Consider the following 69,756-nt stretch of genomic DNA (forward strand, 5'->3'; position numbering starts at 1 on the left):
CCTGTTTCCTACCTACCTGGCTGGACCACCACCCACCTCACAGAGGAACCATGTGGCTCCCGGTTTGGTTTTTGTATTCTGAGTTCTCCGTTGACAGAAGCCTGTCCCCCTTTCCCATGGGCGGAGAAAAGAGAGCAGCGGTGCAATTGGTGAATAAAAGGGGGGGGGGCAAAAATTGTCTTAGGATGGGGGTCGTGCGTCTGTGTTCGGAAAGACCACTGCTCCGGAGGAGGGACGAAATCAGTCAAACTCCTGGCAAATTTTGTTCCAAAAAGAAAGGGAAAGTGAGGCAGGGAAGGGCTATCCCCCTCCCAGGGCCCTTTTAGGTCCTTGGGTCCTTAAGAAAGGAGGTCTTTCTCCTCTGTAAACCCAAATGCACCGCTCCTGGGACAGCAGGATTTTCTAGGCAGGGGAGCTGGATGGGTGCACGTGTTGGAGTTGGGGTTCCTACAGCAGCTCCCCATGCTGGGTGGTGTTCCCGCTAAAGTCTCCCCAGGCGAAGCGAGAGCCCCTTCAGTGTAGAATCCCCAGCGGCCCCTGACTCCGATCGATTGCGGGCTGTTTGTAACCCCATCCCTTTTCCATTAACGTAAACACCACTTGAACAAAAATATACAGGGCCACCTACTTCGCCGGGAAGATGGTCCAGCGCCCACTGGCCCGCCGGCTTCTGTCCAGGCGGCACTCGGGGTCGCCAGGCACCCCCCTCCCCAAGGTCGCCGCACCCCAGGCAGCTTTGAAGCCTGGGGTTCCAGCCTCTCGGGTCTCACCCCACCGTCAACCGGCTGGCGGAGTTGTCAGCTCAAATTCCTGATTAAGCTACTTGCTGATAACACCCGGGGCTAGCCGGCTCCTCTCTACCTGCCTACCAGGAGGCTCTCTGCCCTGCCACGCAGGCCCGGTGCTGGCCGCCGCCTTGGCGCTAATTGGGTTGGAGCCAGCAAGGCCAAGGGGTAAAGGGTTGAGGGTAAGGCCAAGCCTGGGACCTCAGCTAGGCATTGGCGACTGGACCTTTTTGGTGGAGTCAGATCAAATGCATGCAGGGGTAAAGGGTGTCTTTGCTGTCCTGAGTAAGTGACCGCTGGTGCGGTCTGTTAGGGGCTCTCTGGTTTCCATGTGGGCCCTGTGATCATGATCGCTGGAACTGAAAATTGAAAGTACTGGAAAATCAACCAGATGCCACCGGCTTCCAGGGCAGGTGGAGTTGGAAGCCAGCCTTGATGTAACAACACCCCTTCTTGATGTGACCCTAAGGGTTTTTCATGACTGGATCCGCCGTCTCCCAACTTGAGAACACCTCTTGGGTTTTTTATGTCCAGTATTGGATGAAACACACCTCACCTCAGAGGCAGTTTGGGCTGCAGAATCCACCCGGCACCCTTGCTCACTTCTCCCCTCCTGGCCCCAGAATGGAGGGCCTGTACCCAGGGTTGGGTACTCAGAACTCACTCGGCCAAAGGAGGTGTCCAGGGCAGAAGGTGCTGAAGTGGGTCCCCCCCAGAAAGTAGCTGATGTATATATCCCTGTGTCTGACGGCCCTGGCTCCCCTATCGTGGGAGCAAGAGGGAAGAAAGGCTGAAACCTACCCTAACCGGGATGGCCATTGCCCGACTGGTTTTTGCAGAGATGGGGTGCACTAGGACGGAGCCTCAGCAGGTTTCCCAGAAGATTTGGGCCCGAGGGTCTTTCCCCAGCTTGCACTCCTCCCCCGGCTGGTGGAGCGAAAATAAACACCGAGTTCACAAAATCAGGACCCGTCATTAGCCCAACCGCAGTAAAAGAACTGCTCTTTGCGTAGAGCGACGGGAACCAGCCAGGCACCCTCCCGCTGCCTTGCCCTAGAGGACTCGGATCCCCGCTGCAGCTGGGGTCACCCGGCCAGAACCGGCCGACTCAGTCAGCTACTAACGGTACTGCCTTCATCCAGAGCAACAGCATACCGCCTCGGCCGAAGGCCAGCCAGAGAGAGAGAGATGTTTTATTCCTGGGAGACTACGATGAGGGAAAAATGTCACCGACAGACTCACAGAATCGAGCGGGGCTCGGCTGCTTAAAAAAGGAGAGAGAGGAAAACTTAGGAGCAGGTAGGAGGCTGCTAAGGGCAGCGTGGTGCTCGCCTCTGTAGGAAGGAGTTCAGAAAGCCCGAAGAAAACCAGCTCGGAGCTGGGAGGGACGGACGGACGGACTGACGGAGGAAGAGAGGGAGGGAGAAGAAAACCCTCTCGTTTAAGCCCACGAAAGAGCGAATTCGATTCCTAATTAGGTTGGTTTTCATGGTGAATTAAATAGGTCTTAGCCCAATTTGCAGGAAAAATAATGACCCCATCAGAGGGCAGCAGTAGAGAAGGCTTCACAGAGGGAAGAGAGGCTCGAGGGAAGATTCCAAATAGACCTGACCTAAGGATAGTACGAAGTATTTGAAATATGTTTGCGTTTATATTTTCAAAAAAAAAACGCAGCTAATTATGAACATGTTCACATGCCAGGGACAGAATTTTTGCCGGCAATTAATTGAGAACTACTAAGAACGCGGGGTGTGGGAGGACCTGGTGCTGGGGTAGGGAACCCCCAAGTACGAGTGAGGCGGGGAAATTCCTTTCAAAACGAACAGGGACTAGAGACTGCAAGCGATCAAACTGTAAAGAATTGGGGGTACAGCTGAGCTTTGTGAAAATAAACCTCATCAAATAAAAAAAAAGCTCACCCAGTCGCTTGGTGGTGTTTTTAACCCCTTTTGTTTTGTACGTTAATTTGCCTGACTAGGCTGGGGCTGTGTGGGAGTAAATACTGCTGGCTGGTAACACCTTGCAAGTTGAGTGGGTAGCAAGAAATAAAAGCCCTAAAGGGGGGGGGGCAGAGACACAGGAGACGTGGGAGAGAGAATAGAGAAAGAATCTTAAACCGCAAGGGACTAAGGGTCTCTCTGGGTACGAGTGGGTTTCTCCAAGCCTAGTCCATAAACACTCACTCTTGGGTCTGTTTGTGAAGGGAACTGAGAGCTCTGGCCCCTCCCCAAAAAAGCAGCCCCTTTTGCTCAAAAGCCCTTCTCTTACAAGTTCACACCTTGACAGTACCCTCCGGTAGGACTCTCCCTTAACTCCCCAGACAGGGGAGGTCGGAGGGTGAGTCACCTACTTGACTGGGGCCGTTCTGAGAACCCTGCTGCTCCAGAGGTGGTCAGCCAGCCCCACTCCACCCCCTCCCGGCCACTTCTCAGAAACGGGCAGGAGAAAGTGCTGCTGGGAAACTTGCTCCCCCGCCCCACTCGCTTGTCCTGCCCTCCTGCCCAGAACCGAGAGGCGAACCAGTGGAACTGGCGTGGGGAGCTGAAGATGTGCTTTTGTTCACTGTGGTGGAGTGGCTGCAGTGGTGTCGGACTCCTTTAATCCCAGCATTCAAGAGGAAGAGGCAGGCAGATCTCTGAGCTGGAGGGCAGCCTGGTGTGCAGAGTGAGTTCCAAGACAGCCGGAGGAAAACAAAAAACAAAACGAAACACAAAAAACAAAAAACACAACAACAACACGAACAGAGATGGGGTGGGGCGGGGGATAAGATAAAAGGTAAGAGAAAGACAGACATGCATGAGAAGCTAGTGCACCAGCATCAAGTTTGCCTTATGCCCAGGACCCTGAATCTCCCAGCTCCTCCCCGTTGGCAGCACTGAAGGGATCTCCACATCCATCCAAAGGGAAGACCCTTCAACCAGCTCTCAGGGTACTGAGACCTTCCCGTTCACCCCAGGATGAGCCTCGCTGCCCCACCATGGAGTGGCTGAGCGGGCAGGTACTCAGAGCTCTCCCAGGCTGCCCTGCAGTCTTCAGAGTAGCCCTGAAGGGAAGCCGGTGATTTTGAAGAAATCACAGCCCCTGAATGGGGAAGGAGACTGCTCCAAGACAACATCCTACCAGAGTGGGAAGATCTTCCGGGGCTGAGGCCAGGACTAGCTCCGTAGAAGCGGGCACCTAGCTGGCACCAGCTTCTCTGTGTGGGAAGAGCTCTGTGTTACCCAAAGCCCCACCCTTCTCTCTGAAAGCAGGCAGGAGCACTCGTCCCTCACCTGTCCCTCCTTCCCGTTAGCTCTCCCACCTGGGGTTGGGCTCCACCACTTTGAGGGGCTGCCTCAAAGTGGGGCTGTTAACTCTCACCCTTCAGCCCTGTAAAGAGCAAGGCTCCTGGGACCTCTGCACCTTGGGAAGAGCAACCCCAGCCAACAATTACTGGCAGGCCTGATCCTCTCAACCACACAGAAGAGAGACTGTATTATTCTTGTTTGCACAGAGAGGCAAGGCCACTGGCTCCGGGCCACAGAGCGATGGAACCCAAACGTAACCATAAATCCTTACTACAGGGCCTGAGTGGTTATATGTGTTGTTCGGTTAACAATTTAACATGGTTTGGGTTTACAGCGTCTTTTCCTCCCAGACCGCCAGGCTCCTAAAACACTGAGTTCTGATGTCTCTGCTACCCTGGGTCAGCCCAGGGATGGGCAGACATTTTCCTGTTGGCAAAATGAAGAAACTGAGGCAAGTACCTTGACAGTCCTGTAATTTTTGCTTCTGGGACTTTATGTGCCAACAATGGGTAATCAGAGTGGAGTTCCTCACCAAAACACACACACGCGCGCGCACACACACACATCACATCACATACACAGGCACACAGGCACATGTACACACCTACAGGCATAGGAGCATGCACACAGGCACAGGCGTGTGTGCTCACACACACAAAGGCATAGGAGTGTGCACACATTCATAGGCACAGATCACACATGCACAGGCACACAAAGACACACACAGGCACGTGTGTACACATACAGGCATAGGATTGTGCAAACATACACAGGTGTGTGCTCACGCACACAAAGGGGCATAGGAGCATGCAAACAGTTACAGGCACAAGGAGCACGCGCGCACACACACACACACACACACACACACACACACACACACACTCAGGACCCCATCCTGCAGCAGACACATACACTTTCCCTGAGGGTTCTCAGCCTGGGCTTCAAGCCTCTCATCGAAGATGCCTTGTGCACACCTCTAGTCTCCCCAGGTGTGTACTACTGACTTCCCGTCCTAACTTCTTTTTTCCCTCAAACTCATGGAAATCCTCCTGCCTCAGCCTTCTGGATCGCAGGTGCCAGCCAGCTATCACCCTCACCCCATCCCATGTGTTCCAACCTCATTTCCTCTCTGATTCCCTAGAAACTGCCACCCCTCACACACACAGCCATAATTAGTTCATTCTTACAACCTGAACGCACAAAGCAGGTCTGACCACCACAAGCCCAAATATAAATCCTTCTAACTGGGCTGGGGCACAAAAGAAGAGGGAGTGACAGACGGACAGAGAGACAGACAGAGAATATATAATATCCACACTGTGCTGGCAGGGGGAGGTCACCCCTACTTTTTCAGCCAAGCCTGGGCCTTTGCTGGGAGCTGGCAGGTGAGCTCTCTCCTCTCTTGATGGCCAGACTGGGGGGACTTTGTTTCCCTCTGCAGTCTCCCCAGGCCCCTTTTCAATGCCCTCTAACAGCATTGATGGGGCAAACTGCTGATCCCACTGCGCTGTGCTGAGGCTGCCGGCTGCGGGCACCTGAGTAGTGAGCCCTGAACACCAGGGGTTGCAATTGCTGGGTTTTAAGACACAGATCTGAGGGTTGGGGATTTAGCTCAGCGGTAGAGCGCTTGCCTAGCAAACGCAAGGCCCTGGGTTCGGTCCCCAGCTCCGGAAAAATGAAAAAGAAAAAAAAAGACACATATCTGAGCCTGTCTCCCTGCCAGACTGTTTTAGCTCCTGGTTGCAGCCTCTCTCACTTCATCGGTTCCCCTCTGGGTGTTCCTGCGGACTGTGTGTGTGCTGTGTCGTGGGCTCTGTCGTACTGGATTTCTCCTCATCACGAACATAAAAATAAAAATATCTAGCCCTTGACATTTAATGTGTGTTTCCCTGTTGGCTTAGTTTGGAAGCCCATTCAGCATCCTCTCAATCTCTAACTCAGTTCTAATGTCTCTGGGACCCCCCCCCCAAACCCCTTTGCATCCTCAACTCTCTGTGATGATGAGTGCTCCTTTGCTCTGATCCCTCCCCAGAAATCTATCTATCTGTCTGTCTGTCTGTCTGTCTGTCTCTCTCTCTCTCTCTCTCTCTCACACACACACACACACACACACACACACACACACACACACGCCCTTCTCTCCATCTTTCTAAGTACACCGGCTCAGGCAGATGGAATGAAAATGTTTGGAGATTGTTGGGGCGCCTCTGCGGGAGGAAAGAGCTGCCTAGGAACCCAGGCGTCAGAACCCAGCCTTAGAGTAACAGGATCTGACTGTCCATCCGGGAACGCTCCCCGGACCGACTGTCTCTCTTAGGGAAGAGCTGTAAATTCCGGGACTGCAGTGCCATCGAATATTTCACTGAAGGACGTCATGGAAAATGAGGCTTTGGGATGTAAGGCCAATGAGGAGAAAGCAAGCTCAGGCTTTGGCATCGAGTGCTGGCTTTCTTATTTACTTGTTTAGACAGTGTCCTGTAGCCCAGGTTACCCTTAAACTCACTGTGTAGCTCAGGATGACCTTGAATTTCTGATCCTCCTGTCCCTCTACCTCCCAAGTGTCCGGATTACAGGCTCATACCAAGCCTGATTTATCCGGTTCTGAGTATGGATCTCAGGGCTTTGTGCATGCTTGGCAAGCGAACTTTTGGTTTGGTTTGGAGGTTTTGTTTTGAGTTTTTGTTGTTGTTTGTTTGTTTTTGCCAATTGTGCCACATCCACAGCCTTATTTTTTTTTTTAAACTAAATTATTAACCTGTTCTCAGAGCTGAGCGCCTAGTGGAGATACAAGTTTCAGAAGCTGGTGAGAGCACTTGGAAAGCGTCAGACAGGATGAGCCCTCTGCTCCCCTCACCTCCTTCCCCAGAGAGCAACTCGCCTGGCTTTGGTTAGGCAGAACACCCAGTCCCCCTTACCGCACCCCTTGTTTCAAGGGCACCACATCCCACACCCCTGACAGAAACTGCTCACAGCATTCTCTACATCCTATTGCCGTTTTCCTGAGGCCTGCAGAGTTACAATATTCTACCTTCTGGGCACATATTTAGAACACTCTAGAACATTCCGCCTGTAACACACAGTCCTGTCCAGATTTCTCCACTCTGCATAAAGCAGTTACACCCTGCAGGTGTAATTACACCTCACAATCCAGCATTGTCCGTGCATACAGGGTGTGTCCTCTATTTTTTTTTTTTTTTAATTTGTGGAGCTGGGATCTCAGATATCCCAGGCTGGCCCTGAACTTGCTAAATTCAAGGACGACCGACCTTGAACTTCTGAATCTCCTGACTCCACAACTTGAGTGCTGGAATTACAGACTGCCGCTGCTCTCTGGTTTTTGCCAGCGTCACAACGGAACTGAGTGTTTCTGTACACACTTTAGATGGACAAATCTACCAGCTAAGCCGGTGGATAGACTGAGAGTCCTGCCCATTCAGAATCTTCAAATGTTGATTGCACATGAAGCCACCACACCAAGTCTTCCAGTCGTGAGCAGGGCTGAATGCATGGTATTTGTTTGCTCGCCGTTCACCCTCTACATCTACCTCCCCCTCTCTCGAGTTACCAGGGAAGTTCCTGGTACCTGCCCCCACGCGTGCTCTTTGCCCACGAGTCACCTCATTGGGCAAGCGGCACTCCGGATTCTGGTGCCCAAAGGCTGAGTTGTCCACATCACGTTCCCTCCCCTCTCCATCCCTGCACTTCGGTCCGCATCCCTCGCGCTCCCTCTGGATGCTGGGGATGCGCAGTCCCGCGTGGGGTCGGCCCTTGCTCTGTGCAGCAGGGCGGCCGGCCTCGCGGTGGGTGGTCGGCGGCGCCCGCGGCCCGACGGCCGAAGCAGGATCTGGTTCCGCGCTCGGATTTCGCCGGGCGCTCTCTCGGCCGGCGGCTTCACTTAAGCAATTAGCCAGCGCAGATACCTGGGGCCCCCGGAGTGGGGGCGTCCTCCCCGAAATGTGGGCATTCCTGGGACCAGTGCTAAGCGCAGGGATTTGATTTGGGATGGAGAGGGAGTCTTTTGGATTTTCAACTGAGAGCAAGTATCTTGCTACAGATCCGGAGCCTGCCTCCCTGGGGCTGCTTGCTCTCCGGGGCACTTAGTGTGACATTCGTCTTTTCCTGTAGTCCCGTCTAATTGCTGCCGCAACCTTAAGAAGTGGGTGCTTTAGTTGGAGCCTCGTTGAAAGGGAAAAACTTGGTTCAGTACAAAAATGGCCTACGCAGGGAACATCTAAATTTGTGACTGGTCCTACACTGGAATTATTGGGAAAAGCAGCTCCCGCAGCCTCTCAGGAGGGAAGCATGGTGACCCTGCTCCTGAAGTCAGATTCGTACTAGTTACACAAAATGACCAAGGGCTTGACATGCTCCCTCCCCCTGGCCCCCCAGTCCCGGTTGACACTTTATAAAAGCGCTTTTGTAGATAGTTTATGGGGCCAGGAGATGTACTCCTCAAGCAAGGGGAGCCACTGATAGATCCCTACGACTGAACCTCTGTCTCTCCTCTTCAAAAATGCTAGATTTCAGGAGATCTCACAGTGTCTGAGAGCTGTTTTAAGACACACAGGCAAGCCCCCTGGTTACTATACCTGGAGTTTAACTGTGTAAAGGGTCCTCCTCTAAGCCACAGCCATCTCCCTCCTCAGTGGAAAGTGGGAATTTGGATTGAGCCTCGGGCTGCTCCCACCCCCCCCCTTCTTCCCTGCCAGGGTGACTGCTACCCTCACAGGCTGCTTTAGGGTCTAGGCCTGAAGAGCTAGTAGAACTCGGACTTCAGTTTCCTCCCCTGCAAAGGAAACTTCTCTACAAAACAACTTAAGGAGCCTCCAAGGGAGGGACTTTGGGGAGGGGGACAGATCTGGAAGTCACCTATCTGCAAAAATCCTCTAACTGGAAAAGGGCTTCATGCCCCTCGATTTGAGGGACCCTTGGTCTGAGGTCAGAAGCACAGCCTCAACCACTTTCTTGGATTGGGGGAGCATGCAAAATGCAGCCTGTGCTGGCTGAGAAATTGTCCGCCTTGCCTTCCTCAGCTCACTTCTTGCCACTAAAGGCCAGATGTGTAGCGCCTTTCTGGGAACGCCCCTCCCTGAGGTACAGCCCAGAGTCCCCAGGTCTGGAGTTGAAGGTGGGGAGTAAAATGGAAATAAAAAGAAAATAATGGAGAGGAAATGAAAGGGAAAAAAGAAAAGAAGAGGAAAAAATTAGGGGTGTGGGAATGTGTGGCTTGGGTTGGGAGGGTGTGCCCTGGTCTACAAGGCCCATTCTTGTGATCCTGTGGCCATGTGTGGGTGAAGGCACAGTTGGCAGCTTGCTGGCTACGTGTGGTGCGTCCTCCCAGGGTGGGGCCCCTGAGAAGACCTGTGAATGGTGCTGAGGTATGCTGGCTAGGCCGACTGTAACGCAGAAACCGGCTTGACAGAGCGTCTATGTGCACGAACACACTGCCACACATAAGCGTTCATGTCCCCTTCCGTTCTTTTTCTTTAGTTGAACCACAGAATTCTGAAATCTGTCCTGGAGAAAGTTCCAGGATGGCGACTCTCGCCTCCTGCGAACCCGGCCCTGCCAAAGGAGCCGGCTACAGAGCAGCAACCTAAGTCAGTAAGCCCCTAGACCCTCGCACAGATGTGCCAGGCGCCTCGAAGGCGACAAGGCGCCTACCACCAAAGCTGAAGGCGTGGGGGGTGGGTTCAAAATGGGGAACCAGGAATCCAAAGAAACTTGAGGCCAGCAGGCTTTGAAGACCAGCGTACACTTTTCTCCCAGCTCACGCCAGGGCTCAACCGTCTAGCTCCACCGTCCCTCGCACCCCCTCGTCACCCTCCCTGCTACTAGGGCTCCCGGCTCCCGCGCGTCTGGGCTGCGGAAGGCCGGCACTCACCTGGTTTCGGGCGCGCAGAGTCCAGCTGGGATCTTCAGCGGTCCTGCGCCCTGCACCACCTCTCCACGGCCGCGACCCCGCAGCCAGGGCCGCTCCCTACGGCGCTCCCCGCCTGCGCCACCCGCTTTCCGGAACCCGGCCTGGCGCGCAGCATCGGAGGCCCCGCGGCGGCGGCAGGCCGAGCCCATAGGGGCATCAGGCCAACTCCCCCCGCGCCCGCGGGCTTCTCTACTCTTATTATTAAAGGATCCCCCGGAACGTGTTTACGTTGAGCCTTGTAAACTTCCTGCCCGGGACTTTGCCATCTCTCAGGAAATCAGAACCTGCGCTTGTAAAAGGGGACACGGGGCCGCGGGGCCAACTAAGCGGATTTCAGAGTCAAGCGTTGGGGGAGGGGGCTTTGAGGAGACTTTGCTATGTTCAGATCTGGGAGTGGCAGCTCCTGGGGGACCCTAGGGAGAGTGAGTGGGGCGCGCACTGGGTGCAAGCCGGAGCGTCTGAGTTGGTGATTTGCGGATTCGCTTGGGGGCATCGTTGCGTGTGCGCTCTGGGCGCGTGTTAATGCACGCGTGTGCGCTCCTTCATGAATGAGTGCACCGAGCCGCCTGCTAGGGAACCTGTGCGATTCGTGGCACTGCACGACCTTAAGCCACTCTCCGGGTCCCGCTTGCTGCGCGCTTGGAGACAAAGCGCCCGCTAAGTCGCCTGCGGTTTCGTTTTCCGCCCGCCCGCGCTCGGCCCGGGTAGTGGCTGCAGCGCGGTTGGGCGAGTCCGAGGAGCTCCGGGCGCCGGCGCAGCGCTTCCCAGGGCGGGGAGTGAGGGGAGGCGGTCCCTCTCGGGAACTTACGCCGTCCTGCCCCGGGCCGGGAACCCAATCGCTCGCTCTGGTCGCGACCCAAGGCCTCCGCCACCGCCGCAGCTCAGTGCGCCGGGAAGACCGGGGTCCCGGGCGCGTGTCCAGCCCGGTCTTCCGGGCCTAGGAGGCAGGGACCGGCGCACCGGGTCCAGGTCGGCAGAGGCGGGGCGGGCTGCAGTCGGGGGAGCGGGAGTGGGGGGGGGGCTGGGGACGCGTGGGGAGGGACCTGGGAGGGGGGACTTGAGCCGACTGAGTAGCTACAGGGGATCGGACGCTGCAGGCTGCGGGGGCGCAAAGACGCGCACCGGGTGGGGAGGGGGGAAGGCAGGGGGCGGTGCTGGGCCCCCTGATGCGCGTGGCCTCCCGCAGGGAGGAGGAGGAGAATAGCGCGCCTGGGGAGGGCGGGCGCGCGGGGGAGGCGCGCTCGGGAGCCGCAGTGACGGCAGAGGTGCAGCCGCCCCGCGCAGCCCCCTCCCCTCCCTCCCCTCCTGCTCCTCCTCCTCCCGGCTCTGCGGCGCAGAGCAGCGGCGGCAGCGGCGGCGGCAGCAGCCACCCGATGTCCGCGCCCGACAAGCAGCAGCCGCCGCACGGCGGGGGCACAGGAGGAGGAGGCGGAGCGGGCGGCCAGGCCATGGACCCCGCGGCGGCGGGCCCCACCAAGGCCAAGAAGACTAACGCCGGCGTGCGGCGGCCGGAGAAGCCGCCCTACTCGTACATCGCGCTCATCGTCATGGCCATCCAGAGCTCGCCCAGCAAGCGCCTGACGCTCAGCGAGATCTACCAGTTCCTTCAGGCGCGCTTCCCCTTCTTCCGCGGCGCCTACCAGGGCTGGAAGAACTCCGTGCGCCACAACCTGTCGCTCAACGAGTGCTTCATCAAACTGCCCAAGGGCCTCGGGCGACCCGGCAAGGGCCACTACTGGACCATCGACCCGGCTAGCGAGTTTATGTTCGAGGAGGGCTCGTTCCGCCGGCGGCCGCGCGGCTTCCGAAGGAAATGCCAGGCGCTCAAGCCTGTGTACAGCATGGTGAACGGGCTGGGCTTCAACCACCTTCCCGACACCTACGGCTTCCAGGGCTCCGGAGGCCTCTCGTGCGCGCCTAACAGCCTGGCGCTGGAGGGCGGCTTGGGCATGATGAATGGCCACTTGACGGGCAACGTGGACGGCATGGCTTTGCCCAGCCACTCGGTGCCACACCTGCCTTCCAACGGCGGCCACTCGTACATGGGTGGCTGCGGTGGCTCTGCGGCCGGGGAGTACCCGCACCACGACAGCTCGGTGCCCGCTTCTCCGCTGCTGCCGGCCGGCGCTGGCGGGGTTATGGAGCCGCATGCCGTTTACTCCAGCTCCGCAGCAGCCTGGCCTCCCGCGGCCTCCGCCGCTCTCAACAGCGGGGCTTCCTACATCAAACAACAGCCTCTGTCCCCTTGCAACCCAGCGGCCAACCCCCTGTCTGGCAGCATCTCCACGCACTCCCTGGACCAGCCATACCTGCACCAAAACAGTCACAACGGGCCAGCAGAATTGCAAGGTGAGTGCGGGGGTTCAGGGACTCCAACCCCAGATCCAAGCCTTGACAGCCACTGTGAACCAGTCTTGTTTCTAGAGCGTTAGCCCCAAGTGGGAGGTGAGGCAACAGTCCACTGGACCTTTGGGTATCAACTGTTCGCTCTTCAAGAAGTGAGCGCAGTTTTGATAACCCGGGTTTAGACTGGTCTAGTTTCGGTTCTCGCTTTCCTTTTCTGGCTGCCCCAAGCCTGACCAGGTAGGCCCCATTCACACCAAAAGGACTCAGACTCCAGCGCTCTTAAGCCCATTGGACGTGGGTTCCTTCATCTCTAGCAAAGGCCCTGTGTGTCTAGACAGGGGCCTAGCCCTGGCCGGCAGGCCCACCTTTCTGGTACTTCTCCTGTGAAGAATCTGTGTCAGGCAAGAGTTAGGCCCAAAGCAAGAGTTAGGCCCAAAGCGGCCTGGGCCAAACACCGAGAGGCCCAGCCCAGGCCCTTCAGGAAACCTGGTTTGGTGAGTCCAGGAGCATTTTGTGCTGACATAAGCCGGGCCCTATGTGGTGACCAGGCCTGGAGCTGGGGGTCCGAGTTACAAGCCCCAATGCTCTTTGTGTTCTCGGGATCCAGATTTCAAGGCCCCTCAGAGCCCACCCCAGACTCACCCACTGAAAAGGAAGATAGCTTTCAGCTTCCCAGCCTAGTTCTGGAAGGAAAAGCGGGTAGAGGGGTAGTCATAAATAAACTGTCAGAGCTGGCCAGGAGGCAGAACACAGGATAGAGGTGGTTAGCTGGTGGTCCACCTCTCCACAGGGTCACCCCTTTGCTGGTGCCTGTCCTTCAGGGGACTCTTCAGCTGACGATCTTTGATGCAGGCTTTGAATCCCTCCGACCCCACGTTGGGCTTCTGCCTCCCCCAGGGTTGAAGGGGCAACTGTAGGTAGGGATCTCAGCCTCCCAGGCTCTCGGGCATCAGAAGCTGTAACGGCCTCCCCAGCCTTCCCCTTCCGCATCAAGGAAGCCCTCTGCCAGGCACAGAGTCCAGGCTGGAGAGGCCTGAGCAGTAGGAAGCACCACACGCAGGACTTGTAGCCAGTGATTTAGTCCAGGTCCAGGTCCAGGGAGGCACAGCGAGGGGCCATTCCCCTTTCCCAGTTCAGTCCCCACCAAGGGCTGGGAACCCCAGGAAGACCAGTTTTGCTAGGAAGTGGGGCTAGGAAGAGTTTGTAGAGCGGGCTGAGCTGCCAGCTACACCCAAGTGTAGGTAGGGGCTTCTGGGCCTGGTCCTGAACAAGATCTTGCCCTATAAGCTAATGTTTTGCTCTTCCTCCTGCTGTCGCCCTACCCTTCAGGCATCCCTCGGTATCACTCACAGTCGCCCAGCATGTGTGACAGAAAGGAGTTTGTCTTCTCTTTCAATGCCATGGCCTCCTCTTCTATGCACACTACTGGAGGAGGATCTTACTATCACCAGCAGGTCACCTATCAAGACATCAAGCCATGTGTGATGTGAGGTGAGGCCACGGGCCTTCCAGCCCAGCCTGGCCGGCCCAGGGACCAGGAGCTGCTCACCGCCACAAACTGCTTTATTCTGGAGGTATAACCCGTCAGCAAGAGAAAAGGGCCAGCCCCACCCCTAACGGATTATTTGTAAAGAAAACCCCAACACAGACTGTGGGCAGCGGCTGGCAACTCCACCCCCCCAAAACCCTCACTAATTTCTAAAAAACAAAACAAAACAAAACAAAACAAAAACAGCGGCCATGGGGACCCACGGCCAGGTCGGACTGCAGCTGTTAGTTAAAAAAATACTTATTTCCAACCCCGTTGAAAGTGGCCGCGGAGGTGCTGTGTCTGGGCAAAGCCAGCTACATGGAAAGGATTCTGCCGAGGTCTCTCCACCCCCATACACACCAAGGGACAGTTTTTAGAAGCAGGGACACGGGAGACCAGTCGTTATCAAATACTTCTATTTTTGGTTGAGTATTTATCTTTTAGTTTTTAACTTTTTGAAAGAATGTCTTGAAATGCATAGACCTCCCTTGGACCATTCCCCCCTCCCTCCCGGGGAGGACGATGGAGCCACGGGGGTGGCATCCCCTCTCGCAAACCCGGGGTCTCCTCCAGCGATCACAGGTGAATCTTTGTGGGAATGACACAGATATCTGGAGCCACTGTTTGTCCTTTTTAAAAAGAAAACAGTGTCCGGCCGCCGAGATGCTGCCCCAGCCTCTGGCCCCTCCATCTCCCCCTTCCTCCAGCGTCTTTCACCTTACTCGGAGTCACATTCTGACGTCTTCCCTGGGTGTTTTTCTGTCTCTGCCGTGACTTTCGGAAAAGAAAGGAGCACATTGGGATGTGGGGGGCCCGAGGCTCGACCCGGCCGGTGTAGTCGAGGCGCTCTGACACCGTAGACAGGCTTAGCCTGTTATTTATTCTGCTTTCCTTCCTTCTCAAAACACCACGTAGCCCTGCCCTCTCAGTATTAATGGTGTGACTTGGTTGGCAATATTTGCCGTGTAGAATTGTTGATGTTGTTGTTGTTGTTGTGGTTTGTTTTAGATATCCATTGTACATTTGAAACGAAGACCAATCCATGTAAAAACAAATTCCCATATGTTTTATATAAATATATATAATATGAAGGACTGCCCAACCCCACCCCCCATTTTAGTATTTTGGCCGCAAAAGGTGCGGCATCTGTGACACATATTTTAAACCTCCTTTCTGCACTGTATCAAAGGGACAGTCTGAGGGTATGCTTTTTGTGTACTTTTTTTTTCCTACAAAAAGAACAAAAATAAAAATGTGTAACATTTGTACAAGGCCTCTGAAACCCTTGCTGCTAGACGTAGATGCGAATGGCTGGTTTATTGGGGGATAATACACCAACTCATTGTCACCCCAGGAACTTGAGCTCTCTGGGGATGGGGGGATTAAATCTAGGTGATTCTAAACTTTGTTTTGCCTAATTAGCCCTCCTCGTCCTTTATTTCACACTGGAGTAAAAGCTGAGCAGGGATAACTTTTTCTTCGTTTCTGTCTTTTGAAGATGAACCCACCCGTCGTCCCTCTAAACGTCGCCATTCCTTAGCTTGAAGAAATAATCAAACATTTAAAGAAAAACTATAGTCCTTCATCTCAGGGGAAAGCAAGTGCGCGCACGCGCACGCACACGCACACGCGGTCTTTACGTGCGTTTGTGTATAATTATTTTTGCTCCCCCGAGCCCAGTGTGCCCTTCATGCTAGGCGTGAGCCTGGCCGCTCTTGCGTTCGGTTGTGGCTAACGAAACAACTTCAAAGCTTTGTTTGTTTGCTTGCTTTACTTATTTTGTCTACTTTTATTTTTTAATTGCCCGATGTCCTTCTCCTGTGGAGTCCTGTAAAAACCCAGTCAGGAAGGGACCATCGGTGGGTGCTCAGGGATCCGCCCACGCACCCGCCCCGAACCTATTTCCCTTTTAAAACGTATTTTTTCCTGCCTCTTCTGGAGACAAGGAACAGCTAAACCCGGGTCTCCCCTGATCACCATCTCCATCGCCAACCGCCCACCTAGGAAAACAAACATAATAAACCGTATTTTTGGTGCCGCGGTCCTGACCCACCGCAGTGTCTGCGCACCGTGGGGTCGGGCCTCAGAACCTGCTTCTTCTCAGACTTGACATTCTGGACGGGAGGGTAATTTCTGCGGTGCTCTGTTACATCAAAATTATCAATAAACTAGTCCGGGCAATTAATGTCCCCAACTAACAGCTGTCTATAAAACCCAGATAAAGAGGACAGGGAAAAGCCGGAGCTGGGGCGTCTGGAGCATCGGGCGGGGGCTGCGGCCTCGCTGCTCTCCCAGTCCCGCGCCTTGAAGCAGGTTCGAAGCCAAGGGCCGGCTGTCCTCCGCAGGCCGAGGCCTCCCCTCGGGCAGGAAAGCAGGTAGATTCGCTGCCTAGAGACCGGGCGCCTCCCTTCCCAGGGCAGACTGCGCCCCAATAAGGACAAGCGGAGCGCGGAGGCGGCCCGGATCGGATCCGTGTCCCGGCGGCCTGCGGTGGACCCCGGATTCCGGCTTATCACCAGGCTCTTGTGCGGGGGTTCAGTGGGATTTCCCAGCTCCCCCACATCAGGGTCAGCTGGGTGGAAGTCACCCAGAGTCGCCTTGAGCAGAACTGGCCAGGACCCAGGGGATGGGGGCCTGGCTCTGCCTCTCGCCTGATATGTCGCCGGAGGGTGAGAGGGAAAGTCCGGCCTGCCCCGGAGGAGGGCCGAGATCCAGGCAAGCTTAGAACAGCCTGATTCGGCCGGGAAAATAGCCTAGCAGCGGGCCGAGGTCTCCCGCCGCCGCTTTGGTGGCACCCGGGTTTCTGCAGGGCACATTTTGGCTTAGCTCGTGGTAGAAAGCTCTTACCTCGGTGCCCAAGAAAGCATTCCAGCACCTGCAAGTCACAGGCTTAAACTCAGCACGGGTGTCGCTCGCGAAATTGTGAGTGAGTGCTTACTGTCCGCTCAGCGCACAGTGAGAGTGCGTTAGTTATGGCCAAGTGACCCTTGCAGAACAGTGCATTCGCACTGGCTGTGTGTGAGGGAGAAGGCCCGGAGATGGACCAGCCGCAGGGAGGTACAAAGCTTCTCCCTGTGGGTAAGTCACACAGTCCCCTCCTCAACTTCCTCCTTCGTACCTGGGTGCACAGCCTCTGAGGCCCTCCACCTCTGGGTCCCACAGCCCTAGTCAGAATGAACTGCCTAAGGCCTACAGGACAACGGGGGTTTGTGAGCAGTGACGTGCAGGCCCTGGCCTACAGAGGCGCAGTCTATACACTGTTATCTTTTCTCTTTGGGTTTGAAGGGTCCGGGGCAGGGAAGGGTTGGTACTACACCAAAACCTGGCTCCCCGTCTGCCAGGCCCCCACCAGTGACTTTGTTCCCAGGAGGGAGTGGAAATATTGACCTGGAGTCCTTGCCCTGGGGCCACCTGGCATTGTGTAAACCAAGCCACCCTTCATCTTTGAATTCCTCTTCTCTGACCATCTTGTTCCAGTGAGGTGGAGCAGTGACGTGCTCAGGAGAAAGGGGACATATTTTCCTGGCACCCAGAAGGGAGAACGGTGGCCTTTAGACTCCTGGGGTTTCTCACTATAAGGATGGGGAACACAGCAAGTGGGAACCAAGCCACACTTTCCAGGAGCCTCCTCTTCCGAGCTTCCTGTGAGCATCCAGTTGGGGGATAACCTAACAGCAGGTTTGGGCCTGACACTCCCACACAGACTACCAGAATGTTCTGACACTTGGTCTCAGGATGGGAGAAGAAAAGTTACTTTATTTCTGCCCGTGGCTCTGTGAGACCCACCACATGGGGGTAGAGGGGGTCTGTTCCAGTCTGTTACTATCTGGGGGAGAGACGGGGAGGGGAGTCCCCACCCCTTGACAGGCCCTCCCCACAGATTGACAGGAGCCTCGGTAAGGGCTGAAGTGTCAGCTCTTCTTGGATCAACTTCTGGAGACCCTGCTGAGGTAGCTTGGTCTGGCCTCTGCTGCCCTCTCCTGCCTGCTCTGGCTTCAGTGGCAGTTTGGGAATGACCCGCGTAGCAGGCAGCATTCTGGAGACACTCTGATCCGCACAGCCCCGCCCTCTCCACAGGGGACACCTTGGCCCGTCCTCAAAATGCCCCCTTAGGTGGCTCTTACTCTCCCTCCCCCAACCCCAGGCCTGAAAGCCAAACTCAGAGAGGACAGGGGTAAAATAAGAACACGAAGGCCTGGGACTCAGCCCCTGAGCTTTCAGACCCCAAAGCCTTTGACTTGTTTTACTCAGTGACCCATGGTAGGCGGAGAGGGGAGTGCTGAGGAGACTGGATCCAGCCTAGCATTCCCACTGAGCCCAGGAGGGCCACAGCTCCCGGAGGACTCCTGCTTCCTTCTCAGAGTTCCAAAGCGGCCATTCCTATTCTCCCCACAGCTCGCTGCCTGCTCCCTTTCTTCCTTCCACTCCTCGGTACAGTGGAAATAAACGGCAGGCTAAAGTTGACACAGGACTGGGGAAGCTGGGCGGCAGTAGGGTGCAGCTGTCTGATTGTGTTTCTCAAATGTGGGCTCTCCTGAAGGAGAGAGGGGGCCTTCTTTCCTGCAAGTGGGGGGGCGGGCGGGCAGTACCAGTCGCTGGACTCTGAGCTACCTTGGAGAAGTACGGCGGCTCGAGCCGGATGGATCGGATTGTGAAGCTTCAATGATGAGCTTGTATTTCCTCACTCCCCGCCCACTTCTCTCTCCGCTCCTCCCACCCCCACCCCCACACTCTACGATGGGTTTTGTAGCCGGGGTCTCACTCTTAGGATGCCATTTACCCAGCTTTCTATTCCCACCTGTGAGATACTGTCTGGCGAGGAATATGATCCAACAGGTAAAGAGTGGCCACGACTGTTCAATTCACCCACACTGAGTGCCCACAAGGACCACACTGAGCACCCGTGGGCGCCTGCCATCGGACTCCTTCACAGAGGACAGGCGGGCACAGCCCTGCTGTTGCCAGCTGATGGACTCTGTCCGCAGTCCTCTGGGTGCTCATATAGAAACTTTTGAGGAGAACCTGGGAAGGAGGGATTATCAAGATGGGACGGGGCGGTGCTCTGCTGAGGGCAGGTGCGGGATGCTGTGAAGGGATGTCACTGGGCTTTGGTCACCCAAGAGACAATGGGGTAGAACCGCCTGAATATAGTTTAAAAAGGTAGCCCTTCTAAACTCAGCCATAGTGCTGGCAGGGCCCTTTCAATGGGCCCTTTGCCTGGCCAGGGCAGAAAGCATGGCTGGGACCCAGCCCGCATTACACAGTTCTGGTGTTCAATGCCCTTGTGGTGAACAGCACTGGCCTGGGGAGGGACCATGTGCTAAACCTCTCTGAGCATCTTATTAAAACTAGTGACATCACATCAGGGAGGCAGGGGCTCCATGTTCCCAGTCACAGCCACGTGGAAGAATGCCAGGTTCTTAGATGTCCCTGAAAAAGGACAACTTGTCTGTCTTTGGGAATGTGTTCTAGATAGGCACACGATGTCTCTGGGTTCCTATGGCAGGGGCCTGACAGGCCTGGGCTCTTACTGGACCCCCAGCACCACTCCAGTAGTGGAGTTGGGTCAGAGAAGTGGACCTGTGTGTGAAGGAAGGACCTGTGCGGGACCTTCTGCTACACAGGAGGGCAGGGCATCAGGTAGGCAGGGGGCGGGGGAGAGAGCAACAGGTCACACTTTGTTGTAGTGTCAATACAGGGAGAGAGCTCAAGGTTAGGGACCCCTTGAAAAGAAGAAGGAAACTCAGATACTGCGTGAGAAGCTCCCTGGGATTTTGTCCCTCGCTATCTCTCACGAGGAGACAGCGCCCCCTGCTGTCCGTTTCTCACAGTTCATGTTAGAACTACGGGAAATGCGTCTTCACCAGGTGCCCAGATGAGCGGACCCTATTCAAGGCCCCATGACCTTGGTTTAGGGGAGTTTGGGGGAGATGGATAATTTTGGTTGGAAGTTGAACTAATTGTTTTTCCTGGTCACACAAACAATAGGGCTTCAGAAAAGTGGAAGATTACATCACTTCCCACCCAGTCCCAGGCAGCTTTGAGGCCCCTGGGCACAGGCCTGGCCAGGGAGACCCTGTGGCCCCTGGAGAAACAGAAAGCTGACATGCTGGTTCAGGGCTGCTCGCCACTGGGCGGAGTTCCTTGCTGCGCCTCTTCCTTTTGCTTCCCTCCTGTGGTGCGCATGGTGGGAGGAGACCTGAGAAACACTGAATCTCAAAAGCGTTAACTGAAGAACTCGGGAACAGAGAGGGTGAGCCCAACCTAGGGTCAAACAGCTAGAACACACTGCAAACCCCACCCCACCCTTCAGGCCGTGTGGGGCTCTGACTTGGAATTCTTCAACCACTAAATGCTCTCTGTGTTCTGACAAGCTGCTGCGGCTTCCAGTTGGCCTGGAGGCCCTGCTTGTGGCAGGTCAGTGTTCCCCCTGGGGACAGCCTTTTCCATTCAACAGGGCCAGGCTCCAGGACTTCAGCCAGTTCTGACCTGAGACCCTTCTCTGGAAAGCTGCTCCTTCTGGTGGGTTTGTCGGACCCGCAGGTGGGAGCCGTGCTAGACTTACCCACAGCTCAGCACCTCTAGGCCGGTGCTTACGGCTTCCAACCACCAAAGTATGAAGCATCCACACCACACAGACACATGTCAGCTCCCATTTCAACCTTCTGGATTTATGGTCCTGGAAAAGAAAGGACTCCATTCACAGAAGACAGCCCTGTCCCTGCGAGGCAGCAGAACGGCAGCTACTTGCTTAAATCTGCTTGTCTGAACGTCTCTCTGGCGGTCCTTGGGTGACCCAGACTCTCTGGGGTTTGGCAGCATGGGAAGGATTGGGAAGGCCTCCAGGGTCTTCAGGACCTGCAGTGTGGCCACGGGAGCACCGAAGGGCAGCAGCCAAAGCCTAGAGATGAGAGGCTTGAGCTGAAGGATGCAGAACGGGCCCAGCACAGTGGGTGACCCTGACGTCCATGTTTTCTCTGTTGTAGGAAGACCGAAGTCACTGCCCAGAGGAGGCTGGTTCTCTCCTGCCAAGTGGCCCTGACTTGCTCCTGCTCACTGGGGATAAAAAGCAACTCAGCTCAGCTTCTGGCACTCAGCTGCCAGAGGAATCTTCAGCTGCAATGACAATGGAACCCTTTACCTATACCCAGTGACTCGCCATTCTTCAGAGGAGATGCAGGTCTATATGTGACGATTTACCTGTGCCTATCACTGTTTAGGAGGACTGATTACCAAGGAAGCAATCATCTGCCCCCAAGTTTAGTGGCTTACAACTCTAAGTCATCTCACTCATGAGGCTAGATGGCTGCCTCAGTGGGACCAGCTCCTCAGGGCTCCTCCGCCTGACCTGGGATCTCTTCCAAAATGGCACCCATTCCAAGCAGTGCTGGCCACCTGGTCCTCTCCATAGGGCAGGTCAGCCTCATCACTGCATGGGACTGGTCTCCAGATGACAAGTCAAACAGGGTGTGATTTTAGCCAGATTTGGGAGGATGGCTCCTGGTGAGGAGTGCTGGAGCATTTCCTAGAAGTTGCACTAAGCTCCAAAGGGCACTTTGAGTTCTTGGGAGAATAGAAGAGTGTACCTTTCTCCCAGTTGCAGGAAAAGGGACTTCAGAGTGTGAAGTCCAAGGGCAGCTCCTACTAAAGACTGGGTGTTCCCTACACCACAGCCCTTAAATGTAGGTCTAATTGCAGATCTGTTTTGCAGAAAGCCTTTGATAGTTTGGAAATCTGAAGCTGAATGTGGAGGGAGCCAGAAACAGTCGGATCTCTGTGAGTTTGAAGCCAGCCTGGTCTGTAGGGTGAGTTTCTGGACAGCTACACAGGGAAACCCTTGTTTCAAAAAACAAAACACAAAAGAAAATCCAAAAGTAACTAATAAAATCGATGCTCTCTTTATTTTAGGACATATCTTCTATTTGAGGTTCTAGTCAGAGAGCCCAGAAAAAAATGCAGGAGCATGGCTGCCTTTCGTTACCTCTGCTGGGGCCATGAGAACAGCAACATCAGAAGCATCACACACAGGCCAGGTGTCCAGGACCCGGGGAAGGTGGCATCAGGCCAGGGGGCCTGGGATGTGGGGTTGGGGGTAATAGCAGCCCAGCTGTCCAGGACTCGCCATCAGGCCAGGACTAGGAGGTGAGCCTGTGCTGGCTCCTTTTATAAAGACAGAAAACTGCATCTCAGGCCACAGAAGACCATCAGGCCTGTGCCTTTACACGAGTGCTTTCCTGGGTCTGGCCATCCACAGTGCTGGGACGGTCTGTGAGCAGTGGTTATGGGTGCCTGACACACAGACAGACATGCTTCCCCTAATGTGACAGCTAGTCTTAGACCAACTTGACACAAACTGGCGTCATTTTTGGAAGAGGAAACCTCAGTTGAGATGTCCCCACTACACAGGCATGTGGGCAAGCTTTTGGTGCCCTTTCTTGATTGACAGCTGACAGGGAGAGCTGTGTCACCCCTAGGTTGGTAGTCTTGGGTTCTACAAGAAAGCAGGCTTAGTGAGTCGTGAGGAGCAGCCCTCCACCATGGTCTCTGCGTCAGCTGACCTGCACCCCTGCCCTGACTTCCCTCAACGACAGACTGTGAAATGGACAGATGAGATAAGCCCTTTCGTCCCACATTGCTTCTTTACAGAACAGAAACCCCAGGACCTGTAAAGTGGCCCCTCTGCTTAGCTGCCTCTTCCCCGGCGTTCTAGCCTTCAAGCCTCCATCTTGCTCCTCAGGACAGTGACTGCTGCTGCTCTGGTCTCTCCTTCTGAGGTACCATGGCTTCTGTACTAAGTGTGGCTTCACTGTGACAGGCCACAGGAAAGGAGGGAATGCCAGCAATACCACCTGGAAGTTTGAACCTTGGAACCAAACCTCATCTCCAACTATGGTTAGAAGCCAGCATTGGGTAGGTCACCGCTCTCTGTCTCCTCTGCCAGCTTCCTTCTGTTTACACGGTCTTCATGTGTGTGTGTGTGTGTGTGTGTGTGCGCATGTGGGAGACCATAGGTCAACTTCTGCAGTCCTCTGGTCTTGTGGGTAACAATTCCTGATGCTCTGTTTTCTTAGTTCCCTGAGGAACTTCTACTGACATCTTTCTGAGGATCTGCAACCATTTTCTGTCAAACTCATCAGGCTCGACCACTTTACGAGTTTTACTGCTGGTATGCGTGCACACGCAGTGGAGGTCAGACAAGGGTGTCAGATTCCTGTGGCTGAAGCTGTGGGTGCGTGTGAGCTTTGTGACATCATGGGTGGAGGGAACTGAACTCGGGTCTTCTGGAAGAGCAGTAATGGCTCTTGAAGGCTCTACTTCTCTAGCCCTTGTTATTCTGTTTCTAGAAGTTACATTATAATGGTTGCAGGGAAAACCGTTGGTTTGCATCTTCCTGCTTTAGCTTGTCAAGATGCTCAAAAGGGTTTACTCAGCTTCAGTCTGTCATGGCAGGGTGCAGAGTTCTGCTCTCAACAGGATGGCGAGGATGCAGGGCGAGCACACACAGGAAGAGGCCAGTACTGTGCTGGATAGTTTGACATCAGATTGACACAAGGTAGAATCATCTGAGGGAACCTCAACTGGGAAAAAGCCCTCTGTAAGATCAGGCTGCAGAGAGGCCTGTAGAACATTTTCTTAGAAGAAAATGATTGATGGGGAGGGCCCAGGCCACATTGTAGGCAGTGCCACCCCTGGGCTGTGGTCCTGGGTTCTATAAGAAAGCAGGCTGAGCAGGCCATGGAGAGCAAGCCAGTAAGCGACATCCCACCATGGCCTCTGCATCAGCTGCTACTCCAGGTTCCTGCCCTGCTCGAGTTCCTGGCCTCACTGATTTTGATGATGACCAGTTTCTATGGAACTGTGAGTGAAATAAACCCTTTCCTCCCCAAGTTGCTTTGGTCATGGTGGTTCATCACTGCAACAGTTACCCAAATTAATCCAGAGTGAGATGAGTCCTGAGGATGAACTCTTGCAAACAGCCATCCCCCTGCCCAGGTCTCCACTATTGGCAAAGCAGAAAAACATGAGTGGAAGAAAGGAGGGACCTAGAAGCCTCAGCGACACTTAGAGTGTCTTTGCCACCTCAGTGCTGGACAGCAACTCTTCCTGTCCACTTTGATTGCGTGTGCTAGGCAACTGTAGTGACAAAGAACGCAGTGACTCTGTCACCTGTGGCTCCTGTCACCTGGAGAACCAGACCTCAGAGGCACCTGAGACAGGGAACGCCCTGTAGCATCTACCAGAGCTTAGACTGAGGGCACCTGGGCTTCAGCGCTTACACACTTTACACAAATGCAGTGGCTTAGACGGAGCCAACACATCTGGATTACTCTGGCGACAGTAGCAGGAGGCCCGCACCATCTGGAAGGCCGGAGTGACACTTACTGATGGGTCAGGCTTGGCTGGCTTCTGGGTAAGGGTTGTCTCCCACCTCCCAGCTCATGTAACACGGATTTCCTGAGTTGTTCACACCCCGCTGGCCTGCAGCAGGAGGGAACAGACGACCCCATGCTGCTAACCTGTAGGCACTGTCTCAGTGGGACACAATGTGAAGAAGGGACATGAGGGGCAGGCGAGGACCCCGAGGAGAGCAGAGCAGGTGAGGATGGGGTGGTCAGTGGCTGTGTGAGGCAGGAGTGGGGTTGGGGCCAGGCCAACAGGTTGCCAGGCTAGAGGCCGGCACAGCCTGAGTCTGCTTCCCTCAGCCACCCCTGGTGACCCCTGTGACAACCTGGAAGCGGTGGCTACTGAACTATCGTTTTCTAAGGCAAGCAGATGTACACCACAAGTTCCCTTCCTTTAATGAGCGAGGCCTGCCCTTCTGGGGCAAAGGACAATGCCATCCGTCACTGTGGAAGACCCACTGGTAAACACAAAATAACTTCCCAGGCATGCGTATTTGAACAGAATCATCTCTCCACATAAATGCTTATGTGTTTCCTTAGGATCAATGGCGCAAGTGCTTCTGGGAGAGCACAGGCACCCGCCAAGTGCCTCACCTCCTCACCTGAGGGATGGCGTGGCCCTAAGCAGCCTGGGTAGACGCCATCACGTGTGCACACAACACAGAGTTTCCAGGAACAGAACTCAAACTCGAGGTTTGTGCTCTCTGGATGCAGAATCCCCGCTCTCCCCACTCCTGTTCTGCTGGGCTCGGGTTGGAGTGGCGGTTTCCATGGTCACAGGGCACTCGGTTCCTGCCACAGCCTCTGCTCTCTCTCAGACATCCTCAAACAGGTTTCCACTGTCTACCTCTGTCCGGGCTGCTCTGCCCCTGAACCATCTGTACCCAGAGAACATCAGGTGGACTTCACAAGAACCAGACCTGGATGGGTCTGCGCTCACAGCATCCCGAGCGTGGTAGCGTGCTGTGCTGCCTGCTATCACCCCACCCATCAGGGAAGTGCAGCCTCTCCCCAGGAGCAGAGCAGGCGCCTCACACAGCAGCAGGTCATCACCGATGGCACTGTCACATGCCAGACACATCCCAGCAGCAGAAAGGGCACGGCTGGGGCTGCACACCAGGTCACGTATCCCTCTGCTGCCCCAGTGACACCGTCAAGGTGTTGTCACCCAGTCGCAGGCCCTGTAGGAGAGAGGCAGCCTGCTGGGCAGCAGCGGAGTCTGTATAGTGTAGAATAGCTCTGTGCTGTGGCCCCTGCCAGGTGAGCCTCAGGGGCACCGCCCCCAGCTCCTGGAGGGCTCGCTTCAGCTCACGCACACGAGCACTGTAGGGAAGGTTTCCCAAGCACACAGTGGCAGCTAGGTGGGTGTCTGTCCCCTCCAGGGAGCTATGGGACCTTCCTCGGAAACCTGCTTGTGACTGTGGTCTATCCTGGGGTCTCCTGACAGTGCTGGGAGCTGGCTGCTGGGTGCCAGGCTCAGCCTGAAGAGTGACATCGGCCCCCGCCCGCTTCTCTCGCTCACGGAGGCTCCTGAGCACTGGGATTTTCGTAAGCATCTCACAGCTGACCTGAAAGAGAAGGCAGCCAGAGCTGGTCTTGGGGTGCCCAGAGGGGAGTCAGACCAAGGCCACGCCCACACTCAGGAGGAATTCTGGGGATACCACACCCCACGGGCATAGAAGGATGCTGAAGGGCCCAGCTCAGTCTCTGGGGAGATAAAACTCCTGTCTCTGGGAGTGAGGCACAGGCCCTCACTCCAGACAAGCGCTCTGCCACTGGGCTGTGGCACAGCCACTTTTTATTTTGAGACAAGGCCTCGTTGCATTGCCCAGGCTTGTCTGGACATCAAAGTTGCCAATCCCCTGCCTCACCATGAGAAGCTTACACTGCCAGAACTGACGGATTCCATTGCTTAACGAAAGTCACCAACCCACAGCTCTTTCCCCATGTCAGCCTGAATGAGATCCCGGCACTCTGAAGTCGTCCAGACTGGCCCTTCGTGTGCCGTACGTAGTGAGGGAGGAACAGGCCTCTATCTTCCTGGAGGCCCGGGAAGTAGAAACAGCTGGGGCTCCTTGTGGGCCACCCACCTCCAAGAGGCTCCTGCAGTCACTGTGTTCACAGGCCACAGAGGGCAAGTAATTCCCTGCCTGCCTCCGGGAGGCTGAGGGTTTCCTGTGCCTGTGGCTGGGATGGGGTCCTTACATGGTCAGGAGCATTCTTGGGTCAAAGCGAGGCTGGCCCTACACACACAGCACATGGAGCATGACTCAGGCAGCTCTTCCTGGCAGAGGGTCACCAAGTAGCTAAATGAACAGCTTGTCGAGCTCAGTGCCAGCCTTTGGGTCTTTCCCACAGGCCACCAATACAGTTGGCCACAATATCCCAACAACCTGCAGGGACAGTGGATGGCAGGAAGATCACCACATGGGCACAGTGCCTTGGAGGATGAGTAATGTGCATGAACATGGCTGTTAGTGTGAGGACCCTGAGGGCCGTGGCTCCATCAGTAGCCTGCTCGCTGGTGGACTGCCTGGACTGAGCTGGCAGGTTCAGCACGGACAACCGTACCTACAGTGGACCAGGAGTCAGACCTGTTTAGTAATTTCTGACACTTCACAGCCACCACAGACAATTTCTCCTTTCTTTGGGAGCCACAGAGCTACTGAACAACCACTGAGAGAACAGCCACGACTTCAAGGCAGGGTCTCTACAGTGTGCACATGAGGTTATCTCTCTACAGTGTGCACATGAGGTCATCTCTCTACAGTGTGTACACGAGGTCATCTCTCTACGGTGTGTACAAGAGGTCATCTCTCTACAGTGTGCACATGAGGTCATCTCTCTACAGTGTGCACATGAGGTCATCTCTCTACAGTGTGCACATGAGGTCATCTCTCTACGGTGTGCACATGAGGTCATCTCTCTACGGTGTGCACATGAGGTCATCTCTCTACGGTGTGCACATGAGGTCATCTCTCTACGGTGTGCACATGAGGTCATCTCTCTACGGTGTGTACATGAGGTCATCTCTCTACGGTGTGCACATGAGGTCATCTCTCTACAGTGTGCACATCTCTCTACAGTGTGCACATGAGGTCATCTCTCTGCACATGAGGTCATGTCTCACATGAGGTCATCTCTCTACAGTGTGCACATGAGGGTCATGAGGTCATCTCTACGGTGTGTACATGAGGTCATCTCTCTACAGTGTGTACATGAGGTCATCTCTCTACAGTGTGTACATGAGGTCATCTCTCGGTGTGCACATGGGTGTGCACATGAGGTCATCTCTCACGGTGTGTACATGAGGTCATCTCTCTGGTGTGTACATGAGGTCATCTCATGGTGTGTACATGAGGTCATCTCTCACGGTGTGCACATGAGGTCATCTCTCTACGGTGTGCACATGAGGTCATCTCTCTACAGTGTGCACATGAGGTCATCTCTCTACAGTGTGTACATGAGGTCATCTCTCTACGGTGTGCACATGAGGTCATCTCTCTACGGTGTGCACATGAGGTCATCTCTCTACAGTGTGTACATGAGGTCATCTCTCTACAGTGTGCACATGAGGTCATCTCTCTACGGTGTGCACATGAGGTCATCTCTCTACGGTGTGCACTGTGTGCACATGAGGTCATCTCTCTACAGTGTGTACATGAGGTCATCTCTCTACAGTGTGTACATGAGGTCATCTCTCTACAGTGTGCACACGAGGTCATCTCTCTACGGTGTGCACACGAGGTCATCTCTCTACAGTGTGTCATCTCTCTACGGTGTGCACATGAGGTCATCTCTCTACAGTGTGTACATGAGGTCATCTCTCTACAGTGTGCACATGAGGTCATCTCTCTACAGTGTGTACATGAGGTCATCTCTCTACAGTGTGCACATGAGGTCATCTCTCTACGGTGTGTACATGAGGTCATCTCTCTACAGTGTGTACATGAGGTCATCTCTCTACGGTGTGTACATGAGGTCATCTCTCTACGGTGTGCACATGAGGTCATCTCTCTACAGTGTGCACATGAGGTCATCTCTCTACAGTGTGCACATGAGGTCATCTCTCTACAGTGTGTACATGAGGTCATCTCTCTACAGTGTGCACATGAGGTCATCTCTCTACAGTGTGCACATGAGGTCATCTCTCTACAGTGTGCACATGAGGTCAGCTCTCAGGCTCTGAGGTTTCTTTCTTAGCAAGCCGAGCAGCTTAGGTCAGGATGACCGCATGTCCTAATGCTCAGACTACCATGAAGCCAGGCGTTACTCCTCTCTAGAGCAGCCTGTTTTGAGTAAGGAGTGGTGATGCCCAGTGTGGCTCCCATCTCCACAAGTCCCAACCCCTTTGGCTCTGCCACTTCCCAGCTGCTCGCTCACATTTGGGTTCACAAAATGAGGCTGCTGGTGCAGCCGAGGGTGATAAGAGACCTGTTTTTCCTGGTTGGCAATTAGGAATGGTCATTATGCTGTCGCACGACACGTGAAATGAAAGCGCTACTTGTTAACTAATCATTCCATCCTCTGAAAACTAAATGCAGATTTGACTTTCACACGTCAATCACCTAGAAGTCTGCAATCCCTTGTTGGGGCCAGCAGTGTAGGCTTGTTATCCTGGCTACCTGAGAGGCCTAGGCAGTGAACCCTTCCTCCAAAACAAAAATAAGCAAAGGGCCGTGAGGCAGCTCAGCGGCAAAGTGCGTGCCCCCATCACAAGGTTGTGAGTCCAACCCCACAGAGCTGCAAAACCAACAAAAAACAGAAACCCTGAAGGGCGTGGTGGTGCATACCCTGAGGAATGACACCCAAGGCTGACCTCTGGCCTCTGAACATGCGCATACATGAACACACAAACACACACACAAAGAGAGAGAGAGAGAGAGAGACAGACAGACAGACAGAGAATGGAAACCATCGGCAAGGGAGCCACAGGGCAGTGACCCTCCCTCCCCACCTCTGCTTTCGGAGTAAGACTCTAGGACTCAGTCTGAAGAGGTGACTCGGGCTACACCATTCTAAGTTGTAGGTAATTCTCATGTCCAGTCACACAGGCTAGTGGACAGCGGCCAGGACACACAAGGAACACCATGAGAGTCATTAGAGTACGCACTGTCAGTCACTGTGATGACCCACCTTGGACCACATGATCCCTGTTGGCTTTGGGCGTGCACAGCCTGTGGCGATGACCCTGGTAGGAGTGAGGATGTAGTCTACAGTGAGGTCGTGGTCCTCCAGGAGAGCCTCAGGGATGTCAACGACCTGGACAGGGTAGGGAGCTGACAGTCAGGTTACAGCAGGGCCCGCAGGTCCCAGCAGGAACCGGGCAGAGCATTGCCACACCTCTAATGGCACCCATGAGGAGGAGCAGGTGTCTCCCCACTCCCACTCCTGGAGCAGCTGACAGGGACACATCTGCAGGACGTACTTGGCAGTCGTGGACAATCGTGACGACCGGTGTCCCCTCGTGGACAGCTCCCATCGACACCATCATGGCATATTCAAGATCAGCGTAGCCTTCTCCCTTCCCAATTCGCCAGCCTAAGGGATGAGATGGGGCGCAGTGGCGTGGGCTCCTGTCAGGCCTCTGTGGGAAGGACAGGGCCCCGGAGTTCCTCTTGTTCACTGCAACCCACAGGCACCGAACACTGAAAGTGCATGGCGAGGGAGGGAGGGAGGGAACCTCAGATGCCATGGGGAGTGACCACGCTGGCACTGGGGGGGTCTGTCCTGACTGCAAGACACCGTGAAAAGCAGTGGGTAGGGCCAGGTGTCAGCACTCAGAGGCTGGCTCAGGGGACGGCGGAAGGTTCTGCCATCAAGAACTGAAAGTCAGTGTGGAGACAGAGCCAAGCTCTACCGAGGGACAGGTGTCTCATCGGCCTGCCCGGGAGGGAAGAAAAGGCAGACGGGGAGGGTGAGGCTTCACAGAAGAGCAAAGGACGGCAGTGAGCTGTAATGGCTCTCAGCTTCCAGTGTGGGCCTGGGCTCTCCTCGCCTGGAGTCTGAGTGCCACCTTAGCATCACCTCAGGAGCAAGCACCCCACCCAGACGCCTAAGACGCCTAAGACTCAGACCTGCCTGAGCTCCGGGCGAAGGAGTGAGACAGGGACAGAGGGACAGGCTACATGGCTAGGTGAGCTGAGAGGCAGGAGACAGGCAGACAGGCAGGAGGTTCCCAACCGCCTTAACCCTGCAGCCCTTTAATACAGTTCCTCACGTTGCACTGACCCCCCACCATACGATTATTTCAGTGGTACATCACATTACTGTTATGAATGGTAATGTAGAGACATCTGATGTGCAGGACATCTGATATGTGAGCCCAAAGGGGTCACGACCCGCAGGCTGAGAGCCGCCATCCTCCATGGTGGCATACATGTATGGGGGTCTGGAAGGAGGTGGAGAGGAGGAAGACTATACAGTACAAAAGACTGCAAGGACACAGTATGCAGGCTGTAGGCTAGTCTGGGCCAAATAGCAACACTCTATCTTTAAAGACCAAAACTAAAGGCAGGAGAGAGACTACGACTCACCATCAGTCTGCTAAAGTTAATGCTGGGTGATTCCAGCCATGAGCAGGCCTGTGAGGTGTGAGACTCCATCCCTCCCACCCCAAATCTCAGTATGGGATGTGGGCTGACTAAACAGGACAAAGCCAGTCCAGGTAAGCAGCACATGGGCTGATGTTAAGCTCTCAGTGTAGACACTTCAAGTGGGGAGCGCACAGGGCAAGCCTTCCGGAATATCCACAGCCTGTCTCTAACTCACCTTTCTCAGACACAGCAACAGATCCCACCACAACTAAATCCACAAGGACATTGGAATCCAAGCCCACCGGGACGCTGAAGTTCCGCACACCCTGTGAAGGGAAATGTGAGGTGGAGCTCACGGTCTCCGAGTGGGCAGGGGGGGTGTAAGTCCCACAACACCCTCCAGAGGGCCTCCTGGGACAGCCAGTTCCAGGAGTAGTCAGAGGGTACGTCTCCTACAGTCCCTATCCCAGGAAGATGGCCAGGGGGCACTGACCACACAGGGTCACTCAGCACCCGGGCTGGTGAGCCCCACAGGGAGCACCACCGGGAGCACCAGGTGGGAGGCACACAAGCAGGACGTGGCCTGGGGAGTCAGGGGGTTTTAGGCTCCTCACAGCACAGGGACATCAGGATGCTCGTTTGAAATGAGGCCACGGGTTATGCACCTAAGACACGGTAGGTGCCCCCGTGTGGCTGTGTCTTCATTCAGGAGGCACTCTTGCTTCTGGAAATGTACCCCAAGTGCAGCCACCCATCCTGACCAGGAGCCTGTATAGAAAGTATGAAAGGACTGCGCCTCTGTGGCAGGTCGGAGACCTGGCAAGATCTGTGTGGGTCTGCCAGTGTGGGTCTGCCGGGCATGCCCGAAGCGCCCACCCTTTGTGCGGTCCCTCTCTGTGGTTGTGGGAAAAAGCTCCACTCTGCCTAAGTTGGGGCCTGGGACGGACCAGAACCCCGCATTCATCTTACCCTCCTGCCTCTTTTTAAAAATCTTTTCCTAGTTTCTTCAGTTTGGGATGGAATACGGGGCCTCACACAAGCTGTGGAAGAGCTCCAGTGAGGTATACGCCACACACACACACACACACACACACACACACACACACACCCTTTTCATCTTTATTCTGAGACATCTTGCTGTGAGGCAAAGGCAGGTTTGGACCAGCAATCCTCGCACACCAGCTTGCCCGGCAGCTGATTTCAGATGTGCACCACCAAATCCAGCCCTCCATACTGGCTCCTCTGTGCACACATTCTATCTTTACAGCATGTTGTACACATTTTTGTAAGCTGTAGACAATTCTATTTTTTCTTTTTTTAAAGTCTATTTTATTTTTTTTCATTGTTTTTTATTTACCTTCTGGTCAGTGCCCCGTGGCAATTCTATTTTTTCAATAAGTTATGAGGAAATAGTGAATCATTCAACTGCTACATGTTAGACCCAAGGGACAATCCCTTTATGTAAATGACAGGGTTTGTGGTTCTCTAAAAAGCTACCAAGTGTTACTTTACGTAAGATGCAAACCCTGGCTCTCCAACCCTCAAGTGTATCTCCAGACCAGTTTAGAGAGACTGTGAAGTGTCTGGTGACATGCAATTAGGCTCCAGTCGGCAGTTCCAAAGGACAGGCCCTTCCCAGCCTGCTCTGCAGAGGGCCCATCCCTGTTTCAGCAAGCACAGGTGCACAGTGCCAAACCTACCACAAGAGGGCGCCACGGTGCCCGATACTGGGTCTCCCCAGCTCACAAACATGGCCATTCAAGCGTCTACTGCTGGGATGGAACTGCAGAACTTGTTCACCCTGCTCTCATGGCTCTGTGTAAACTCAGTGGCGGTCTACAGTGCACTGACTCAGGAGCACAGTCCCTGAAGGTGTGGGTTTCCAGCACTCACCTGGGAGGTGGCACATTTCCTCAGTATGTCTTTGGTGGCTCCAGGGGGTGGTATGATCTTGTTAAACAGCCCTGTCCTCAGTCGAGGTGTTGGGACCAGCAGTGTTTTTCTGCTCTTTGAGGGAGAAGACAGTCAATCAACTACAGGGCGGGTGCATGTTTTCCCCACTGCAGGAAGAGGAGAGAGATATGGGCTAAGCAACACCTGGGCATACCCAGGCTGCTTCCTCTCTCCTGCCTGGTTCTCCTCAGAGCCAGGAGGGGACTGCAGGTGACAGTACAGGAGAGTGTCCATCCCTTGTGTCGCCCCCATCAGCCACAGTTCCTGCCGCTCCCTGGAGTCTCATGAGCCAAATCCTGCTCAATCCTTAGCTTCGAGAACAGAGTAGGAATCCCACATCACTGCCGTCCTCCCTGGACCATGTGGAAGGCGACCTGCACAGCTGAGGCTTCTGTATGACTGTGACAGCAGTGGGAGACAAGCGAGCCGCCCCCACAGCCTCTGGCAGTCCCAGAGCCCCATGCTGGAACTGCAGCACCAACAGCAGCAGACTTGGCTCAGCCCGAGCTATGGTCAACATCGCATTCACCGAGTCCCTCCAGGACACCCTTGCGGCTGTCTTTAACCACTCTGCCTGCTTTGGGGGTTATAGCTGCTTAAGAGCTGGGAGCATTAAAACACACACCAAGTTCTCGTCTTATACGGACTGAGATGGTATAAGGCAGTTTAAGTCAATGCTGGGCTCCTCCCTTTGCTCTGAGAAGTGGCCTACACGTTTATGCCCAGACTCTGCTCTGTTTGGGAGACAAAGTATCAGATTTCTAACTGAGGAGTTCTTTGCTTCAAGGAATTAGAACATTAACAGCATAGGGAAGACATACACTGTTGTGAATGTCTACCTCCATACACTGTGCTCAGGGGGCAGGCGGCTGGAAGTTGAGCCTTCATGACTGAGGGCAGCTTGGGCAAGTGGAGTTACCTGCAGTGCCAGCAAGCGGACACCTTCCAGGGGCTTATCAGGGTCCACTTTCACTTCCTGTGTCCCAGCAAAGACTTCCAGGTCTCTGATGCTCTGGCCAGCCAGGTAGGACCCCTAGTTAGGCAGAGACAGTGACACCCTTACCTCCAGCACCAGGAAGCGGACGTTTCTCTGAGGAGCGTCAGGATTGACTTTAATGGTTCTGGCCGCACTGAAAGCATGCAGGTGTGGGAAATGCTCCGCGGCACGAGAAGCACCCTGTGTAGACGTGACTACGTGTCACCGTGAAGAAGACATGGGCCAGGTCTGGCCTAGGCATCACAGCCCAGCATCCACCCAGATATAAGAGCCCAGATTCCCTCAAGGAGACAGAAAGAGCACAGGGTGGAAAGGGGCTAGCCCAGAACTCAGTTTTTACTGAAAGAAAACTGAAGAGAGTGCAAATCTCAAGTGCAGTCTGTGGTGTAAGCACCACCCAGTCAAGGAGCAGGGTGCCCGAGGGCCTCCTTCACCCTCACTCGTTTGATTCACTCTTGAGACTACGAGCCTGTCCTGGGCTTCCCGATCCTTCTTCCCTGCACTCCATATCCATCTGTCTCCCACAGAGCACAGAAACAAAACTACAAGGAGGGACAGTCTCCAGGGGCCCTAGTCTGCAGCACGCTCAGTCAGGGCCAGAGCTAAGCCAGTGTAGGGAGAAAGTCCAGGCAACACAGGGTGCTGGTGGATGGATGCCTGGTTTTAAGCCCACTAGGGCCTTGGCATGTCTTCACAAAGCACTTCAGATTTTTTTCAAAAACCCAAAACAAAGACCACAAACTATACCTCCCTCTCCCTCTCCCTCTGAGACAGGGTCTTCTGCAGCCTAGTCAGGCCTTCAAGTCACAATGTAGCTGTGGATGACCTTAAACTCCTGATCCCCCTTCCTCCCCCTGCCAGGATGGCCAGCCTAGGCCAGCACTTGGCTTACACGGCCTCTTTAAGGCGAGCTATTTTCCATGTAAACTGTCCTGGGTTGACTTATATTTTTGAACAGTTAGGAAACTGAGGCCCGGGGATGGTAGAAAGGCTGGGCTTCCCTCTGTGGGCTCCACAAGCCCCTCCCTAAATGGCTAATGGAGGCCAGCTCTGTGACAAGCACTTGTAGCCTCTGCAGTGCAGAGATTGTGGTCCAAGGCTCAAGGGGTGATGGAGTAGGACTCATCAGAACACCACATGCCCTCCAAGCCCTCCTGGACTCTGCCTCTGCACACTATGCCCTCCAAATCCATCCTACCAGAGAGCAATGGATCTGTGTCAGTGACTCGAATAGCTTGATCCCCTTCTAACAACCCTGGGAACACTTCTGTACCTTGAAGTTGGGGATCCTGTGATGAACAGGTCGGGGAAAATCAGCTATATCATGGGATTCCATGTAGTCCCAAATCCGTTCACGTATGCTTTGCTTGGAGACATCTCCTATAACGACGGAGGACTGTGACGTGCTGGTAAGAAGCAATCCCACAATGCACGTGGGCACATGCACACCGGCCACTGTGACACCACAAGCTCGGGAATTTGTGATGTCAGACTAGCTTAAGATAACTGAAAATACTAGATTTCCCTCAAGCTCCTTCACCATTTGAGAGAAGCTCCTTCTTTTCTGCTAGGAAGCTGGAGCATACTGTAAAAACCTAGCTGGAAATTAATTTGTATTCTTTTCTTTGCAGTACCAGGGGCTCCTGCACTCTATAAGCAAGCTACACACCTTTTTGAGGCAGGGCATTGCTCTGTTCAACATGAGGCTTGAACCTGAAGGGTTTTTCCTTCAGTCCCCAAGTAGCAAGGGTTACGTGTAAGCCACTAGGTCTGGCTAGAAGGTAGTTGTCCTGGCTGATTTTATGCGTCAACTTGACACAAGCTGGAGTTATCACAGAAAAAGGAGCCTCAGTTGTGGAAAGACCTCCATGAGACCCAGCTGTAAGACATTTTCTCAACTAGTGATCAAAGTGGGGAGGACCCAGCCCATTGTGGGTAGTGTCATCCCTGGGCTGGTGGTCTTGGGTTCTATAAGAGAGCAACCTGAGCAAGCCAGGGGAAGCAAGCCAGTAAGTAACATCCCTCCATGGCCTCTGCATCAGCTCCTGCTTCCTGACCTGCTTGAGTTCCAGTCCTGCCTTCTTTTGGTGATGAACAGCAATGTGGAAGTGTAAGCTGAATAAGTCCTTTCCTCCCCAACTTGCTTCTTGGTCATGCTTTTGTGCAGAAATAGAAACCCTGACTATGACAGTAGTCTTTTGAATTATTTAGTGATCCAGTGGGTCAAACATGAGGCGTTAAGTGTGCTAAGCGAGAACCCTATCACTGAGTCACACCCCCAACCTGTCCTTTTAAACTGTTAAACCTAACAAATGACCTCACACACCTCACAAGGCTGGTGTATAGAAAGCACATTTGTCTTTCTTGTTATTTATGGCCGGTGCCTTGGTGGTGCAAACCTTTAATCGCAGTTCTCGGCAGGCCATTTAATTTAGAGGCCAGCCTGAAGTACAGAGTGAGTTCCAGGGTAGCCAGGACTACACAGAAGAACCCTGACTCGAAGAAAAAGAAAACAAAGATGTATTTATTATATATGTGCACCGCGAGCAACCTGCCGGGTGGTGTATACAGGTGCCAGGGGGCATTAGATCCCTTCCCGTGGTACTGGACTTGTGAGCCACTGCATAGGCTGGTTGAGCAACCGACGCTCTTACCCTTCCCCACCGTGTCTCTGTCTCTCTCTCACTCGCAGCCCCAACACAGCGTTTGCATCAGCAGACCCCACTGTCCAGCAATGTATGCTTTCCAATCTGTCACTTCCTACTTGTTGAAAACGCTTTGTAGCGCAGGCAGAGAATCTGCTAGGAGAGTGCTCGACTCAGTGGCCATCCCCAGCCTTGGCTGATTTAAACCTGTCTAGCCCGGCAGGGTGAGGGCGAGACTGACCCTCCCTCCCCGCTGTCAGCCTGGGCGTCCCAGGCCAAGCCTTGTCCTCCCTACGCGTGCGGGCAGCGGGGACAACCACGCCGTCCCAGCCTCAGTTTCCCCATAGCCCTCTGCACTGCTCACCCGCCCGGGCCTCCATGACCAACACGTCACCAAGCGACGCCTCCCGTAGCGCTTGTCGGCGCACCGATGACGTCAGACGCCTGCGCTTCGCGTTGCACCTGCGCACTGAAGCTAAGTGCCCGCGAGGCACGCGCATGCGCGCATGGTGCAGTGGGCGGGGCTCCCGTTCCAGGTTTAGGATTACCTGAAGTAGCACCAGACGCCTTAGAGGATCGAGGCCATCGCTGGAGCCTCCTTAGAACGCGGATGCGCGGGACTTCCCGGGACACACACGCACACAACACGCATGCATTTGTCCTGTATGGAACATATTACACTATAGGGCCGACGAGATGGCTCAGAGAATGAAGACACTTGCTGCCAAGCCCGACAACTTGAGTTCGTTCCTCCGGACCCACACACAGGGTGGAAGGAGAAAAATGACTCCCTAAAGTTGTCTTTTGACCTTCACAACCTGGGCTGTGTTATGCGCTCATATACACACATCATGCGCACACAAAACTATATGGAACATACCAACATACATACATACATACATACATACATACATACATGCAGGTATAGTACTTGTAGAAACATCTCTTGAAATTAAAGGTTAACAAGGAAACCTGTATATAGGGGTGGATCTAGGATTTCCAGCTTCCTTTACCAAGAATTGTACCAGGAACACGTGGTTAGTTCTAGAATAAAAACTGTTTATTAAGGAAAGAAAAGGCACTCCTGAAATGAAGGGGGTTGTAAGCCCGGCACAGCAGAAACGCAGAAGTGCTGGGCCAGGAAGCTTCTGATTCCTCATTGGTCATGTACATACACCCACTGGCCTTGTCCATCTCCAGCCTTGTTGGTCATGCCGGTTCTGGCATCCGGCTCCAGTCTCATAAAGTGTGTGTGTGTGTGTGTGTGTGTGTGTGTGTGTGTGTGTGTGTGTGTGTGCGCGCGCGCGCGCGCGCGCCCACGTGAGCTTGTAGTCACCCACCATACTGTGCATTTGGAGTATCGGATTCGGCTGAGGGTGTACAAGTCTGCCTTGGCCGCCCAGCCCCACGCACCCCAGCCTCAGATTGGTCAGGGCTGGGGGCTGGGGGTCAATGACCTGCTGTCTGTTTTGCAGCTTACCTTTGCACCTTGACAAGACTTCCCCAAGACGCTCCCTCCCTGGGAAAGGTGGCCTCATGGCTGCCATCTCATGGATTCTCCCATTGTTTGGATGGAGTGTGTTAGCATTCCACTCTTCCTGTCCACTAATCACCAAAATGAATGGTGCACTTCTTCTGAGACAGGGTCTGACCATGCAGCCCTGGCTGGCCTACAACTCGTCATGTAGACCAGGCTGGCCTTGAAATCACAGACCCAATTGCCTCTTCTCCCAATAGCTGGGAGTAAAGTTGTGAACTACCATGCCTGGCAAATGTTTGCTTTTCTGCCCTGCCCGAAACCTCATCTTCCTTTTTCTCTTCCTCTTCCTCCCTAAGTGCACACTGACACACCCAGATTTTTATTTTTATTCTTTAACATGGGTGCTCCTTACAAGGCAAGCATTTGACCGATCAAGCCCTTTCTTAACCCAAATGCCTCTGACTGAAGTGTGTAGTATGGAGGGACAGCAGTGTCCTGTCCGTTTGGTGTCCTCTGGTTTCTAGAATTGTCAATACTATGTCAGGTTGTCCTCAGAGAAAGGACTGGGACCTGGGCTTTTGACCAGCACCCTTCTGCGTGGACGCCGGGCTACCTAGCCCACTCTCCTGAAGCTCTATCTTAGATTAAACATGTTTCCCCGGAAACAGAGAGAACACCCCTCCAGCAGGTTTTAACAATCATCTGTTTATTTATTTTGGATTATGAAGCAAGGCCTCAGAGTTCAGGACTTACATAGTAGAAGAACAGAGCTGACTTCTGACTCTGGGGAGCTGCCCTATGACCACAGCATAGTCAATCTGGTGCATGTCCCCTTCCCCGAAACAAATAAATGCAAAACATTTTTAATTAAAAAAGGAAAGGATCCAGACAGCATGGGGTCTACCTTGCCCTGATGTCCTCTCCCACTGTGTGTGGCCTGGCAGCAGATACAAGCAGATACACACTTACTGGTGTAGCTGACAATTACAGAACGGTGTAAGGGATGTGTATATGTGGAGGGGGAGGGAGGCAGGAGGTCCTCAATGGAGGCTTCAGAGAGGGTGGCTAGGGAGGCTTTGGAAGGCCAAAGGCTCAGCAGGTGTGTGGGGCTGCAGAGGGTCCTGACTGAAGCTGGGTGAGGAGAAGGTGACTTTGGCTTTAATGTTACCCTTAAAGGTAAAGCAAATGCCATGGTCCAAGCAGTGGCTTGGTCCCCAGGGGTCCACTTTGCCCCTGCTCTAACCAGTCCATGAGCATCTTATAGTCCCAGAGTCCATCTTGTGGTCACTTGAGTCACCAGTTCAAGTTGGGGATTTTGAATGTGGCTCATCGTCAGAGAGAGGAATCCTCAATCTCAAGATTTCAGGTGGTTCCGAATCCCAGATCCAATGTCTACCTCAGCACCTTTGTCTTTTCTGACTTTCCAGTCAGAGCTGCAGGCTCCCACAGTAGCCCATTTAGCCTGGAGGGTGAGTCACGAGGCTTCACAATGTCACGGCTATTCATGGCAGGATTCTTCAAAACTCCCAGAACAGTGGGAGAGTGGACGCTGGGAGGTTCTTGAACATTCTCTCCACTCACTGACTGCTGTGGAAAGACCTTCACTTTCTGTGGTATTTGTGTTCTATTTTCCGAGTTATAATGATAGTTTGATTTTGAAAATCTCCTAACTTATAGGAAAATTGCTACAAAGGAGTCCCTAAGTTTAAAAGCCCTTATTTTGTTACATGTTGTTACATTTCTGAGGCTCCCCTTCCTACTCCTGTCAGCTGTGATACTTAGTGTCCACTGTCAGTTGGACAGACTCTAGGCTTACTTAGAGGGGACTTCAGGCTTGTCTGTGGGGATTATCTTGGAGGCATTAATGGGGGAAGGGGGATCCATCACTGGGCATCACATTCCCTGTCTGGGGCCCTGGACTGTGTGAAACCGAGCAGAGCTGAGCACCGGCACCCCTGCAGTCGCCCTGGCTCCCTTCATTGTGGCTACAGTATGCAGCTCCTGTCCTGTCCCTGTTCCCCTCCCCCACGCTGCCATTGCCACCTCTGCTGCAAATTGAGGAACTGTGAGCTGAAATTTCCTTGGTCAGAGTATTTATCACAGGCTGGAAAACAGCTAAAACCCCACCCATCATTGGTGGAGTACTTATCTCATCCCTCTCCCTCCTCCTTTTGCTTCTTCCTCCCTTTTCTCCCCACTTCCTTCTGTTCTTCCTCCCTTCCTTCCTCTATCCCTGTCTTCTTCAGCAGTGCTGGGGTGGAAATCAGGATCTGAATGCCTGGCAATTGCTCTTCTCCACGGCACAACCCCTTTCGGATATTTTAAAAGTTGCAGAGTCTGTAACATCAGCCCTAAATATTTTGACATGTGCTTGCTACAGGCAGGACGTGTTCTTACCTGAGCACAAGTCCTATCTCACTCAGGAATCTTAACCCCGGGAAGATGGCTGTCCAGGGCACACTCTGGATTCCGAGTCCCTCAGACCTGTCCTTTGTTAAGCTTTCTGCCATCCAGCATCGAGCATGGCACGGAGTCTCTGGGTTCTCTGATGTCCTTTGGAACTTCCACCCTCATCCTTTTCTTCACCCTGGCAACTTCTGGAAAATTCTCACTAGAATGAGTTAGGATCCATCAAGGACTGAGACTTTTGTCCTGAGAAAGTTTTTTTTAGAGGTCCTGAGTTCAATTCCCAGCAACCACATGGTGGCTCACAACCATCTGTAATGGGATTTGATGCCCTCTTCTAGACAACAGTGTACTCACATACATTAAATAAACAAACAAACAAATAAATAATCCGAAAGAAAATAGCACTGAGGCCAGGTGGTGGTAGCACACATTTTAGTCCCAGCACTCAGAAGGTAGAGGCAGGCAGATCTCTAAGTATGAGACCAGCCTGGTCTACAGAGAGTTCCAGAGCAGCCAGGGCTACACAGACACAAGAGAAATGCTGTCTCAATCAATCAACCAATCAAACAACTAATAGCAACTCTGATGCCGGGGCGTGGTGTGCACGTTTAATCCTAGCACCCAGAAAACAAAACCAGGTGTACCACTGTGAGTTCCAAGCCAGCCTGGTCTACGTAGCAAGACCCTGTCTCCATGGGAAGGGATCTAACTCACAGGTCAGATCTCAAGTAGCCTTTGGGAACCTGGGACTCTTCTGCTATCTGGTTCCAAAAACTGAAGGCATCTCCTGGGCCCAGGGGATGCTGCACAAAGAGTTGAGAACAAAATCTGCTTCTAGCTTGTCTGCTTTGGTCCAGGCTGGGGCTGGAAAGCAGAAATCTCCAGACCCAGCCTTTCAGCACATATCCGAACAACTTCCCAGCTCTCCCCCACCACACACCTCAGCAGGGAGTAGCCAATTTGTTCGACAACCCTGTGAGGTGAACCAGGCTTTCTAACCATCCATGGGGAGAACCTCCTTGCTTCTCTGCAAACTTCCAGAAGTCTTGAAGATGTTTCTGTCTCTCAGCCTGGACACATGGCAAAGCTTCAGTGAAAGAGACTCCTGCCAGTGGGGGCGGCCTCCTGGACCCCAGATTAGGTATAAACCACGCCCCCAAACACCTGTTTTCGCAAAGAAATCCTTTACCGGGTGGAGAAGAAAGGCTAAAGTGGCTGCTTTCTGACTCAGGCAGAGAAACAGCAGTCAATGACCTTGCGGGTATAACTTTAAAGAAGAGGAAAAAATGGAGTCCTGTGTTAGAACGGGCTAGGATGTTTTGACTGGGCATGTTAATTAGGTGAACGAACAGGGACTTCTGATGGCACGACTTCAGTACTTTGCTATCTGGACCTTGGTAGTCAGACTCGGGAGGAGGAAGTGGCCATATAAGGGAATAGGCCTTCAGGGCTAGCTTTAGGAATGTAGTTTAACGGTTTTTAGCCAGGCAGAGGGAATGAGAGAGAAGGGTAAGTCTTACCAGAGACATGTTTGCCACGCTCGAGCTGGCCAGAGTCCCATCATTCGGAAAATGACTTTTTGTAAGCCAAGTTCCAGGCACCTTCTTCCTGGGTCTCTCAGGCTTTATTCTTGCAGTGCAAAGCGTCGTCGTGTCCACAAGGTGTCAGCAACTTCATTAGAACCAAACCTGTCTGTCTTCCCTCGCTCCTCCTCTACCCCTTTCTGTTGTAGTTCCACAACCGGCCTCAAGATGGCACCATCACCCACGGAGTATTCGCCCAGCGCCTCCAGGTGATGAAGCCGAGACGCCTGCGGAGGAAGAAGGGCGGGCGGGAAGCGGGGGAGGCACCTCCCTGCCCTTTTCATCGCTTATTATTTGGCAAACACACAGGGCCCTCTGGGGTCTGATTTGCCTTCGACTCGTTGACAACAAGACAAGGAAGAGAAGGAACAGGCAATAAGCAAGAATGTAGCAAGTCTTAGAGAGCTGAGGCCTCTGCAGGCTGCAGGAGCCAGGACCTGGTTCCTGCCAAGTCCAGGTGTGCGTGTGCAAAGTGTCGTTTTAGAAACCGGAACAAACATCTCTCTCAGTGCTCCACAGAAGCGAGAAGCCCAGGTCCAGAGCAAAGGGACATCCCTACAACTTCTCTGAGCCTCTCCGGGAGCCCCCACCCTTTCTTTCGGAGAGGGGGTGTGGGTTGATACAGCTGAGAATTAAACCAATGTTCTTTTAAGAAGACACTGGGTTTCAATTTGGGTATACGCAGGCAGCAAGTGGCCTTTGGTAATTTAGACTTCATAGTCTGAGGCGTTCAGTTTCTGCCTCTTGCTTTGATAAGGCTGTTTAACATGAACGGGGACACACACACACACACACACACACACACCTCATAAAAGCAGAGTAAATTGTGCCCCTGCAGGAAGCCCACGGAGGCCGGGGAGGGGGGTGTTTCTCGATCAATGAGTGGAATTTTCAGCAACATCGTAAGAAAAACTCAACACTACCTGTCACGCGTTTCATGAGGGGCAAGACATTTTCTGTCACAGTCATTTTTTTTTTGAAAGTGAACACAAACACACTAGGGGCATCGGTACAATAACTCTTAGTGGGACCATGAGAGTAGAGAAGGCTTAACCCCCTACCCAGATCTGCCCCCACTCCCGACCTGTGCCCGGGAACCCTAATTTTGAATTTAAAGGGGAGAGGAGGAATTAGCCAAAAAAAGAATCCAGAACAGCAGCCACAAAAAATGTGTTTCCCAAGATACTCCATCCAGGTCAGGGGCCCCGGTGCTGCCCTTTCCTTTAAATTCTGGTCATCGAGTCAAAGATAATACGCATAAATGCTTATTTTGCTGTTCTGATGTTAAGCCGTGTGTAATGTCACTAAAGTCTCCTCACCGCGTCAAAGCTGAAAAGGAGTTCTAATCTCTCACAGCCTTTAGTGGAAAATCTAACGGCGGTGGGGATGGGGGGTGGGGGTCGGAGAAGAAGAGAGGCTGAAACACACGTTTTATCTGTCGCCTTCTTCCCTGCCCAACCGGACCAACGACTTCCAGAAGGTTCTACAAGGCATAGAGCCTTTCCGTAGGGACCTCTCAGTGCTTCTGAGGAAGCGGACGAGCAGGGATCCGATGACGACTGGAGGTGTTGAAGGAATAAATAACCAGTCCACAAATAAACAAACTGTCCCGGGGATTCCTAGAGGGAAGGAGCAAACTTGAAGGTCGGGGGAACTCGGTGTCGCTGTGCGGCAAGGCTGGCAACGAAAAAATCCTTCAGCTACCAGGCCCTCTAAGGAGCTCTTGATCCTCAACTCACCTAATCAAAACTCAAACAAACAGCCTGAACTATGGTCAATTTACAGGATCCCAAAGACGCTGGCGGCAGAGTGGGATCCTCGTTGGGCCCAGCACGGGCTAAGGAAGCGGGTCGGAAGCCACGCAGCGCCGCACTCCTTTGCGTCTCCAGCGGCGAAGCCGGGGGTGGAAGGCAGGCCTGGGGCTCCCAACACCAACGGAGACACCAGCTCCCGGGGGCTGGCTGCCTTCAGGCAGTGCTTTCATAGGTGGGGAGAAGGGAGAGCAGCCGGAACGAGTGGGGAGCACGAGTGGGGAGAGGAGACTAGGAAAGCAGTTGTTAGGTTCACTCGCTTCCCCGAGCCCCAGGAAATGGGCTGGGGACGCAGATCGATCACCTAAGCCTCAGTGAAGAGCGAGGACCAATGGTTCCTTAGCTGTTACCTTGCCGGCTTGGCTTTCTCACCAAACCTTCCTTCCCAGCCCGACCCCCTCGTGAAGGCGAGAGGAACCGAATTCTACAACCCGGCCTCCTTTGTGGGCTCTTCCTCAACACTCCGACCTGGAAACGTCCCTAGGATTATTCACCACTGCGATCAACAGGCCCTACACGCTCAGTCCATTTGCTCTGAACCCATTACAACTAGGCCTCGATAATTAATAAATCTAATTATTCGCCTTTTCACCCAATAATAATAAAAAAAAATCTCCAGGCTCTTTCTTACTTACAAGGTCTTGGGGGCAGATCTTCGCCCAACTTCCATCAATTCAATTTTGTATTTCAAACTAATCGTCTTTTTGTTTTGCAAAGGAACGGGTTTTTATTTTTTGCTCTGGGCACGTGGTCTCGTTAAACAAAATGTGATAATAAAATAAAATTTAATAAGATGTAACTCATTTTTAAAAGTCCTCAGGTTAACTTGAGCTGGGGTTGGGGGGGCAAGCTGGCTAAGAGCAGCTGGGTCTTAGAGCCGACGGATTCAGGCGCTCCTCGTTCTGATTGGTGCCATCCTTCCCAGAGCTGCCAGATGATTGGTGCAAACTTCCTGGAGGGGGCGCGGCCTGAAGAAAGTAAAAACTCGCTTTGAGCCAGAAGACTTTTGAAACTTTTCCCAATCCCTAAAAGGGACTTTGCTTCTTTTTCCGGGCTCGGCCGCGCAGCCTCTCCGGACTCGCGGACACTGTGGGCTGCCGTTCTCCTGGCGGAGCCCCGAGAGCCGCTGTCTCCTTTTCTAGCACTCCGAAGGGCTGGTCTAGCTCCACGGTCGCGCGTGGCGTCTGTGCCGCCAGCTCAGGGCTTCCATCCGCCGGTCCGAGAGCGCGCGGCCAGCCGGGCCGCCCGGGGTGCGCCCTCCAGGATGCTGATCCGCCCGGTCGGCTGAACCCGAGCGCCAGCGCGCGTGGCCCGCGAGGCTGCCCCGAGCCGGGGCTGCCCGCATCGCTCCGTCCCTTCCTGCTCTCTTGCTCCGGGCCTCGCTCCCCGCGGGCCGCAGTCGGTGCGCGCAGGCGGCGGCCGGGCGTCTGGGACGCAGCATGCAGGCGCGCTACTCGGTGTCGGACCCCAACGCCCTGGGAGTGGTACCCTACTTGAGCGAGCAAAACTACTACCGGGCGGCGGGCAGCTACGGCGGCATGGCCAGCCCCATGGGCGTCTACTCCGGCCACCCGGAGCAGTACGGCGCCGGCATGGGCCGCTCTTACGCGCCCTACCACCACCAGCCCGCGGCGCCCAAGGACCTGGTGAAGCCGCCCTACAGCTACATAGCGCTCATCACCATGGCGATCCAGAACGCGCCGGAGAAGAAGATCACCCTGAACGGCATCTACCAGTTCATCATGGACCGTTTCCCCTTCTACCGCGAGAACAAGCAGGGCTGGCAGAACAGCATCCGCCACAACCTGTCGCTCAACGAGTGCTTCGTGAAGGTGCCGCGCGATGACAAGAAGCCAGGCAAAGGTAGCTACTGGACGCTCGACCCGGACTCCTACAATATGTTCGAGAACGGCAGCTTCCTGCGGCGGCGGCGGCGCTTCAAGAAGAAGGACGTGCCCAAGGATAAGGAGGAGCGGGCCCACCTCAAGGAGCCGCCCCCTGCCTCGGCCAAAGGCGCCCCGACAGGGACCCCGGTAGCTGACGGGCCCAAGGAGGCCGAGAAGAAAGTGGTGGTCAAGAGCGAGGCGGCGTCACCCGCGCTGCCGGTCATCACCAAGGTGGAGACGCTGAGTCCCGAGGGCGCGCTGCAAGCCAGTCCCCGCAGCTCAGCCTCCACGCCTGCGGGCTCCCCAGACGGCTCGCTGCCCGAGCACCACGCCGCCGCGCCCAACGGGCTGCCCGGCTTCAGCGTGGAGACCATCATGACGCTGCGCACGTCGCCTCCGGGCGGCGATCTGAGCCCAGCGGCCGCGCGCGCCGGCCTGGTGGTGCCACCGCTGGCGCTGCCATACGCGGCAGCTCCACCAGCCGCTTACGCACAACCGTGCGCGCAGGGCCTGGAGGCTGCGGGCTCCGCGGGCTACCAGTGCAGCATGCGGGCTATGAGTCTGTACACCGGGGCCGAGCGGCCCGCGCACGTGTGCGTTCCGCCCGCGCTGGACGAGGCTCTGTCGGACCACCCGAGCGGCCCCGGCTCCCCGCTCGGCGCCCTCAACCTCGCAGCGGGTCAGGAGGGTGCGTTGGGGGCCTCGGGCCACCACCACCAGCATCACAGCCACCTCCACCCGCAGGCGCCGCCGCCCGCCCCGCAGCCCCCTCCCGCGCCGCAGCCGGCCACCCAGGCCACCTCCTGGTATCTGAACCACGGCGGGGACCTGAGCCACCTCCCCGGCCACACGTTCGCGACCCAACAGCAAACTTTCCCCAATGTCCGGGAGATGTTCAACTCGCACCGGCTAGGACTGGACAACTCGACCCTCGGGGAGTCCCAGGTGAGCAATGCGAGCTGTCAGCTGCCCTACCGAGCTACGCCGTCCCTCTACCGCCATGCTGCCCCCTACTCCTACGACTGCACCAAATATTAAGGCGTCCAGTCCGCTCCAGCCCCAGGCCCGCACCGGCTTCGCCTCCCCATGGGACCTTCTTCGACAGAGCCGCAAAAAGCGACCGAACGCGCCCCTCTCCCAGACCCGGGAGCAGAGAGCTCCGTGCATCTCGCAGGTAACTTCTCCGCAGCTCAGTTTGAGATCCCAGAGAGTCCCTCTAACGGGGATGCAGCACAGCCAAACGAAATACCGATTTTTTTTTTTTTTAAATTCCCTTTCCCTGCCCGGATGCTGCGCCTGCTCCCCTTGGGGTTTTAATAGATTGGTTTATGGACCAAACCCCACAGGGACCCCCTAATGACTTCTGTGGAGACTCTCCCCGGGCTCAAGAGGTCTCTCCGGATAAGGTGCCTTCTGTAAACGAGTGCGGATTTGTAACCAGGCGAGTTCGTTGTTACCCAGAGCCTTTAATATAATATTTAAAGTTGTGTCCACTGGATAAGGTTTCATCTTGCCCAACTGTTACTGCCAAATTGAATTCAAGAAACCTGTGTGGGTCTTTTCTCCCCACAGTACCATAATAAAATAGGTTTCCGCCCCAAATGAAGGTCTTTTACAAAACAAGAAAATAATTTATTTTTTTGTTGTTGTTGGATAACGAAATTAAGTATTGGATACTTTTTATTTAGGAAGCGCATGGCTTTGTACAGTAGACGCCATCTGGAGTATTCCTAAAACACACAAAGAGACTTTAAAATTTCAACTTCATCTGTGTTTGTCTTCTGTGATCTCAGTGTTGTATTTACCTTAAAATAAACCCACGTTGTTCTTCTGCCCAAAGTTCCGATGGTGTCTTTGTGTCCTTGAATTTTCAAAAGGAAGTTGTAGTAAACCCAGTTGTGATTATTTTTACGGCGCAGGTGGCCTGGTACTTGAATTCGTATACAGATCACAGGACAATGGAACGAGCTCTCATTTAGTAATAGAAAGGGTTCTTGGTTTGTTGAAATATCCCATCCTGGGATTTTTTTTTTCCTTTTTGCTCAAGGCAATCTGAGAAACTGTTCTCCCTCCACACATGGACAGGGTTGCCTGAGGGTAACAAGCTGGCCTGTTAACAAAGTGTTTTGGTGTGTGTGTGGGGGGGGGATGCAGAAAACTGTTACCAATTGTCAAAACAAAATGGTGTCACTCTGTCTCTCTCGGTGTCCAGCTGTCCTCTGTTTAGGGGAGAAACAGAGAAAGGACAAACGGTCTGCAGCTTGCTAACCACAACATAGCCGGAGCCTGGGTGAGTCGTATGCTCCCTCCAGTTCCTTAGATGCGGACTTCTTGCCCCCGTTGGGGCTTTAAGCGTGCCAGCCAGAGGCGAAGAGGGTTGGTCTCTGGTATTTAAGGGCTGACTATGGGATCAGATTAGAAGTGAATTTCAGTCTGATTTATATCTCAATTTGGGCTTTAAATATTCAGCCCAGTTGTAGTAGAAAGGCCACCGTGCCCTCTCAAGAGCACGGTATTTTAGTGCTCTGGTTTTCAGTATGCTAAATAACAGGGAGACTATTTTTCCTTTTGATTCTGATATCTCATTTCTTTTTAAAAAAAGAAGTAAAGAAAGGACAGTAGATGGGGACAGACCTTGCTAAATGTACCTGGGGGTTGTCTCTTTCTTACCTATCGCAGGCCTGTGTGTTGGACTTTAGGCGTGTGTCACGGATTTTCACCCCAGTCGGTAACCTGTACCGTGCTCATGGAAGTTATTTCTACACAGAGCATGTTGGCCAGAGGGGAAGGGGGGACTTTGCAGGTCATCTGCTAAGCTCAGTGGTGGCCACTGTAACACGTATATCGTGTTACTGTTAAAACTGCAAGTTTTATATCTGTTCTGTTTTGAAATAGAGTTACGGGAGGTTCAAATTCTGATAATGTTCCCTGTGTATATAAGACAATCTCTCCACCTGCAGTGCCAGAATGCGGTCCGCGACCTTCCATGAAGTGGGGAAACTGAGGGCTGAACTGGGGTGCGGTGGAGGGGGACAGGCCAGGTATATCTTGGTTCCTGAGCAGAGCAGTTAGCTTAGGAAGGGATCGGAAGATCTCTGGTCCCCTCCCAACGCTGGTTTCATTTTGCATGGCTCTCTTCAAACCTCTTGCCCCAGGAGAAGTGAGCTGCTTCCAAGCCAGCTGTCTTCTCTGCTTCCCCAGATGTTTTCGGTGCCTCCCTGAAAGCCTGCCCCCATCTTAAGATTCAGAACTCCTGGTGCCTTCTGACTGTCCCAGGGAAGGAAAGGAGGTGATGTGTGCAGAAGTTTTTTTACAGAGGGCCATTCTGGAGTAGGTAGCTTAGAGAAAAGCCCCCGGAACAGGCCCTACTCAAGGGCTTTCAAACGCGGCCCTGGGAAAAGTTGTTTCTTAGGGCGTTGCTTCCTCAGGGCAATCAAGGAGGAGAAGGATAGTTACCAGAAGGTCAGATTCCTAAGGTTTACTCTGAGCTCACGTGCTAGCAACCCAGCTTGGCCCAGCCTTTGGCACCTGAAGATTAGGGGCTTCAGGTCCACTCCAGATAAAACAGAATCTGCTGCCCCCCAACACACACCCAGCCAGCTGCAAGGAGGCATGGTGGGGCCACAATATTGGGGGTCGCTACAGCCACTATTGAAAGCTGGATACTCTTTGGACTAAAAGTTGTACGGGGACACTGGTTGTTCTTGGCTCTGTGCTGGCAAGTCCAGTCCAGAGCATTCCAGGAAAAAGGGGCAAGGAGTTCCGAGATGGAAGTCCTGGAGTGCCCACCTAGGGCAGCCTCTGCCAGGGTGATTCTGCTCTTCACTGAACACAGCCTTGTCTGATAACCACTGCTCAAGAAGACGATGGGGCTGGGCCAATCACAAAGATACGGCAGGTAAAAACGAAAGCAAACCCAGAGAAACTGGCGGAAACCTTCATGTGGTTTTGTCCCAAGTGCTGGCTGGCCTTAACCAGGTGCACTGATCAAACACAGTCCAGTTTCGAAGACGGATCCAGGAAAGGTGATCGCTCCGGACTCAGGCACTTTGGCTGGAGGGAACGTTGCTCCACCATTGCCTTCTTAGGCCGAAATTTTCAGGAAGTGCTTGCTAGTGAAGTCCCTGCCCGGACCTCTCCCCAAACCAGCTTGGATCCACAGCCCTCACTCTCTGGCTCCGGTGGCCTACCACCGAGTCGAATGAAAAATTGAGGAAGACTTTGGTCTAGGATGTGTCCAACTGGGAGTTCAACTGACATCTTAAAGCATGAACCCTAGTCGCCTGGCATCACCAGGGATCCTGAGACTGACCAGTTCGTCATTCTTAACCCCCTTTTACTGAGGTAAATGAAGGTCAAAGGTTAGAAGCAGTTGAAAAGGAAGGGTTCATCTGAGGTGGGGGGGTACCTGTGCTTGCCTCGTGGACCCTTCAGGGTCCTCTCCCCTGTGGCTCTCCTGCCTGGATCTGGGAAAGGCTGGTGAACAGTGTGGAAAGGACATTCCAGTGCCCTCCCTGCCATAGAGGTCTGTTGGCTGATGTCTTCTCCTTCACCCCTTGTTCTTGCTCCCAAATCCACAGGTAGGAGGGGGCAGCGGAAATCTCCAACTTTGCTGTAAACCAAAACAGACAAGTATAAATAAAGATGTATAGACAATGTGTCACAGCCAGCACAGGACTAGGTCTTGAGAAGGATCCCCAAAACTGTCCCATACTGCTGTGCCACCTGCCACTGTCTGTTCACTCCCAAGGTCAGGTCGGTGGTGGCCCGAAGATGGGTCAGCCGGTGGCTCAGCAAGGAATGGAGACACCTGAAGTCCGATTTCCGATTCAGGTGGAGTACCGGACTGGGCCAGAACCATCTCCCGCCACCTCCACCCCTCCCAGAGCCACCCCGCTCTGAATATTTGAAATGCTTTCCCAAACTCTCAAGAAGCACTCCCTGCCCCCCTTTCTCTCCTGCCCTCCATAGCCAAGGCCTTTGAAATGTTTGCTTTTCTGAGACAGGCTTGCAAAGAAGTGGGCTAGCGGGCTTCCAGAGTATTAGGAGGTTGGCGGCCGCCGGCCTTCGCTGGGTACAGTGCCTGGGAAGATGCTATACACCTTTAATGTACACCGGCCTTCCTTTCAATACCCCTGTGCAGGGATGGTAGCAGAAAGACACGCGGGTATTGTTCTTCTGTGGAGCCTTGTCTTTTGGGGGGTGTCTATCTTTCTAAGTGTTCAAATTCATCCTCGGGCCGTGAGGGCGTACAGAGTCGGGAGGGGCAGTAGCGGAGGCACAGACTCCGAGTTACAAAGAGGTAGGGCTCGGTAGCGGGAGGTTTTGACCTGCCCTGTTCTGCCTTGTGTTTTCCGGACTTCAGCCTCTGGCCACTTCGTCCGAGAAGCCTGGATGGCCGTCAGACAGCCTTGGCCTTCCAGCCCAGAGTGCCTGGCTATTCCCCAGGCACTCTGCCTCCCCGGGAATCTGTCTGCAGTTGAAGCCCAGCAACATTCCAGGCTCCATAACTTCATCCCATTCCCTCAAGCTCTGGGGCCAGTTTCTTAGGTGATATTTCTTAGGACTGTGAAATAGAGTTATGATGGGGTCAGTTCCAACTCTAACTCTGTCGGCCTCTCAGAGGGATGCCCACCATGTATCTTGCCCATCTGGATGGCTTTGGGTGGGGTAGTGGACTTGGACGCGCACGGGAGGCCCGCCTTGGGGACCTTCCCATCCTCACTGGGAACAAGGTGCTCTATAAATAAATGTCATTTGGAAACCCCTGCTCTGCTCCCTGGCCCCACATAGCATCAGCTGACCCAGCCTCTCTTTTCTTCAGACCCCACTCCCACCTACACACCCCGGGAAGGGGCAGACACTCCTCTCTGCTCGGCCCTTTCCAAAGGGGAAGGGGGAAGAGCAGAAAGCCTTCCATGTTTGTAAGTGAGGATTTAGGGGTGACCCAAGGCCCCCAACACTGGGCTGCATACTTCTCCCATTCCTTTCCCCCTCTGCTCTTCCTCATCCTCCTGAGGACACCTAAGCACCTCCCTCTTTCCAACTCTGAGGACAAACCAGCCAGCAGTAGTTGGGGAGTTCTCTGTGGCTTAGTCTCAGTTTCATGCTCTGTGGAATGGGTGGGTACTTCAGGTTTGTCTTTCACATAGACTGAGAGGGTTAGGGAGGGATCTTTCACAGGAGTCCTGAGTGCCACATACAGGGTGTCAGTTGTAATGTGATTTTGACCCTGTCTGTGGGATAGGTCTCTGTGGGAGAGCTAAGTTAACACGCTGAGCCTCAGTTTCTTGGTCTAAAAATGGGAATAACAAATGTTTCTCCTTTAAATTTTTTGTGCGTATGCACGTGTGTGTGTGTGTGTGTGTGTGTGTGTGTCTGTGTCTGTCTGTCTGTCTGTCTATCACTGAGATTTGAATCCAGGGTTTCTCACAGGCTGGACACGTGTCACATTACTCTCCCGACAGCCCCTTTATTTAAAATGTCATTTATTACTCTTCCGTTCTGTCCTTGGAGCCAGAGTTACTAGCTTGTGAGCCACCCTGTGTGGGTGCTGAGAGCCAGACTCCTTCAGAATAAGCGCTCTTAGCCAAGGAGTCCTCTTTCCAGCTCCAGCCCTTCCTTTTTGAGACAGGACTTCATGTAGCCTAGGTTAACCCCAAACTCACCATGTACCCGAGGATGGACTTTGAACTTGTGACCCTCCTCTTCTATCACTTAGATGCTGAGATTGCTGGCATAAGCCCAGTGTGTCTGATTTATGTAGACTTCCTGAATGCTATTCGAGCATTGTAGCGGCTGAGCGATACCCACCCCTCCCACTCCTAATTTCCTTTTTTAAAATTAAATTTGAGAGTGGGTTTCACTGAGTTAGCCAACTTGACATGAACTCACTGTGCAGCCCAGACAGGCCTTGAATGTGGGATCGCCCTGCCTCAGCTTCCCGAGTAGCTGTGGCAAGATGCTCAAGGCTTCTTCGTTGTAGGGGTGAAATGATTTAATACAAACACCTCACACAATCACACAGCGCACACTGGGGCTCAGTACACTTTAGTCATGATGCTCTGTCCACAGTCCCCTCCTCCCCAACCCCCCCAACACAGAGTTTCTCTGTGTAGACTGGGCTAGCCTCGAACTACCCGAGATAAGCCTGCCTCTGCCTCCCGAGTGCTCGGATTGAAGATGTGCACCACCCGGCTTTAAAATAAGTCTTAAAAAGTTATTAATGTGGGGTTGGGGATTTAGCTCAGTGGTAGAGCGCTTGCCTAGGAAGCGCAAGGCCCTGGGTTTGGTCCCCAGCTCCGAAAAAAAGAACCAAAAAAAAAAAAGTTATTAATGCAACAGATAGAATACGGACTGTCTGAGTTTGTCTGTGCTCTCTTGGAGAGTGACAGGAGAGCATAAAGAATTCCATGTTGTGTCATTTATGTCATTTATTATTAATCCTGTGGGAGAAAGAAGGTGGCTTCATTTAGCAGGTGCCTTGAGCCTGTGAACTCCCTAAAGGCCAGAGAGGCAGGCCCCACCCCCACATTCTGCTCTAGATCTGAAATCAGCTGCTGCTGCCACCACCACCCCAGCATCTAATGGGTTTTACGTTGTCATTAAGGTGACTCGTCCAGAGTCCCGAATCCAAACACAGTACAGTAGGTAAGATCAGAGGCCCAGTGCTCCTGAATGGAAAAAGAATTGAGGTCACTGGGAGAATACAGATGGGCCTGCTTTGTTCTGGGTGTGCCTTGGGGGGCAGTGGGAGAAGACCCTAGCTCTCATGCTGAGTCTTGAAGGGCCTGTCTCCTCCTCATAATCTCTGGGAGGGAGAGCACATCCGCTTTGTTCCGGTAATGGGACTGTGTGGCTGTCATCCCACGCAGAAACCACTGCCCATTTCTGCTCCCTAGTGTCTGGTCTGAGAAGCATGGGGTTCTTCTCCTGGAAGGGAGGTGGCTGCCTCCAACTGACTTCCCAATACATAGAAACCCCCTCCTCTGTGTTTGTGTGCACGCGCGCGCGGTTATGGGGGTTGGATACTTAAGGAACCTGCTTAGAACCCCTTCTCTTCTCGGCAACACCCACTCCTCCCTGGCTCCCCCACCCAACCAGGTCGGCGTTCAGAAGACTAAGCTTCCGCACGAGGGCGCATCCGCTCCTAGACTCCCGGACTCCGGTCCTCTGCGTCGCAGTCCCCGGAAAGGCTGGACTGTGCCTCTGTGCGAGGGTCGCCCCAGAGCAGGCCCTCTAGGGCTAAGTAAAGCTCAGTGTCATCCGAGAGCCCAGGCTTCACACAGCGCCCGGAGCCGGACCGAGTGCACCAGCTCCAGGCCCCTGCGGACGCTGCCAACTGCAGGCCCTGCGCCTCCAAACTGCTGGTGCAAGTCCACTGGAGGTTTCTAAACGTTTCCCCCTTTACGGTTTGTGCCCCGCCCACCTGCAGGGCGTGTCTTCGCCGGCAACCAGCCCACGCCTAAAGTGGGCGGTGTTTATTCTTGAGACTAGAGTTCAGAAATGCCTTAGGGTTTGGAAGAGGCGCCCGGACAGCGTAGCAGGGCCCGCCTTTCGGACCGGCCGAGGGTGCCCGCTAGACTGAGAGCTCTGGGATTGGCGGGGACTGCTGAGGTGGGGGAGGGAGTTTTACAGTCACAGTTGCTTACCTCTGGGTCTGGGTCTGCTAAAGGGAGTGCAGAAGCGAGGGAACCGGTTGCAAAGGTGAGGTTGCTCACACCGTTCATCCCAGAATTAGAGGGGCATTCTGGGATAAAGGCTGGGTTTCCGCGAGAAACACACTCCGACCCTCTGGGCATCAATCGCTCCCCAGGACCTAGGTCAGTAGCCAGAGCTGCCTGCTGGACTCAGGTTAGAAATGTTGAAACCATAGACGGAGATAGAATCGAGGAGGGCTGGACCCTAACACAGGCCCACCTCTCACCAAAATCGGTGTGTGTGTGTGTGTTTGTTTGTTTGTTTTTGTTTTTCTAAGCAGAAGCAAAATTTTTTCTGGTCCCTTGCTGGCTTCTTTGCGGTGGTGGGATGCTAGGACATCTTAAACGCGAAGACTATATTCTAAATTCCTCTCCTTGGAGTAGGAAGATCGATACTCCACTTCTCCATATTCAGAGGCCATATGAGTACCAGCCACTGGTCCAAGCCTCAGTGTGTCTTCCCCTTCCAGTGGGTGGCAGCGACTATTTCTTTACCCATCACACCACCAAACACTTCCCTTCTTCTTTAGCAAGTTACTGGAGAAGGGGGTGGGGGCTAGCTTCTAACCCAGATCTTGACACAGTTTCCACTTTCAAAGAACACTCTCGTGCAGACATCATGAATAGAGACTGGTCACTCGAGGTTAACCTGCATCCCTACCCCGCAGGAGGGAGGCCCCTTGGAGAGATACCCCTTTTGGAACCGTCGCCATTCAGGGAGTTTGGATTCAAAGCTGGACGTAAATGTAAAACGAGACGGGTGGGGGATGCTTACACCCCTGGGTGGGTGGGTGGGTGGGACCAGCATGCAGGCTTTACAAATGCTTCATGTAATCACCAAGCAGCTGTGCACACTTGTAAAGCTGTTGTAACCCCCCTCCTTGTTATAAACAGGAAAGTACAGAGTATGGAGCTAAAGACCCACATTCACGAACACCAGCTCCCAGCCAGCTGCCACCCTCCCCCGCTACCCCCCCACCCCCATACGGTATGCCTTGCTAGCAACCTTTGCCAGACCAAGGGACCTTGTTTCCGCCCCTCCTCCGCTCTTTCTAAGGGGAGTTGTTTGGCATTCTTCAGCCCTGCGGCCAAGGTAGGGACCAGGTACTCCGCCCATCCACAGCTTTCCAGAGCTGTCTGCTCCCCCTCAGAAAAGGCTGACCACTGAGATCCACTCATTTGAGTCTCCAAGAGCCCCGTTAGGTGGGGCCTCTGGGACAGTAGTCCCCTAGGGAGTGCGCTACTCCGTGGGGGGTGTGTCTAGTGTCTTCCCAGTTCCCGAAATGCAGAAGGGGGTGCTGTCTCTACACTGCCAATTAAGCTTGAGGAAATAAAAGATCTTTTGTGGGAGGATCCCCAAGACCAGATTACAGTGAACCCCTTTGCCCCCCCCCATCTCCATCCTTCCTTCTTGGCCTAGCAGACCCAGCTTGGGGAGAGCCATCCGTCCCTCCACATCCTGCCTCGCTGACTGTGTGCTTACAGCGTCAAGGGGTGGACGTGGTATTTCAAACATCAGATCAGTGCGTTTATATATTGGGTGCCCGGAAATTTTTCCAAATAAACACAGCTTGATTCAACTTGGGTGGGCGGACTTATCAACAGACTAATTCTATAAACAAATGAAGACTAGTCCCGAAACCGATTGGCTGGTATCAAAAAGACACGTGGAGAGAAGAGCTGGGAGATTTTCAGCAATGAAATTTTAATTAATGTGGGTGGGCTGAGAACACAAGGACTGTTTATCATAGACAATTTATTTTCCAGCGCTAAGTCAACACATAATAGCAAACTTACAACAATTATTTAACATTTTTAAAGCCATGAAGAAGGGACAGAGCGCGCAGCGGCTGGGGAGAGCGGCAGATCGCAGGGCAGACGCACGGAGGGCTCCCCAGGAGGGCCCTGGCGCAGGGCAAAGTCCCTAGGACTTCCCGGTGGAACAGAGAGAGGCTGCGGTCGCCATGAGCCACCTCTTCAGTCCCCCGCTGGCCGCTCTGGCAGCCTCGCCGCTGCTGTACGTGTACAGCCCTGAGAGGCCCGGGCTGCCCCTGGCCTTCGCCCCTGCGACTGCATTGGCCGGCCCGGGCCGCGTCGAGCCCCCGCAGAAGCCGCCCTACAGCTACATCGCGCTTATAGCCATGGCGATCCAGGACGCTCCCGAGCAGAGGGTCACACTGAACGGCATCTACCAGTTCATCATGGATCGCTTCCCGTTCTACCACGACAACCGCCAAGGCTGGCAGAACAGCATCCGCCACAACCTGTCGCTCAACGAGTGCTTCGTGAAAGTGCCACGTGAGAAGGGGCGGCCGGGCAAGGGCAGCTACTGGACCCTGGACCCCCGCTGCTTGGACATGTTTGAGAACGGCAATTACCGGCGCAGGAAGAGGAAGCCCAAACCCGCCGCGGGTTCCCCAGAGGCCAAGCGCACCCGGGTCGAGCCGCCGGAGTCTGAGGTGGGCTGCGACGTAGGGTCCCCGAACCTGGCCACTGCACGCCCGATGCACGAGCCGGATCGCTCCCAGTCCCCGGCGGCGGGAGGCACCGCGCGGTCGGCGCTGCTTCCCTGGCCTGGCCCTGAGCTCCGGGACCCCGACGCGGACCGCACAATCCAGGACGCAGGAGCAGTGGCGAGCGGCCAGCTGGAGCGCCCCGTACACTACCCCGTACACCACCTGGGGTCCTCTCTGCGCCCCGCCCCCAGCGGCTCCCCCAAAGGTTCCAAGTCAAAGAGTTTCAGCATCGACAGCATCTTGGCCGTGAGGCCAAAGCCGGCCTCAGGGGCTGAAGCACCGGGGATCTCTAAGCCCTTGCCTGGCGCGCTGGGCTCCTCTCTGCTGACCGCCTCCTCCGGCCTACCGCCTCCCTTCAACGCTTCGCTGGTGTTTGACCCGCACGTCCAGGGCGGCTTTTCCCAGCTGGGGATTCCTTTCCTTTCTTATTTTCCTCTGCAGGTTCCGGAGGCCACGGTGCTTCGCTTCCACTAAGGCGGATTAGCAGCTTCTTCCCCGCCCTGCGATCCCCCACCTCCAGCGAGCCAATGCCTGTGGGCGAAGTCGCCCTGGTCTCTGCCCTGGCAGAGATTGTGGGTTTGGAGCTGCGGGCCAAACTCGGTGCACTGAGAGGCCACATCCATCTGCTTTCTCCGATTATGACTGAACCATACACCGGTAGCTTTGCAGATTTAAAAGACCGGTCCTAGAGGACGTGTTTGCCGCACTCTCAGCGCCTACAGTCCCTCTCTAGAAGAAGCCCCTCATTGGCCTCGGCGAGGGCGGCGGCGTTGTACAGTGACCCACCACAAGTTCCCGCTAGGAGCTGAGTCTCCTGCTGACCCCGAGGGCAGGACTTACAGATAGAGCGACGACTCTATGTGGAGGGTCAAATAGAGCGACGACTCTATGTGGAGGGTCAACTGGACCATAGACGGCTCCGCGTTGCATAGGCCTCGGCTTTGACATCTTGGGATGGGGGGGAGCTTGCAGCTAGGGCGCTGGAGATGATCCGTGGTCCTCCGAAGTGTCTGGGAGAGATGCAGGCCTGGTTAACGTTTACAACCAAGGTTGAGCAAAAGCAGGCAGAGCGGAAATGCCCAATATGAATAGATAAACCTTCTTCCAGACAGGGAAAGACTCATTTATTCTGGGCTTATAAACCAGGCTCCCCTTGCTATAGTTAGTAGCTTCTTTTAAGGCACTCCGTGTGTGGCACCCCCCCACCTCAACTTTAAGGTAGCACAGTGATGCATTCCACGGCATAGCCCTCTGTGGCTTCTGCTTTTTTTTAAGGCACCAAAAGATTTCAGGGGACACAGGAGGGTGTGTGTGTGGAGGGACTATGCCTCAAGGACAAAATGTTTTTATTTCTGTAGCTTTTCAAGATCTGCCTTTCTCCCCAGATGAGACATACTTTTCAGAATCACAGAGTGAAGGACTCCATGTAATCAGAGAGGCCAGGGAGCAAGCCCACTCCTGAGTGTGGGACACAGCCTCCAGGCTCGATAGGACTCTCTTCAGACATAGCCTGTGGAACCTCCAAGTCTGTGTTCCCTCCACACCCCTCCAGGGGAATCTGGATCCCGACATTACATAAACATATAAGAGGTGATCAGAGAGCGGGGGGGGGGGTCATCAACAAAGAGCTGACTAAGGCAAGCGAGTTAGTTGGTTACAGTTCAGTCCAGCTTCCAACTTTGGGGAAACCGCTCAGGCCTTTGTGGTGCTCCTGTTTGACCTTGATGGTGGGCTCTGCAACTCAGCTTCCCGAGGAAGGAAAATGCTGGTCTTTGAGGCAAGAAAGGGCCAAACATGAATTCTAGAGCATAGGCCTACAGTGAAGTCTCCCAACAACTGAGGTGTGCCCCCTCACACCTGTAATCTCAGTACTCACAAGACGGAGGCAGGAGGATTGCTGTGAGTTTAAGGCTAGCTTGTACCACAGAGTTAGACCTGTCTCAAACAGGAGGGACAAAATCCAAACAACCACCTCCCAGGGCTTGGGCAAAAGTGCTTAAGAACTCTCAAGTCCCCTGCTGGTCAGCGTTGGGAAAGCATTTTGGGCCGCTGTGATAATTCGGTCTCACAGCCCAACCCAGGTCCCACCAGGTCAGTGGGGAGAGAGGACTGGACAGGGGCCTCTCTGAAGGTCATTGTTCAGACTGCCTGGTGGATCTAGGTGGCTATGACTGAGCAGAGTGCAGCCGGAAGGCCACCACTGGATGCCTCCCATGTGTTCAGACCCTGAATAAAGGTTTTTTTTTTTTTTTTTTCATTAACCTCTCACTGACTGGTTCAGAGGATCACGAGGAGATAAACATGCAATATAGCAGGAGAGAGAGCTCGAGATTATACCCGGGAACCCAGTCAGCATCTTTGGCTGTACTGGGCACTCTTAGTTTTTCTTTCCATTCTTGTGTTTGACATGCTGTCTTGTGTGTGTTTGTTGATTCGTGACAACCGACTTTTGAAGAAATCGCCGGTTTAACGCCCGCTGTTCTCAGAAGGCGGCATTTTAGGCTTATAACTCAAGAAGCCTTTGTAAGGCCATCATCTTTAAGGGGCAGACAGATGCAAGTGCAGGCATCTACTCGGTGTGTTTACGCAGGAAGAGTCTATCCAGCTTCCGCTCTCATCAGGCACGAGATCGCTGGAGAATTGGACTGTGAGGATGTTTTCTGTTCAGTCTGTGTGTTCCTCTCCTCCTGAGGAAAGGGGGGGCTGGGTTCTCAATATCCAAGCAGTTGCTCTAATGTCCCATGTATTTAATTGGCTTAGTAGTATAAATGGTGGTGATGATGATGATGGTGGTGGTGGTGATGATGGTGATGATGATGATGGATCAGCTAGACCAAGACATGATTTCAGGCCAGGAGGCAGAAGCAGGCAGGTTGATCTCTGAGTTCAAGGGCACCCTGATCTTACTGGTCTACAAAGGAGTTCCAGGGGACATAGGGTCATACAGTGACATCCTGTCTCAGAAAGAGAGGGAGAGAGGGAGAGAGGGAGAGAGGGAGAGGAGAGGAGAGAGGGGAGAGGGAGAGAGAGGAGAGAGAGAGAGAGAGAGAGAGGAGAGAGAGAGAGAGAGAGATCTGCTAGTGATTAAGACAGAACTCCAGTTGTGTTTAACAGGAAGCAGAAGGGAGACTATGATTCTACTCTCATGCAACCAGAAGGTTCTCTGCATAGAACAAAGGAGTAGATCTCTGATAACGCTCTCTCTCTCTCTCTCTCTCTCTCTCTCTCTGTGTGTGTGTGTGCATGTGTGTATGTGACTCTGTGTCTCTATCTCTGTGTGTGTCTGTCTCTGTGTGTTTTTGTGTGTCTCTCTCTTTTTGTTTTTCTCTCTCTCCCCCCTCCTCTCTCTCTCTCTCTCTCTCTCTCTCTCTCTCTCTCTCCCTCTCTTTTTCTGTGTGTCTCTCTGTCTCCCTCCCCCTCTGTGTGTGTGTGTGCTTGTATGTTTGCCTGTTTTTTGTCTCTCTTTGTCTCTCTCATGTGTCTGACTGTCTCTGTCTCTCTCTCTCTCTCTCTCTCTGTGTGCATGTGTGTATGTGACTCTGTGTCTCTATCTCTGTGTGTGTCTGTCTCTGTGTGCATGTGTGTCTAGCTGTCTCTGTGTCTTTCTATCTCTCTCTCTCTCTCTCTCTCTCTCTCTCTCTCTTCCCCCCTGTATGTCTCTCTGTCTCCCTCCCCTGTGTGTGTGTGTGCATGTGTGCTTGTGCACACATACCTGTATGTTTGCCTGTTTTTGTCTCTCTTTGTCTCACATGTGTGTCTGTCTCTCTGTCTCTCTGTCTCTCTCTGTATGTGCGCAAGCACGAGTCTGACTGTTCCTTTGTCTCTCTGACTCTACCTGCTTGCCCGTCTCTCTTTCACACATGCAGATGAGCCCACTGAGTGTGACGACAGGTAGATTATTGTTGAGTGAGTGCATGGATGTGAACACACAATGCCTCTGTATATGTGTACATGCAAATATCTACATATGCCTATGTAGGGAACACGAGCACTCCGAGACTTGTGCGTGAAGGTGGGACGTGAATTCTGTGACTTCCTTTGTAAAACACTGTGTGTGTGTGTCCATGTTTATGTGTGGGTGTGGTTATGTGCGTGCTATGGCATGCATGGAGAGGTCAAAGGGCAAGCTCTGCGTCAGTTTTCACCCTCCATCTTGTTTGACGCAGGGTGTCTCTTGTTGTTTACTTCTGTATACACACACAGGCTCGCTGACCCACCAGCTTCCAGAAGCTCTCCTGTCCTCACCTCCCGTCTCTGCAGAAGCCCTGAAGCACAGTTGCCAGCTCTACAGCATCTGGCTTTTCATGGGTTCTGGAGATTTGAACTCAGGTCCTCAGGTTTGCACAGCAGGCATCTACCCACTGAGCCACCTCCCCAGTCCTGTAAATGACTCTCCACAGTTTCATTTTCTATGTCATATGTAATGTGTCTAGGGACAGATTATCCATGTTTCTGCCTTACCGTGATGAGACTGACCCAGGCGTGGCGTCTCAGAAGACACCCTGACTCTGAGCCCTTGCCACACGTATCAGTAGAGACTTCTGTAGACCAGATGGTTTGGATGCTAAGGGCCTGATGCATGTTTCTGAGGACATAAACAAGACCTGTCTGGGGCATTTAGGGTGTGGCCACTTAACTCCAGCCATTCTCAGATGGACCCTGGAGCGCTGTGTCCTCCTCACTATTTCAAGGAGTGACCAGTGACTGTTGAAGACGGGGACCACAGATGGTGTCTATTATGAGAGCCAGGACTGGCCTGGTCTCATGTCAACGGCCCAAGGTTTCCACCGCACTGAGAAAATGGATGCTTAGCCTCAGGTTAGTGCACGGTTCTGCCCTGTGGTGTCTGGAAATGAGGTTGCTTCAGAGTAGAGAGGCTCCATGACAAAATCATCTTCTGTTAGAAGGAAAGGGCGGGGGTTTGTGGGGAAGGCAGATTCATTTGCTATGCATCAGAGTGGTTTAAAATCACACGTGGTCTTCTGTGCCGCTCCGGCCTCAAGGTTCCAGGGCCAGGTTCTGCAGGCCCAGGCAGATGCCTGAGTGCTTGCAGTTGCTTGGGAGGGGCCACAGCAAGGGCTGAGACCTGATGGTAGGGATTCCTGTCCCTTCAAATGGCATCTGAGTGCCAGTGGCCCTGGGCAAAACGGATAGGCGCTCATAGGCCCTACTGGGGAGTGAGCTGGATTCATGTATCATGGGGGTTGGGGGACTTTACCTTTGGGTACCCTTGCTTATATTGTTACCAGGTGTGGAGGAAGAAGGGCAGGTTGTGGGGTAAAGGTTGGCCTTGAGCCTCCTTTTCTATCAGGTTAGAGAATCAGGGTCCCATAGGAAATTGAAGGGAAATTGGGGTTCCACAGATCAATGATGAGGATCGTATTGTGGGGGCTGAGGGTCAGGTGGGGAGGCCAGATGGATTGGTAGGGCGAGGACAGGCCCCACTTTTCCCTCCCCTCCCCCCCAAACATCTCCGCCCTTCCCCCACCCGCCTTGGCCTGCCTACCTTATGCCACTAATACCTCTGATTGGCTGCTACCTGTCATAATTGTAAGCCTCAAGGAAGACTGGGTAACAAGGCGTAGAGAAGATAATACACACACACACACACACACACACACACACACACACACACACACTTGCTGTGTTGGGACAGAGTGGGCCTGAGCAAGGACAGGGTATGGGAATCCAAATGACACCAAATGACAGCTTCTTCTTGGTCCAGTTGGTGGCTGTAGTCCTGACCACCATGATGGCCACTAAGGTGCCTCGGATAATGCTGGGCTGAGCCTTGACTTCCTGGAGATCCGGTCTCTCCTGGGCAAGCTTCCAAAAGGACAGAGCAGCCAGCTCTAGACACTAATCCTGAGCCATTCAGATGGGCAAGGCCTGGGACTGCTCATGGCTCCCAGGGGACCCGTGGCTCATGGGTCAGGTGGACATCGACTGGGCTGACTTTCAGTGGTGAGTCACAACCTCATGATGTGCAGTGAGGGACGCTGTAAGCCTCAGGCACCCTCGTCATCCGGCTGTGTAGCTGGCTACCACCCGCCACCCCGTTGTTCTTTGGGCATGCCCCCACCTCTGCACACCCCTGTCTGACACTAGCTTCCCAGTGCTCTGGGAAGTCCACCCACATGGATTCGAGGTTTAGGTTAGGTGGGAAGGAGGCATCCATCAACTGTGTCTAGTGAAGTCGGTGACCAGCTCGACCTCAACTCACTACCAACTTTGGCCAAGCCACCAACCTCTCCAGGTCTTGACTTCTGTCACACATCCGTCCAATGGAGGGAGCATTCACCACTGGCTCTGTCCCACAGAGCTGTCACAACCAGTGTCCTGGGTTGTTAGTAGCTTCAGCCTAGCGTTAAGTTGGGCGGTGTGGGTGAGAGACTCCAATCCGACCTCTACTGGAGACTTCTCAGACATGGGACAGTTTCTGGAGCAGCAGCTCAGCCAAGGAGCTGCAACACTGCCCGTCCACTCCTGCAACTCGAGCAGGCCCAGGCTAGCCCCGTGGAATCTCTTTGTTGCATTTAGTTTATCTCGTGGGATGGGCTGAGTGTGTGAACACACACAGAGCAAAAGAACTGACTGGCTCAGCGGGGTGGGGGGGGAGAGAAGGACAGCAGGAGACATCAGGAAGAGCACGGGGTAGGAAGGGGGGGTGCAGAGGGGGTGATTTCGAGGACGGCAGAATGAAAACCCTGCACATATTTCTGCTGTGTCCAGGCAGCCAGGGCTTCAAGGACACTTCCTGGGATCCGAAGTCTAGCCTGGTGAGTTTACAGATTTACAAAAGCCCACTGGTTCTGCCCGGTACAGAGGCCCTCCGTGGGGCAAGGGAGATCCCAGACCCCTCTTCTGTGGCGAAGGGGGCCCCGCAGACGGCTTTTCCTAAAACCCTTCCGTCTCGTGGTCCGCCTTATACAGAGCGTGGCTTTTCAATGCTGCCGCTAAATATAGCAAGGGCTTGATCAGCGAGACCGCTTTTAGAAAGCACATTACAAATCAGGAATGTTTGGTGGGAGAAATAAACTTTCCCACATTTTTGGACTTGGCGTTGGCACTGTGTCCTCTGCCTTCAGCACAAGATGAAGGCGGTGATATTAAGCCATGGGGACACTGCCCAGGGCCCCCACGGGTGCCCGAGGACACGGACACTTTGTAAGGATCCAGGTGTTGAGACAGAGGCTGGATGAGCCTCTCCCTGGGGCAGGGCAGCACTGAGTCTCCGTCAGGGCCGCTTAGCCAGCAAGGAAGTCAGATGCAAGAAACAAACCTAATCCTGGGGTTCTGTTTCTTGTCTCTGCTAGTATTCTCCGAGGCATTCACAGATGAGATCACAGCCGCGAGGCCGTGGGCCGCCTACTCTGACTGGTGATGGCTTCCTGGTGCCTGTGCCCTGCCCCCAGAGGACAGAGTCAGCTGGCAGTGGGACCAGATGGCTGAATTTTTGTTTTTAATTATTTTTTTTGAGGTGTATTTTTATTTCGTGCGTACAGATGTTTTAACTGCATGTGTGTCTTTACTGCCCACCGAGGCCCCAAGAGGGCATTGGCAAAAGACAGTGAGGCACTATCTAGGTGCTGGGAACTGGACCCAGGCCCTCTGAAAGAGCAGCCAGTGCTCTTTAATGCTGAGCCTTAAGTCCTGATGGGTGAGGTTTTTAAAAAGCTCCCTCAGGTGACCGGGCAGATTGTGACCGACAGATGTCAAGGCTGGACTTAGGGAAGAGGAGGGAAGGAGAAGGTAACCCACAATCACTGTTTCCGGATGCTCTCCCATGCCCAGCTCTTAAATCCAACTTACATTTGCATATCATTTACATGCTCGGAGGATCTGTGAGGTAACTTTCCTTTTCTGTCTTTGCACTCTCTGATGATGATGACGTAGGCGACCTCCACAAAGCACTGAAGAGAGAAACCGTCTCCTGTGTGTCACCCAGACGGTCCATGAGTTGCTTAGCATTTCTAAGGCACCTTGCTATACATCTTTTCATATTTAGTTATGTGTGAGTGTGTTTTATGGTGCAGGAAATGGGACCCAGGAACTTGCCCATGGTAGGCAAGTGTTCTACCACGGAGCCTCACCCCCAATGTCTATAGATGGTTATATTACCAATGGGACACCAGCACCACCATTATTGCTAGCACCACCACCATGATCCCCAGCAGCACCATTACCACCACCATCATCACCACCATCATCACTAACACCATCCTTATCACCACAACCATCATCATCACCACCATTATCATTACCACCACCATTGCTACCACCACCAGCACCACTACCACCACAACCACCACCAGCATCACCAGCACCACCAGCACTACCACTACCACCACCACCAGCACCAATACCAGCACCAGCACCAGCACCACCAGCACTACCACCAGCACCACCATCATCACCACCATCACCACCATCACCACCATCATCACCACCATCACCACCACAACCACCACCAGCACCACCAGCACCAATACCAGCACCAGCACCACTACCACCATCATCATCAATACCATCACCACCAGCACCACCAGCACCACCAGCACCATCATCATCACCACCATCACCACCACCATCACCACCACAACCACAAGCACCACCACCAGTACCACCATCATCACCACCACCATCACCACCAGCACCACCAGCACCAGCCTCATCACTGCTATAAGCAGCACATGTTTACCATTCTCTGAGAAGTGCAGAGATCTCTGGGTGTAGCAATCCTTTTCTGCTTGCAGCCTGCCTGTGGAAAGACATGAACAGAGAGATGTATTAACTCAGTAATCCTGTTCTTTTGATGCAGGATGGTATGAGGAAATACACAGGAAGATGAGAATTATTTTATTCAAGGTCTTTCTTAAAAGCTTAGATTGCAGGGCTGTAGAGATGGCTCAGCAGTTAAGAGGAATCACTGCCCACACAGAGGACCTGGGTTCTGTACCCCGCATGTCGTGTGTTTCGTAACGACCTGCAACTCCAGTTCCAGAGGACTGGTGCACATATACATGTAAGCAAACATTCAAACACATACATTTTTTATAAATTAAATCACAGGACACAGTCAAGTGTTCTCTCACTCTTGTGCATGTATGTGTGTGTGTGTGTGCTCACACACACCCACGCGTGTGCACATGCATGTGTGATCACATGTATGTGTGCATATGTGGTGTGTATATGTTTGTATAAGTGTATATGTATGTATAGGTGTGTGTGCCTGTGCATGTATGTGTGCATGTGCGGTGTATGCATGTGTGCATGTATGTGTATATGTGTGCATGTGTGTGCATGTGTGTGTGAGCATGTTTGAGTGTGGTATGTATGTATGTGTGGAGTTGGTCCTGCCCTTCCTCTCCATGGGCTCCATGGATAGAACTCAGGTAGGCAGACTTGCATAGCCAGCATCTTAACCCATGGAGCCATGTTGTTCCTTGTTCAAGAATTCTCAATGTCCACTTTTCCTTCATTTCAAACCGTCCTTACATTCAGTTTTGTAAATATACACCCCTTTTCTCTGGAGATCAGGGGACATGTCCAGCATACATAGTCACTTTAAAAGAAAAACTCCCACAAAGGGTCAGGGAGATGACTCAGTAGGTAAAGTGTTCATCACTTAAGCCTGGAAATCAGAGTTCAGATCCCTGGAACCCTCATCAAAATCTAGATGTGTCGATACACACCTGCAGTACAGCATTCCTGTGGCAAGATGGAAGGCAGAGACAGGGAGCAGTGTCCAGAGGCTTGAGAGCCTGCTAACCTGGGCTACATAGCACAGGGGCGTGAGCAAGGGAGACCCTGGGGCAACAAGGTGCTGGGGAGGCAAGGATCAGCTCCAGAAAGGTGTCTCTAACTGCCACACGAATCTCTCTCTCTCTCTCTCTCTCTCTCTCTCTCTCTCTCTCTCTCTCTCTCTCACGCACACACACACATACACACACACACATGTGCATGCATGCACAGGCACGCATGCATGCCTCCTGTGAATACACACACACATCCTCCATAAAATGACCTTTTGACTGTGCAAGTTATGTATGAAATATGATTAAATTAGGATTAACATAATGTTCACACTTGGGGCTCATGCCCAAGATCCCGACAAAAATTGAGAACAAGAACCGCCCCTTCCAGTCCCGAGCTCTTTGGACAAGGGTCCTCTCCCTGTGGCATTGAGGGTTGTCCAGCCCTTTGTGACTTCTCCACATTGGCGGGAAGGAAACCCACAGGACAAACTGGCACTTTGTCTTCTTGTCTCCCTGTGACAGGGTCACAGAGCTCTGGGATTCTCTTTCCCTTTTCTTTGTGCAGGGGATGGAAGGTCGGACTTGGGGCCATTGTCTCACCTGGGGGCTGTCACCTCTAACTGCAGGTCTCAGCTCAGGGGTAAACAGCACCTCTGAATTGGAGTCTGTTTTCCTTCTAGACCAGTGAGCCAATAGAGTGAGCGGTTCAAGGACGGGTAGTGGCTACATTGAAAGAGCAAAATCAAGCAGGCGAAACTAATTTTAGTAATGTGTTTGATTTAACCTCAAATATCCAACCTCACATATCAAAATATTATCAATTCATTGGGTAATTCAGTATGAAGAGTGACTGAGATATTTTACTCTGTGTGTGTGTGTGTGTGTGTGTGTGTGTGTGTGTGCGCTTAGCCTTTGAAATCCTGTGTATACTCGGTGTGCACAGGAACTCTTCGTTTAGACAAATAGGGGCAGAGGGAGCTTACACCTGTGGCTGCCAGGGTGGATGGCCAATCCCATTCGTCTTGGATTTCCCCATCAGGTGCTTTTGTGGAATTTGGAAGGGTTTTGTGGTAATTGTCCATTACGGTACTTTGGATGAGAAATATTACTCCATAGGCTCAGATATTTGAATGATTAGTCCCCAGTTGGTGGCGCTGTTTTCCCAAGCAGGTTATGGGGTGGTGCATCCTTGCTGTGGGAGGGAGGATGCACATCGCTGGGGCGGGGCTTTGAGAGCTTGAAGCATCATACCATTCCCAGTTCACTGTCTCTCTCTCTTTCACCGTGTGGTAAATAATGTGATTCTCACCGTCTCTGGATTCGTAAGCCTAATACTGTCTCTCTTCTATAAGCTGCTTGACTGTGGTGTTTTATCGCAGCGATGGAAAGTAGCTAGGACACACGTCACTGCCACTGCCACCACCACCACTATCACCACCACTATCACCACCACCACCACCACCACCACCACCACCACCATCACCATCATCACTACCATGATCAGCATACCTTCATCACACCATTATAGCAATGCCTTCACTAACATCATCACCACAGTATTATCACCATCATCACCGTCACCATCATCATCGTCACTGTCACTATCACCATCATCACCACCATTGCTGCCATCAACAAATTAAAAAATTACTCAGGTGGAAATGTGCTTGCCTAGCCTGTGTGAGGCTCTAGGTTAAATCCTCAGGAAAAAGAGGAGGTGGAGGAAGACAAGAAGGAGGAAGAGCAGGGAGGAGGAGGAAGAGGAGGAGGAAGAGGAGGAGGAAGAGGAGGAAGAGGAAGAGGAGGAGGAAGAGGAGGAGGAAGAGGAAGAGGAAGAGGAAGAGGAGGAGGAAGAGGAGGAGGAGGAGGAAGAGGAGGAGGAGGAGGAAGAGGAGGAGGAGGAGGAGGAGGGGGGAGGAGGAGGAGGAGGAGGAGAGGAGGAGGGGGAGGAGGAGGAGGAGGAAGAGGAGGAGGGGGAGGAGGAGGGGAAGAGGAGGAAGAGGAGGAGGAGGAGGAGGAAGAGGAGGAGGAGGAGGAGGAGGAGGAGGAGGAGGAGGAGGAGGAGGAGGAAATGGCCCTGTTTTAGATGTATACCTTTCTCCTCTGCTGTCCCATGGACAGCCTATTAGGATGAAGGTTCTATCATTCTCCCTGATTCCTTGTTTGCCCGTGTGGCAGATGCGTTTGTCACAGGATTAAACTCGATACCCAGCTCTCCCACCTGAGGGGAAGCACATATTGACAGGATTAGACATAGTGAAGGATTAGCGTTTCACTTCAGAAAGCATCTCTTCCTGTATCCACCCCGCCCAATGACTAAGTGGAGAGCGTATCTCACGTTGGAGATGCCACAGCCTCCAGATGAGCTTCTGTAGCCAGTGTTGGGTGCCTGGATGTCTTCTTGGGACTCTGGTGATGACCTCATTAAAGAGCCAGGAGGGGGTGTGAGCTCTTCCCCTAAGCATAAAGTCACAGTACCAAAGATGGAGGGTTTGGGGTTCAAGCATTTGGACAGGACAGTGTCACCCCAGTGAAAACCAAGACAGTATTTATCTACTCTGTGTATGGCTGGGGTGAGACACTCCCTGAAGAGTCAGGGAAGATACCTCATGGACAACAACATCCTTCCTGGAGGCACACAGAACCCTGACTGCCTTTGGGTTTACAGGCATTCTAGGGGGCTCCACTGCCTGCTCCTAGCTGGAAGGATACCCTGTGAAGACTGGTGTGGTATGGGGGATTGTGGGTGGCAGCTGGGAGTGTGACACATGAGGTAAATCCTTCACGTTCCAATGGGAGTGACTGGTCATCTTTCTTAGTGACTGAAATTCCCTATGAGTCTGGCTTGATGCTGGCCCCTAGAAATCTGAATGGCCATGGGATGGTGATTTGGGCTGTGTGTAAAAGTAGAGGACAAATGACTTTGGCCAGGGGCAGGAGTGGGGCCATGAAGAATCTCCACCCTGCTCTTGTTCTGACCGGTGGGGACGGTCCCCCAACTTGCCACTATCTGGTGAGCTGTCATTGTCCCAAGCCTTTGTTTTCCTTAGCAAAGCCATGCATGGTCATAGTTGTTAAAAATAATTGCATTTCTTTTTTAACATCTGTAAAGATTAAGTTAAACAGTGAGAAGCCCATCGAACCATTTCAGGGCACGACGCCATAAATCGCCCTTCGTTCCCGTGGCTTCTTCAACTGTAGAGTCAAC

The 69,756-nt window shown here is 53.5% G+C and overlaps 4 protein-coding genes across 4 annotated transcripts; 3 read left to right on the forward strand and 1 right to left on the reverse strand.

The window, feature by feature from the left end:
* The first annotated feature begins 11,368 nt into the window (after positions 1-11,368).
* On the forward strand, positions 11,369-15,140 carry Foxf1 (forkhead box F1). Its single transcript, XM_032887696.1, has 2 exons — positions 11,369-12,344; positions 13,671-15,140. Exons 1-2 carry the CDS (start codon positions 11,369-11,371, stop codon positions 13,829-13,831), a joined length of 1,137 nt encoding a protein of 378 aa, XP_032743587.1. The 3' UTR covers positions 13,832-15,140.
* Positions 15,141-25,315: 10,175 nt separating this feature from the next.
* Positions 25,316-36,837, reverse strand: Mthfsd (methenyltetrahydrofolate synthetase domain containing). The gene is made up of 8 exons (XM_032887974.1): positions 36,771-36,837; positions 35,035-35,141; positions 33,684-33,797; positions 32,705-32,818; positions 31,047-31,137; positions 29,704-29,816; positions 29,412-29,537; positions 25,316-25,843 (listed from the first exon to the last, which is right to left on the reverse strand). Exons 1-8 carry the CDS (start codon positions 36,784-36,786, stop codon positions 25,397-25,399), a joined length of 1,128 nt encoding a protein of 375 aa, XP_032743865.1. The 5' UTR covers positions 36,787-36,837; the 3' UTR covers positions 25,316-25,396.
* Positions 36,838-44,725: 7,888 nt separating this feature from the next.
* On the forward strand, positions 44,726-47,414 carry Foxc2 (forkhead box C2). Its single transcript, XM_032887785.1, has one exon. It carries the CDS (start codon positions 45,129-45,131, stop codon positions 46,611-46,613), a length of 1,485 nt encoding a protein of 494 aa, XP_032743676.1. The 5' UTR covers positions 44,726-45,128; the 3' UTR covers positions 46,614-47,414.
* Positions 47,415-56,238: 8,824 nt separating this feature from the next.
* Positions 56,239-57,264, forward strand: Foxl1 (forkhead box L1). The gene has a single exon (XM_032888080.1). The coding sequence runs from the start codon at positions 56,239-56,241 to the stop codon at positions 57,262-57,264; it is 1,026 nt and encodes a 341-aa protein (XP_032743971.1).
* The last annotated feature ends 12,492 nt before the right edge of the window (positions 57,265-69,756 follow it).

This window comes from Rattus rattus, chromosome 17 (genome assembly GCF_011064425.1).
Source record: "Rattus rattus isolate New Zealand chromosome 17, Rrattus_CSIRO_v1, whole genome shotgun sequence".
NCBI lineage: Eukaryota > Metazoa > Chordata > Mammalia > Rodentia > Muridae > Rattus > Rattus rattus.

Bases quoted from the DNA above. Each gene is read 5' to 3' on its own strand.
- Foxf1 (XM_032887696.1), top strand. From the start codon at position 11,369: ATGTCCGCGCCCGACAAGCAGCAGCCGCCGCACGGCGGGGGCACAGGA. The intron at 12,345-13,670 runs GTGAGTGCGGGG...CCTACCCTTCAG, and splicing joins CGGGCCAGCAGAATTGCAAG to GCATCCCTCGGTATCACTCA.
- Foxc2 (XM_032887785.1), top strand. From the start codon at position 45,129: ATGCAGGCGCGCTACTCGGTGTCGGACCCCAACGCCCTGGGAGTGGTA.
- Foxl1 (XM_032888080.1), top strand. From the start codon at position 56,239: ATGAGCCACCTCTTCAGTCCCCCGCTGGCCGCTCTGGCAGCCTCGCCG.
- Mthfsd (XM_032887974.1), bottom strand. The intron at 33,798-35,034 runs GTACAGAAGTGT...CTGCCTAACTAG, and splicing joins ACAGGATCCCCAACTTCAAG to GGGTCCTACCTGGCTGGCCA. The intron at 32,819-33,683 runs GTAACTCCACTT...TCTCCCTCAAAG, and splicing joins TCCGCTTGCTGGCACTGCAG to AGCAGAAAAACACTGCTGGT.